At 41.2% G+C, this 72,089-nt stretch overlaps 4 protein-coding genes across 8 annotated transcripts in view; 3 read left to right on the top strand and 1 right to left on the bottom strand.

Annotated features, from left to right (window-relative positions):
* Nucleotides 1-26,775, bottom strand: part of spryd3 (SPRY domain containing 3) — a 63,827-nt gene extending 37,052 nt beyond the window's left edge. The window contains exons 1-7 of one of the 5 annotated variants that reach the window (XM_028581883.1): nucleotides 26,664-26,775; nucleotides 25,702-25,759; nucleotides 22,318-22,445; nucleotides 15,418-15,493; nucleotides 11,424-11,548; nucleotides 10,558-10,693; nucleotides 10,237-10,425 (exon numbers count right to left, since the gene is read on the bottom strand). In XM_028581883.1, the coding sequence (XP_028437684.1) occupies nucleotides 10,237-10,425; nucleotides 10,558-10,693; nucleotides 11,424-11,548; nucleotides 15,418-15,493; nucleotides 22,318-22,445 (654 nt within the window). In that variant the 5' untranslated portion in view covers nucleotides 25,702-25,759; nucleotides 26,664-26,775. Of the gene's footprint in view, nucleotides 1-10,236; nucleotides 10,426-10,557; nucleotides 10,694-11,423; nucleotides 11,549-15,417; nucleotides 15,494-22,317; nucleotides 22,446-25,701; nucleotides 25,760-26,628 lie in introns of all 5 variants that reach the window. The other 4 variants (XM_028581881.1, XM_028581882.1, XM_028581880.1 and 1 more) reach the window with 4 other exon arrangements.
* Nucleotides 26,776-29,151: 2,376 nt separating this feature from the next.
* On the top strand, nucleotides 29,152-32,177 carry igfbp6b (insulin-like growth factor binding protein 6b). Its single transcript, XM_028581887.1, has 4 exons — nucleotides 29,152-29,791; nucleotides 30,690-30,724; nucleotides 31,476-31,595; nucleotides 32,036-32,177. Exons 1-4 carry the CDS (start codon nucleotides 29,455-29,457, stop codon nucleotides 32,147-32,149), a joined length of 606 nt encoding a protein of 201 aa, XP_028437688.1. The 5' UTR covers nucleotides 29,152-29,454; the 3' UTR covers nucleotides 32,150-32,177.
* A 7,358-nt stretch (nucleotides 32,178-39,535) lies between these two features.
* pip4k2ca (phosphatidylinositol-5-phosphate 4-kinase, type II, gamma a) lies at nucleotides 39,536-64,191 on the top strand. The gene is made up of 10 exons (XM_028581885.1): nucleotides 39,536-40,004; nucleotides 41,491-41,588; nucleotides 44,356-44,452; nucleotides 44,615-44,764; nucleotides 54,871-55,017; nucleotides 55,508-55,546; nucleotides 55,652-55,765; nucleotides 61,487-61,751; nucleotides 62,576-62,679; nucleotides 62,843-64,191. Exons 1-10 carry the CDS (start codon nucleotides 39,846-39,848, stop codon nucleotides 62,921-62,923), a joined length of 1,254 nt encoding a protein of 417 aa, XP_028437686.1. The 5' UTR covers nucleotides 39,536-39,845; the 3' UTR covers nucleotides 62,924-64,191.
* Nucleotides 64,192-69,864: 5,673 nt separating this feature from the next.
* Nucleotides 69,865-72,089, top strand: part of ackr5 (atypical chemokine receptor 5) — a 3,460-nt gene continuing 1,235 nt past the window's right edge. The window contains exons 1-2 of the mRNA XM_028581886.1: nucleotides 69,865-69,981; nucleotides 71,726-72,089. The exon at nucleotides 71,726-72,089 is cut by the window's right edge and continues 1,235 nt beyond it. Coding sequence (XP_028437687.1) covers nucleotides 71,729-72,089 — 361 coding nt within the window. The 5' untranslated portion in view covers nucleotides 69,865-69,981; nucleotides 71,726-71,728. The remainder of the gene's footprint in view (nucleotides 69,982-71,725) is intronic.

Genomic DNA, 72,089 nt, shown 5'->3' with positions numbered 1-72,089 from the left:
CTTATACAAGTCGAGAAGTCAGATCACTTGTAAAGGAACATTTCGTTGATTGGTGTTAAGCAGAAAACTTGAAAACTAAATCCAACCGATGAATCGAATCTTAATGAACAGCGTTAAGTGCCTCGAGATGTCAGAAGAGCTCAGGATCCAAACTGCAGCTTTTGGGCCCTATCTTTCACCCGGCGCAGCGCAGCGCAAAGCAAAGCAAAGCCCGACGCAAGTGTCTTTGCTAGTTTAAGACCGACGCAGTTGTCAATTTCCCGTCCAGCGCCCGCGTCATTTAAAGTGCTCATATTATGCTCATTTTCAGGTTCATAATTATATTTAGAGGTTGTACCAGAATAGGTTTATGTGGTTTAAGGTTACCATATATTTGTTGTACTGCACATTTCTGCAGCTCCTCTTTTCACCCTGTGTGTTGAGCGCTCCGTTTTAGCTACAGAGTGAGGCATCTCACTTCTGTTCCATCTTTGTTGGGAGTCGCACATGCGCAGTAAGTACTACTAGCCAGTCAGTTGCAGAGTATGAGGGTGTACCATGCTAGCAGCTAGGCGAGCATTATGACGTGTGTTCCAAAGTGACCACGTTTGTCTCTGAAGTAAAGGCTGGACTACAATAGAGCTGTTTGGAGCAGTTTGGGAACAGTGATTTCTGTTGGAGATGGTAAGTCCCTTTGGGGTGGACTTTGGGCTAAACCTATAACGTGCACAAAAAGATATATAACACAATAAAGGAAAGGGGAAAAGCAAAAAAGCATAATATGAGCACTTTAAATAGCAAATGTACCTGCGCCCAGCTGTGCGCCCCTGACACCTGGCCCTACAGGGAGGTGTGTTCAGGTGCGTTCTTGGCATATCGGTATCTTGAGGAAGCGGAATGTGACCTGATGTCAATAACAGGCATTTCATTGTTATTTTAACAGCACATTAGTAAAATATGCCAAGATTCACTCACTCACTCACACACTCACACACGATTAACAATAAAATTACAATGTGAAATACCATTATATGATATGCTTGCGCGCTTTCACTTCATGCACAAGCAGATCGGTTTCTTGTAGGGTTGTGCCGATGGACGATGGTTGACCGGCATCACGATGGAGAGCCACCATCGTGATGCCATGCCCCCCCCACCCTGTCAGACAAACGCTACCTGGACTAGTAACGTAGCAGCATGCGGTAACCATGCTCTGCGCCTCGGCTTGGACACCGCGGTCTTGAGCGAGAGAGAAAAAAGCGTTAACGTGGAACGCTATCACACTTTCCTTTATCCCCTCATTGGACTAACTTTGTGGATACTACTGTGTGCGTGCATGAATAAGTAAGTCTGATGACGAGGTTATGTAGGATTTATGAATGTACGTTAGCAACAGTAGGCTAATTCATGAGGGTGCTATTTAATGTGTGAGCTAATACTGCATCTGTTCATGTGCAGAGTTGGGTTTCTGTTTATTGAATGCGTTATTCAGTGCTAATATAACCGAGAATGTAGTATAAACTCAGTAATGGTATATTAGGTTATTACTGTTGCTCTGTTAAAGGCAAACGTTCCACTTTACTGTTGTTAAGCAGATCACGGACATCTGATTGAGTCTAGACTTTACGGCACTGTAGTTAAGTGAAAGTAGGTCAAGTTGTTATTTACTGCCCCTACCAGCGCCAGCATTTAATACTGTCTATTTACAGAGGGCATTTAAATGTATGTCAGATTGTTTCTATGTTAATTGTTAGCCCATAGTAGTAGAAACAAATATTTATGTAAAAAATGACCATCACGACATTTTACTGTAAACATCGTCAACTGCCAATTTAGGGGACATCGCCCAAACCTAGTTTCTTGTGAAAATCTGTCCTTCCTGCTTAGCAAATCCGCCATCATAACAGCAATGCGCCAAGGTCCAAACGCGCCTGGCTTTTAAAGGGAATGGGAGATGACCCTCTGATTGGTTTATTGCATGTTACGCCCAAAACACACCTATGATTAATTAATACACTAAGTACAACCCTTTTGAACCATGCCCACTGACCCTTTGTTCTTGCAAAAGTGGATTCATACATGCCCTGAACGCACCTGAGCCAGGCGTCTCACGCCGTGCACTGAGATAGTTAAAATAGGGCCCTCTGGGCGCCTGGGTAGCTCACCTGGTAGAGCAGGCGCCCATATATAGAGGTTTACTCCTTTTTGCTGCATGTCATTCCCCCTCTTTCATGTCTTCAGCTGTCCTAAAATGCCCAAAAAATAATATTAAAAAAATTGGGCCTGCCATATTTCAAGTGATTCAAATGATTTTCTTTCCTCTTTTATGAGTAAATTAGTAACTAAACTAACCTCTATTGGTCGAAAGGTAAAAGTCTGTTGAACCTGTTGGGCGTGGTCGGGTGGGGGCTGTTGTACTTGTGATCACACACAGCCTTGAGGTACCGTTAGTGTACCATTTAAAGCTCTAATTGTTCTAGTTTTGGTCGCTGTAAAGCACTTTCTAAACGGTTTTAATGGGTGGGGAGTAAACTCTGAGCTCTACATAATTTCTGTAAGTGCAATAGAAGATCTTAAAAGTGTTTTCAACTTCATAAATGTACAGATTTAAGAAGAAAAGGAGAGGTACACGAGAGGTAAAGAGGGACACGTACACCAAATAGTGGTAAAAATAAATAAAATAAATTGTGTATGTCATTTTAAAAGTTACATGCACCAGTGCATGTAACTATATACTACATATTCATTGCAAATTCTACACTCAACCCATTCAGCCTCTTTTTTCTTATGCAACAGTTATTTTGTATGTCTATATTTGTTTTTCTGTATTTATGGTTTATTTCTTATTAATGTTTAATATGTGTGTTTGTACTTATTGTGGCAATAAAACCTTTTCAGATACTGATGTAAACCGAAAAAAAGTATTTCAAGCCTTGTCATCACACTGCAGAGATAAACCTCCTTTTTTTAAAAGGTGTGTCGCTATTTGGCAGAGTTAATAAATTGGGGATAGCTGCTGCTTTGGCAGGCATCAGAAGTTCATGTTTACATTTTACATAATGACAAACCTGCTTTCATCACATATCAAAGCTTCCAGGGAAACTCTTTATAGGCAAACAGAGCCAACAAGGGCACAGCCATCAAATTAAAATTCACTCCATTTACTTCAGTTTTCCACTCAAGTAGAACCATGAGGCCAGAGTATTCATTACCCTGAACAAATGGCCTTCAGATGAGTAATTCAAATGTTGAAAAGGAACAAAGAGCGTAGCAAAATAAAAGGATTATCAAAAAAAATTGAAAGAGGCCTATAGTGAAAAAAAAGTTGCCTCCCTGAAAAGGAACATTTTCTTTTTATAGTAACTTTATCAGAGGGGTTTCAAGGACCGCAAAGATTAATGATGGAAATGCAATATTAGATGACAAGAAATGGAAAGAGAGAGTTATAGAACAGATAAGACACTTTAGTAGATAGAACAGAAGCAAGAGGGGGGTATATTTGGCGAGGTAGGTGCGATTATAGTGGGCAGAACCCCCCCTCCCCCAACCCACCCAACTGTAATCTAAGCAGTTCACAAAGGCAAAGACTTTGCTGCAGACAAGTCACTACCATCACCATTGTACACTGTGCATTCTGCGGCTTTTCAGAACTGCCTCATCAAAAGCAAACCAGTTAGAAAAGTAATCTATCTTGCTGCAATCTTTTCCGTCACCCCCCCTAGCAATCAGCAAGGACAGCTATCATATGGAACAGTTATTATCCACACTTACCAAATAGCAACATGTATAAACTACTTCCCTGTTTTGACCAAATGTTTGTCAGGTGATGTTAGTTGAGACAAACAGCCGAGGAGCCAGAGAGGTGTAATTCGTCTATGGCAGCCCAACGATAGATCAGTAAATCATCGGAAACCACCAAGACTGGAAATATCTGTTGCATAGCCGCACATGTGAGAAAGGACGAAAAATATTTCCATGGCCCTTAAAATAGAACTCACGACTATGGGCAAGTACAATGTTACTGAAATCCATAGAAGTTTTGTTTGGATGGATGGCAAACATTAGGAGGAGAGGAGAGGAGGGGAGAGGAGAGGAGAGAATGATACCGGAGAAGACACAAGGGAAGGGGAGAGGAGAGCAGAAGAGCAAACAAGAAAAGAAGAGAGGAGATGGGGATGAAGGAGATGAAACAAGGACAAAGGAGAGGATATGAGGATGGAGGGGAGGAGAAGAAACAAGGATATAGTAGCTGAGAATAGAGGAGAGGAGATGAGGATGAAGGACAGGAAACAAGAGGAGATTAATTACTGGAATTGTTGAGTCTTTGTAAATTATAGAGTGTGGTCTAGACCTACTCTATCTGTAAATTGTCTTGAGTTAACTCTTGTTATGAATTGATACTATAAATAAAATTGAAGTGAATTGATTAAAAACACAAAAGGAGAGAAAACAAGGAAAGAGGAGATTAGATTAGGATAAAGGAGAGGAGAGAAAACAAGGTGAGAAGAGATGAGAAATAGGAGAGGAAACAAGGATAGAAGAGGAGAATTTTGTTTAAAAGAAAATCCAAAGTAGACACTTGGAAAAGTTGAGACAGTCCTCTCTCTCTGTCTCTGTCTCTGTCTCTGTCTCTGTCTCTGTCTCTGTCTCTGTCTCTCTCTCTCTCTCTCTCTCTCTCTCTCTCTCTCTCTCTCTCTCTCTCTCTCTCTCTCTCTCTCTCTCTCTCTCTCTCAAGCAGCTACTGTTACCCTTGTCCCACACCCTTCCTCGTCTTTAGTGTCTACACTTAATCCTCTCACTTGTCTAAACTTGACAGCCTTATCAGTTTGAGTATTATCACCCGCTTAAACCCTCACAACGACGACTACTGTACATCATGGATCTAAAAGGGCCAATGGTCGCATGGGAGAAAACTCAAAAAGAAAGGGGAAGAAAAAGAAAAAGAAATCACTGCTGGACTGCCGGGCGGACCACGCAGGCCGGCACCCCAGCTGTGAAAACCTCCCACCACATGAGAAAGAGTAAAAGATTCCTTAGAGTCCCGTTATTCCACTTATTGAATTTTTACAACCTGGTGGACTGCCAGGCACTTGGCTCCACCAACACGTCGTTCGTGCCAGATGGGAGAGACAGACAGAAAGACAGAGAGCAAAATAGCTGGTTGAATCATCCCTCTCACCCACGGCGCTCCGCTTTTATGACCCGTTTGCCTTTAGGAAAAGAGGATAGCCTCTGTATTGCGTGTGTGTGTGTGCGCTACCGTTGATAGACATGTTCAACGCATTCGGGACCTACACACAGCCTGGTCTGCATCGCTCTGGTGTCGGAGACCTGTCTGTAGTCTGGTGGTTTTGAAGTTTGGGGGAATGCGATGAGAGCTCACACCTTCACAAAGAACAAAGGTACTACTGTAAAGTGGTGGGAATACAGCATTGTGATGACACAGTTGTTGCCAACAATGAATTCCATTCGAGTGGCTCACGATGGCTACTTTGAATCATAGTTTAGTCTGCGTCTGAGAAAACAGCCCTGAACTCTAACCCCTGAACTAGGGCTGTGCAATTAATCGATTGATTTTGGCTCCCAGTGATCACAAAAACAGAATAATCGAGAAAAACAATTATTTAGCTCATTATGTTTTACAAGTAAAATCTTATTTTCTCTTGTGTTGTGAATGAAAAAATTAAGTTCCAATAAGAAAAGTATTAAGGCAAATTTCACAGTTGTATGTTTTTTTTTACTGTTTATTTATTTAACATTTTCCACTGGTTTTAATTTCAATAATTGCAACATCTTTCCAGTCAAGTCAACGAGCAAGCGTGTTAAGTTATCGTGATTTCAATATTGACCAAAATAATCATGATTATATTTTTTCCCATAATCGAGCAGCCCTACCCCTAACCCTCTAAAAAGGCCCCGACACACCAAGGGGATCATCGGCCACCCGTCGGCCCATCTTCCGGTGTCCGCTGTCGTCTCGGCGGAGAGGGAAGCGGAGGGACCGTAGGCTCCGTGCTGCGGCGGTCTGATTCGGGCATTCGGACGCCGTTTTGTTGTACGTATCGCAGCGACGGTTTATGTATCCGGTTTGCCTTTTTAAATGCCGCCCCGTCTGCTGTCGCGGCGAGTTGTTTCTTCTCACGCAGGAGCAAAAGCGTACGTTGGCAGGTTCGGGAGATGTGAGGGTCTGGCTTCGTCGCCACTAGTCCTTTGCCGTCTCCTTGGTGCGTCAGCCCCATAACCTTACCGCCAACGAGGCTAAATATCAGTCAGCAGGGATCGAAATCCAGAAAGCTGCGAGGAGCTGGGCTCCCCTGAAAGCCTCATTTCAGAAATTTAGGTGGAGCTCTAAAATATCCTCATTTTTGTTGCCAGTTTTTCTACCCATATTTTCCTGTAAATTTAGGTTCCCTTAAATAAATGAATAGGCTAATAGTAAAGTGTCAAAGTGTGTGTTTATTTTGATAATTTGTGTCTAAAAATTACAATGCTGTCTATTACTGACGTGGCCATCCATGTGTGGGCGCGCACCTTATGTACGAAATGTATGGATAGTATATTTTGCACGTAGGTGGGCGCATTTCTGTGTGCATGTGCACAGTACCGTCCCACGCCCTTACCCTGACAAATAGGGCTCTTCCAAAAGCCACGGTGTAATTTTAACACTATCAGTCTGTATTAATCACTGTTGAACAAAGACAGACTAAGGCTACATCCACACTACTACTGTAGGTTTTAATAAAGTATGCCTTAATCTTAAATCGATTGAATAAAAGCTCTTGCACATGTAGGCGAATTCAGACAGATCAGTCAGTTTTGTTCCAGAAACGGGTCACATGATGGGGTTGTGACAAATCAGGGAAGGGCCCGTCGTGATCGACAAGACCCAATTTAGGACGCAAACGTGGATATTGTGTCCAAAGGTTCTCCATTTCTGCCCGTCCGGACTGCAATACAACCGCTGAGATTTTAAAACTACAACGGGGTCAGCAACATTACCAGATGTCTCCAGAGTGGGGGGCCGCAGGCGTTAACGTTGCAGAAGATGTGGGTTAAAAAACTCAGGCACAGAAGTGCTTTGAGCTAAATGATATAATGCTAATGTTTGGCAGGTATACTGTTTACCATGTCCAGTTTAGCTCGTCGACATGCTAACGTTTGCTAATTTGCAGTAAACGCAAAGTGTGACATCGACTGCATGTCTGTCCGTCCTGGAAGAGGATCCCTCCTCTGTGAGTCGAGGGTCTAAAGATAAGAGGGTGGCGTATGGCTGTACAGATTGTAAAGCTCCCTGGAGGCAAATTTGTGATATTGGGTAATACGTCACATGTCAGGGGTCATCGGTTTACTCAATGAGGGAGAAGGGGTCCTTTAAAAAGGAAAATAGTTGGGAGCCACTGGCCTTTGGGACCAAAATCATCCATGTCTGTCACTATATTTGGGGTTTGCCACAGATGCCTCTGGTGAAGGAATCGTACCGATTTATAGTTTAGCGTTTAGTTCAGCACTGTACATTATCTTGCTGCGTGATGCTTTAATTATATACCCTTAAGTCTTTACATTCCTTCATTCACTTTGTGTGAGAGAGAGAGAAAGAGAGAGCGAGCAGCAACTGCACCTCACAGACAGTTTGCAAAGAAAACGGCTTTGATAGATCACAATACATGGCCACGGCTACTGAAAAGTAGATCACTGAGCCTTTCTTGCTTAAGCATTAAGTACAGTTGTCAACAAAGAAGGATTTGCTTAAGAACAGGCAGTTGAAGGATCTTGTAAGAGCACAAAAACACGGGGAACAGGCAACAACCACGCAAAAGTACAGAAAAGCCACACTATAATCTGCCCCATTCAAAAGACATATGCTAGAAAACACACTACATATACTGTATGTGATGTACTTTCTTTTTTTTTTTCCACAACAAAAGGGAACGTAATGAAGAACTTATATGCTGGTATGCTACACCATTATGTTCACCATTTCTGAAAGTATCGGTTTGCTTTTAGGTTTCAGACGAATGACTGGTTTGCAGTTTGTTTGGCTACAGTAAGCAATTCACTTTAAGCTCTGCTAATGCAAATTGTTGTTTTTCATATTTTAATATTTTATCGTCTAAACCAGGGGTGTCAAACTCATTTTCCCTAGGGGGCCACACTGGAAAAAGAGAATCACACCAAGGCCCGGACATGTACAGTTTATTGACGTGCTTTTGTTACTGCATGTCACTTGTTTTTTTTAACATTTTGATGGCTTTTTTTCCTCTTTTCTGCCAACGTTTTTGTGGCTTTCTCAGACATTTGTCACCTTTTTGTAAATGTGTTGCTTTTTCCCCCCGACATTTTTGTACGCTTTTTGTCGCATTTTTTGTTGACACGAAGCCATACAAAAGTCATCAAAAGAGTTCCTTCTGGGGGAATTTCTAAGCCTCAGAGTCGGTAAATCTGACATATTCTGCTTTGAATGTCACGTAATTGCAGTTTAGTAATTTGGTTTGGCGCACAACTAAGTGGGCCAAAATGTATTGTGAACCCAAATTGATTTACGGGCCTTGTTAAGTGTGCTCATTTGCATACATTTCCAGAGCAGAAATCGGAACACTGGATGGAGCCAGTTCAAAATTCTTGTTCAAAATTGTGGTTTCATTTTGTTGACATATTAAAGAGTCAAGGGTTTTTACAACGGGGGATTTTGCAATCTCTTTTTATTACTCCATAAATCGGAAAATACTGCCAACAGCCATAAAAAAATTGCATGTTTTTAGGATAGAGTGTTGTATGAATCAGGCTCTGAATGATATACAGTATGAACAAACCCCCTCTGTAAAAACCTTCAGAATATAGATAGGAATCAAAAGTGCAAAGTTTGGTGGAAGTTACGTGCTAGTGAAGTGGAGATTTCTGGCTCAAAATATGAGAAGAGTTTGAGAAAATGGCCTTTAAAAGATAATGCACTGTAAGACTGAAGATAAGACACAGCAGGTGAATGGGGTAAACTAATATATATCACATTTCCCCAGTTGATTACTTAGAGTAGGAAACATCATTTTTTTCTGTTTTGCAAGTTGTCTAAAATTGTAGGTTTAAATATGCAAATTAGGCACTGTCCAATACCAACTTTTAGTTAATTTAGTGAGAAATCTAAGTTTTAAAGAAGACATGTTATGGAAGCAAAATGGCGCAAATTTATCTCAAATAAGACCAGCGCATGAAAAAATAATGTTTTGCCTGTAGTGTCTCCCCTTGATTTAAAAGAAAGTCAACAGATTCTACGGCTGTACCTGAATCTGAATTTGCCCAAGTTGACTTTGAGTCACCAGCGCTGGCGGGATGCTGATCTTTCTCTTCAACCTACAATGTATTATTCACGGCCTCGACCCAGTCACAGAACAGTTCGGCTCACCCGCACAGCAGCCACCCCCACCTTAAACTCCTAGTTTTACCTGCAACGCCTCGCCGTGCATCCAGGTCATAGTTATGTTAGAAAAATTCCTAGCGCACCACAGAGCACCTCTCCTGCCGGGCTGCTGACAACTTTAAGAGTCACACTGGAGGCCGGCAGAGGAGGCTCTGTCAGCGTTTGGTTCCAAAGTAATTTAGATGATTTTCGGAGCAGCAAACAGAAACGAGTCATGCTTCCCTGCGTTTTAATTACCCGTCTTCCGTTCGGTTTGTAGTTCGGTAATTCTGAGACAAGATTCAGTTCGTAAACATTTACAGCCTGCCGTGCTATTATCCTGGGTTGCTCTGTGTACAACAACTTAGCTTTTTTTTTTGCTCTGGTTTATTGGCATTTCTTTAAACCAATCACAATCGTCTTGGGCGGCGCTATGCACCTGACGGAGCCGCGGTGCTTCTGCAAAATAGCCTCGGGAAGGAACTTGTTCTGGTGGAACGTGTGCACGTTCAAAAGTTGTTTTAGTCGTGCGACAGAAAACTCTTGGCCAGATGGTCTAGCTAGCTGTCTGGATTTACCGTGCAGAGATCTGAGGAGCAGTTAACCATAGTCCTCAGAAATCCACCGGAGTTTAGAACGCCAACACAAAGAAAGAGGAAGGTAACCGACTGCACCGGAACAATCCCAGAAATCGAACGTCGCTGAGATAGACTACCAGTATGGTAATGAAGCTGCTTAGTGCTGCGAACAACATGGTTCACAAACTTTCCATCTTTGTGCTAAGCTAAGCTACACATTGCACAGAACAGTGACCTCTGTTCTCATGTCCCCAAAAATGTATTTTTCTATTTCTTTCTACTGCTTACCGTGCCGCTAACCCTGACGTCGTAAAGCCGCCCCCAGTCATCTTCATGGCTGTCCACCATCATCATACTGTCATCCTCCTCTAGGAACCACTCAGCCTGCAGGTCAACCTTCACCTCTTCCCCCATGGAGTGCATCCCTACGGCGGGGAACAGCCCTTCTGCCGACGCGGGAACCTCCACTGAACCAACCTGCAACAGGAGAAGGACGTAAGGAAACAATGGGTGGACAAACAAGAGACAACACTGTACACACAGACAGTTCTGCTAGTGCACGTTTGAAATAAAAGCATTACAGAATGTCAGTGTTTAAAAAACACCTACCTCCTTGCCATTTTTGGTAAAAAAGACTGTTGTAAGACCTGCTTCAATATTTTCTGAGTGTATTCCACAGCCAATGCGGTCATTACGCGCACACTTTGGCCCAAACTGCTGTCCCACGGGGTTGCCATTGTATAACCTAGGAAGAGTGAAGAGATAGAAATCTTTATAACATAAAATGTAGCTAGTGACTGCACACAAAAAATATATATAACCATTCCAAATGATTTGCTTGTGAAGTGACAGAGTGATCTCTTCGTAGACGGCAATAACTGTCATTGGTAAGCTTCCTTCTTGTGTTCTCTCCTGCAAGTTTACGATACCTGTACAAAAGCCCATCAGCTGTGTTGTGCGTTTAGCCAGTTCTGTTTATTTTGTTTCTTGTTCTTGTATTTTAGTCAGGCAATGTTATTCCATTCATGTGAATAGGTCCTACTATTAGTAGAGTAACATATCATAGTCATTTATAGAGCAAAAATGCAAAACACTCACTGGTTCCAGCTCCTCAATTATGAGCATTTGCTGCTTTCTTTGGGTTTTGGACTATTGGTCAGAAAAAAAAGAGAAATTGCAATCTGCATTTTTCACTATTTTCTACTTTATTTCTTTCTACTACTATAAGTCTATAGACAAAATAATTAATAGGTGTAAAAAGTTCAGAGCCATTATGACATATATTCAATATCTGTGACCAGCAACTTTTAAGGCAGAGAAAAATGCTAATAAAAAAACGAAGGGTTGAGGAGAATGACATAGGGATGATGCAGTTATGTGTGGATGCAGCACCAACAGGCCACAATCCATTTTCTCAAACCATGTGAGAAACCAATGCTGTACTGTAGTGAATATCTGACTGTGGTTTGACTTACTTGCCGTTGTCAGCGTGGTAAGCTACAGAATATGGCAGCCAGCCAGGCTGGTGGTCCAGCCTGTAGAATTTAGGCACCAGGCCCACAGCAATGGTCCCCCTCACCCCTGTGTCCACTATTGTCACCTACACACACATAAACACACATAACACACACACACACACACACACACACACACACACTAACTGCAACTGTGGCACGACTGCCACGCTTGGAGGAGGCCTTTATAGATCTTATGCTCGTACAGTGCTCAGCATAAGTAAATACACCCATGCTAAAGTTGACTAAAAAAAAAAATCATCTTTTGGAAATTGATCTTAATGCCTTAATGAAAAGAAGAAAAAAAAATACGAAAAATCCAACCTTTAAGGACACAGATTTTCTTTGGGAATGAATAATGTATCGTAAATAAATAAATGTTCTTCCTTAAAATACAGGGGGCGTAAGTCAGTACACCCCTATGTTAAATTCCCATAGAGGCAGGCAGATTTGTATTATTAAAAGGCTAGTTATGTCATGGATCCAGGATACAATGCATCCTGATAAAGTTCCCTTGGCCTTTGGAATTAAAATAGCCCCCCATCATCACAAACCCTTCACCATACCTAGAGATTGGCATGGTTTGATTTCAGTTAGCCTAATAGCTGGTTTGATTTGCATTGAGAGATGATTTTATGGAAAGTACCCCATGCCAATCTCTAGGTATGGTGAAGGGTATGTGACGATGTGGGGCTATGTGGCCTTTAAAAATAAAAAATCTGCCTGCCTCTATGGGAATTTAACATAGGGGTGTACTTACTTACCTGTATTTTAAGGAAGAACATTTATTTATTTACGATACATTATTCATTCACAAAAGAAAGATGGTGTCCTTAAAAGGTTTGTATTTTTCCTCATTTTTTTAATTAAGGCATTAAGATCAATTTCCAAAAGATGATTTTTTTTTTTGTATTCCTCTTTTTAGTCAACTTTAGCCTGGGTGTATTTACTTATGCTGAGCACTGTATGTGGGTTGAATTAAAAAGGTATTTCTAAAAGAAAAACATGCATGAATTTACAGCAGAGAGCAGAAATCAAAACACGTCTTATATTTTTGAAACTTCACCCTCAATGAAAAACCAGACTTAGGAAAAGTCTAGCCCCCTAGTAAATCTCTGCATTTTGTAGCCCTCATTCTGTCTGCCCAGAGTCTGACTCCCTGTGTGGATGTTAAGCTGTCCAGAGTAGAGATGTGCCGGTGTACCGGTTTTACTGCATACCGACAGCTATTTCTATTGCAGTCATTGCTGTGATTAACACAGTTTTCAGAGGGCACCGTGAACACAGCACCATACTACTGTTTCGCAGGCTCTCTCTCTCTATTATGTTCTAAAGCTCAGCCTTTTAACTGTTAACACCCAGCAGGAAACACTTGCACTCTACAAAGTCTTATAGACAGGTGGGTTGGATCAGAAACCCCAAAATACCAGCAACAAAACACTACCTTATATTGATATAAGGAATGAAAATAAAAAGATATTTTTTTTGTTGGTTATTTCGCAACTATTTACATCCAAAAGAAATCAGAACATGTTAACACTTAAATGGGTGCACGCATTCGAAGAGACACAGCCACTGCACTGCATTTAAAGGGAATTTCAGTCAGCTGCCTCTGGTGTTTTAGCATATCTGATGTCTAACAAAGCTGCAAAATGCAGCTCACTGTTCAGTTTGTTAGGTTCAATTAAATCCAAGACAATCATGGGGTGGGTGCAATTCCAGCAAACTTTGACGATTACCATGATAATACCGTTTACTGTGACATTTCTGGCCACAATAATTGTAGCATGAACATTTTATACCCCTACACCTCCCTCTTCCAGAGCCCCGGTGGCATCGGGGGGGGGGCCAACACGGGAGAATAACGAGTCTGCATTTGTTCCCTTCCTTTGTCATTCTCAGTGACTTTTCCTGGTTATTTCTCTCTCTCTCGTCTAAATACGCTGCCTCTGTATCATTCCTTGCATGTCTTTCTCCCCTTCCCCACTTATCCGCCTACCTCATTCTCTACCTCCGTCTTCAGCCCAGACCCCCCAAAGTTGCTGGCCCTGCATGACAGCTCATGTGATGGGATACCAAACTTCTTGGTTTTCTCAGACTAAAAATTCAAGGACCGATTCCTTTTTCAGTCTTGCACTTAAAAAGGATAATACTCCCATACCCCTGCTTGGTGAAATAACTAACTTCTTAGCAGGTCATCACTTCCACATGTCAACTGTTAAAATACTATTTGTGTCTGTACGATTGAAAAAAAAGCTAAAATACATGTGAGATGGGAAAAAAAGAAAGAAAGAAAAAAAAGAGCAGGAATGTGCTCGCTGATGTGTCGTTTAGTTATGTTGATATGAATTTCTGTTTGAATAAATCTATTAAAACACGTGGAATGCTGCAGATGTTGGGCTTGACTTGAGGAAGACGGATAATGAAAACTGGAGAAAGTGCAGCAGCAGCAGCAGCAGCGACGGAGGGTAAATGGATTCTTTTACGAAAGGCAGAACGAGGAGAAACACGAGGACAGCAGTGATGCAGACGTCGACAGAAGCCTGACCTTTATCAGAATAGTCGCTCCCAAATTTTTTTATTTTGCCAAGAGATCTGGGAAAGTGACAGCATGTGCGTCACACAGTGGAGAATAATGTAGCATAAAACTCTGGGGTAACGACCACACTAAAATCCACTCGTTTAAATGTCAGAGTCATCTATCAGGCTGCAAATGGGATTCTTATTTGAATATAAACGTTGTTATTGTTAAGATGTTCTCGCTAGGGAGGTAGAGGGAGTGATCCTGAGGTCAGATGAGAGTTTAAAAAAGAAAAGAAAAAAAGAAATCACATTTAAGAGAAATATCACATCTGGCACAAATCTGGGACACCACACAGCCACGACAAATAACGTCAAATCACATGGTCGGCCTGTTCAAAATCTCACTGAAGCAGATCTGAAATGTTTTAACATATGTCTAAAGTGGGGCTTCTCTTAAAAAAAAAAAAAAAAAAAAAAAATGAAAGAAGTCTGAAAAGAATGGTGGAAGAAGAAAATAATTTACACTGATGCTGCACGGTCCTCCATCCATCCATCTTCGTCCGCTTATCCGGTGTCGGGTCGCGGGGGGAGCAGCTCCAGCACGGTCCTGTCTGGCTCTATTTGCAGCTCGGCAGTATGACGCAGGTTCACAGCATAATGTATAGCCCAATGTCCTGAAGCCTAAAAACTGCCTCACCTGCCCTCTCATAACCACACGTCACAAGGCCTGCTCTGACGCGCACCGTCAACAAACAAGCTGGCTCATAAATTACACACTGCAGCCCTCTGCACCCAATTTATGACTGAACTCTCGCAACTTCTCTGTGCTAAATAACCAAATTACCTTTCTCCTGTATGGATAGGAACTATTAAAATGGCCTGAAAGAGAAATAAATGCTAAATAAATGTCCAATAGTTTCTCCTGCTGCCAGTCTGCCTGTCTGCTGAAAACACTGTGTGTTATAATAATCTTTGTGCTCAAAAGATACCGCCTAACCCACACCCTATCCCTCATTCCACTGCAGCTCGGACATTCTTGAGGTAGTGGTTTTGCACTGGTGAACTGGGACTGTAGGGGGGCGCTTAGGATTTAATATGAAGTTAAGAAAATTGTCAGCCACGGGATTCCAGGGGATAAAATTGCTGGCTGGATGGTAAAGCAATATTGGGCACACGCAGGGGAGATGGTATGTGGTAAGCGTATCATATTGTGAATAATCCCCCACCCCACCCCAACATTTCAAAATGAATGATTGTGCAGAAGACAAAACAGTCTTCTTGTTTTTGAATGATTACCATATACCCAAACAAAGTAGACGCACAAAAAGCAACACAGTTAGAGAACGGTCAGGTCTTGCAAGTCAAAATCAGAACTCAGCTACAATAACAATGTCAGATGCTGATTTGCAGCATCGCCGTCAATGAGCCTTACCTCAAAGTAGCAATTTCCCTTCGATAAAGGGTGGCCTGCCACATAGCAACCCACCTCTTCGGAGTTCCCTTGGTAACTACAGAGAAGAAATTACAGGTTAACAATAGGTGACTTCGAATAGGTGCTGCATGCACAGTCAGAAACCTCTTGAAGAACGGCCTCATCTTTTCATCAAAAGACTGCCGAGACACTATCACTATGATCATCAGATGCACCAGACATGTGCAACAGAAATGAGCCTAAAATATGGACCAGTTATTAACAATTACATAGAACCTTAGCTGGATGATTAGAGACAGATATATCAAATGACATGCACATGATTACTGGCTGTTACTGTTTTATAAGCTATGACGTCCATCAGCTTTACATAAGAAAAGAAGGGATGTTTTAGCCTGGCGTGGTCAGACTCAGATTCTAGTCAGAATAGGAGTCTGATGCTGCTCCATTGGGCTGTGATTATGGGGCATGTTTCAACCGAACCAGGAAAGAAAATGCCTCTGCACTCAATTGGATAGACTTACAACCAATCAGAGCCCCCCAAAGTTGTATAGGTGCTTGGCTAACTATAGCATGGTTGTGCATAACGCTAGAACGACTTCTAGGATACTTTTCCTTGCGTCAATGATGAAAAAGGATGGTCTACCTCATAACATAAGCGTAATCATACGTGTCGCGATTTCCCTGGCAGACAACGCACGTCATGTGCAGTCGTAACACAGACTAGCTACAGCTAGAACAGCTGCGTGTCACATTGGAGATATTGAGAGCTAATTTCGGTTTCATATTGACATTGTTCATACTGCTCAGAAAATTATATTAAAAAACACAAAACCTCCATCGCTTCTCTCCTACGCTGTAACCATTAATCTCATACAATATACAGAATAACGATAGCACTGATAGTTTACTAACATTAGCTTGCATATGTTTGGGAATCTGATAGCTGAGGTTAGCAATGAAATGGTACCAAAATAACATAAAACTATTATACTGGAAGGAACCCTCACAAACGAAGTCGTACTTGTTGGATTAATACGCCCGTAGGAGTTAAAACGCGCTCGGAATGGGAGTGGCTAGAAAGTAATATTCAGTTAGTTGTCATATACCATTTCACCGCTAGATGGGAGAAATTCTTACACAATGTAGCTTTAAATGAGTAGAAACACATAGCCCATAAGAATGATTATAAAATAGGAATTTCTGACCCAATATCTTGCTAGGCAAAACATACACAGCAGAGGAAAAATGTTGAAATGCGTAATACATGGGTTTCTCGGCACCGTCATCACTGCTTGCGCACGCAACCGGGGGGCAGAAAGAAGACGTGTTTTGTGTAGCTAGCTAGATAGTAGCGCATAGCGTAAGTCAAAATGCCAAGGAGTCAGGAGTTAGGTAATGACGGATCAGGAAGTGAAGTTGGGGAGATGGATGTTGGACGCGGGAGTGTGGAAGGGTGGAAAGTAGTAAAAAAAAAAAAAAACAGAAAAATAATGACAGGGATAAGACGACTGATTGTGATAGCGATAAGGGAATAAATACGGTGAAAAGGAGTGAAGATGAGTTTAAGGTATTTATCAAACTGTTGCAAGAGGGGACTACTTTTGATAAATGGAATCCAATCCTACTAACCAAAGTGCTACAGAAAGATATTGGGGAGGTAAGGAGTGCTGAAAAATTGAGAAATGGTTCTTTACTGGTGATATGTCGAAATGTGGAACAACAGAAAGCAATAAAGATAAATACACTAAATGGACAGAGAGTGAAGTGTTCAATGGCATTTGATAAGAAGTTTGTGAGGGGTGTAATCTCAGGGATTCCTCTAAGTGAGTCAGTGGATTCAGTGAAAGAAGGAATAAACAACATTAAAGTCAGGGAAGCAAAACGACTAAAAGCAAGATGGCAAGGAAATATATGTAACAGTCTTTCAGTCTTGCTAACTTTTGAGGAAGAGAAACTTCCAGAAAGAGTCTTTATTGGCTACGTGAGTTACGATGTCAGGGTGTACATACCCCCACCGCTGAGGTGTTTTAAATGCCAAAGATATGGGCATGTAGCTGCGATATGCAAGGGTAAACAAAGATGTAGCAAATGCAGTGGTGAACACGAATATGGAAAATGTGAAGAGGGGGCCAAACCAAAATGTTGTAATTGTGGAGGAGAACATAGTGCAGCATATGGTGGTTGTGAGACTAACAAAAGAATGCAGAAGGTACAGCGAGTTTAAGTAGTTCAAGGTATTTCCTTTGCGGAGGCAACTAAGAAAGTCCCAAAAAGTGTGCCGGTAGAGACAATAAAGACTAGGACTTAAGTTGTAGGGGAATGTGCAAAGTGTGATAAATTGAAAGAAGAGACATTGATTGTGAGTAAATGTGATTTTGTGCTCTTCATGGCTGAGATAATCAATTGTTCGGCACAGACCAGTAGTAGAACTGAAAGAATTAAAATAATTGTTAAGGCTGCCGACAAATACTTGGATGCAAAGGGAATGCCTTGGGAAAGAGTAAGAGATATTCTTAATGATGAAGTACAACAGTCTCAGCCATGGGGTGGGGATACATAATGGTTTTAATTATACTCCAGTGGAATGCTAGGAGTTTAATTGCTAACGGTCAAGAATTTAAGAAATATGTTGACAATTTCAAAGAAAAACCTAATATTATTTGTGTACAGGAAACATGGCTAGTGCCAAGGCTGGATTTTGTAATAAAGGGGTATAATTCTATAAGAAGGGATAGGGAAATAGGTAAAGGAGGAGGAGTTGTAATTTTTATACAAAGCGGGTTTCAGTATAGAGAGATAAAGACAGGAAATGACATGGAATACATAGTTACAAAAATAAGGTTGAGTAAGGATAAGGTGACTATTATAAACTTTTATAATCTATGCAGGCAAATAGAGATGAGGCATCTGGAGGACATTTGGAAGGATTTGACAGGGAAAATTGTTTGCTGTGGGGATTTCAATGCACATAGTACATTATGGGGAGAGAGGAATGGGGTTAATGGAAATGTAATTGAAGACTTTATGGAAGAGAAAGAGTTGGTATGTCTGAATGATGGTTCTGGTACCAGGATAGATGTGGCAAGGGGTACAGAGACAGCAATAGATCTTACTATTGTCACAAAAACAGTTGCAGTTAAATGTATTTGGGAGGTATTGAGGGACAATACAGTAGGGAGTGATCACTATCCTATTAGAATTAAGATAGGAGTGGAATTAAGAAAGGAACATGAAGTAAGAGAAGAGAGATGGATTTTGATTGGGATAAGTATAGAGAAGCTAGTGATGAATTATTGATATCTATTGATAATAATTAGGATATCGAGAAATTATGTTGTGAAGTTAACAGTGGGATAATTGTTGCAGCAGGAGTGTCTATTCCAAAGACTAAGCCTAAGACATTAAATAGAATAGTACCATGGTGGTCGAAAGAATGTAAGGAAGTCATAAAAGATAGAAATAGAGCATTTAAAGAGTTAAAGAAAACACATAATTTTCTGAATTTAGAAAAATATCAGTATGTGTTTGACAATGACGTTAGTGAAGGAGGGGTATTGGATGTATTATTTACAAAGACTGAACTTAATAAGGCATTGAAGAAATTAGGCAAGTCCTCTCCAGGGCCAGATAAAATCTGTTATTCCATGTTGGAGAACTTAAGTGATAAGGGGAAGGATGTGTTGTTGGGTATGTATAATAAAATATGGATGAATAGGTGTATTCCTAGAACCTGGAAGGAATATATAATCATTCCTATTAGGAAACCTGGGAAAGATCCTCATGTAGCGAATAACTATAGGCCTATTGCGTTAACGTCTCAGATGGGGAAAGCTATGGAGAGGATGATAAATGACAGGCTTACATATTGGATGGAACATAAAGGATTAATGCAACATTATCAAAGTGGATTCAGGAAAGGTAGAGGTACCATAGATCCCATTGTATACCTAGAAGATTCAATAAGGAAGGCTCAGGTGAATAAAGAATCTGTAGTGGCTGTGTTTTTTGATATTGAAAAGGCATATGATATGTGGTGGAAAGATGGTATGCTGATTAAGTTAAGACTATTGGGAATAAAGGGAAGAATGTTCCAGTGGATAAAAGGGTTTTTGTCAGACAGAACAATTCAAGTAAAAATAAATGGGGAACTAAGTAAGAGCTACAGTGTGGAAAATGGTGTCCCACAAGGGAGCATTATCAGTCCACTATTATTTTCAATAATGATTGATGATGTTTTTAAGGGTATACAAAATTCAGTTGGGGTAGCATTGTTTGCAGATGATGGAGCAATGTGGAAAAAGGGAAGAAATATAGATTTTGTAGTGGATAAGATGCAACAGGCAGTAAACAAAATCCAAGAATGTGCCGTTCAATGGGGATTTAGGATCTCTATAGACAAAACAAAGACTATTCTTCTCTAGGAAGAAAATAAGTATGAATGTGAAAATCAAATTATCTGGAATAGAATTAGAACGAGTGGAATTCTTCAAATATTTAGGTATTTGGTTTGACAAAAAACTGACTTGGACAATACATACTCAAAAAATTATAGATAAATGTAAGAAAGTGTTGAATGTGATGAGATGTTTGCGTGGAGTAGAATGGGGTGCAAGTCGGCCCGCGCTGAAATCCATTTATACAGGACTTATGAGATTGGTTTTTGATTATGGGTGTATAGTGTATGGGTCTGCTGCTAAAACATCATTAAAGAAGTTAGATGTAATTCAAAATCAAGGTTTGAGGCTATGCTGTGGGGCAATTAAGACCACTCCAGTGGCAGCTGTTCAGGTAGAAATGGGGGAGATGCCTCTCCATCTTAGAAGAGATCAGCTGGCTCTTGTGTACTGGGCAAATTTGAGGGGTCATGGTGACAAACATTTGAGTCAGTCAGTTTTATGGCAATGTCAAGAAAGAGAGAATGATCTAATTAAAAGTTTTGGATGGACAATAAGGCAGAAAATAATCATGATGGGAATTAGTGCACTGGACATAAGCCCTTCAGTGGTCTGTCCAGTTGTTCCTCCTTGGCTTTTGTTAGAAGTTCCAGTTGACTTAGGCTTATTGGAGGAAAAGGAAGTCACTGAAGTGGATCATTACAGGGTACAGAGATACATTTCAAGGAAATATAAAGAAGGAATCATTATATATACAGATGCATCAAAGAAGACCAATACGAAAATGGGAATCGCATATGTTATCCCTCAATTAAACATTCAATCTGCTAAAAGAATTAATGATGATTTAGCTGTATACACAGAAGAACTGTTAGCAATATGGATGGCCTTGCTGTGGGTAGAGAGCAATAGACCTAAGCAAGTTGTGATTGCATCAGACTCCAGCTCAGCTTTGACAGGCCTTAAATTTCTTCATTCTGAGTCTAGACAGGACATAGTGTATGACTTGTGGTTGTTCAGCTAAGTGATATCTACCTGTCAGGGCTGTGGTACTCAAGTCCGGACCATAGACAATTAAAGGTCCGGACTCGAGACAAGTTTAGACAGCTCGCTAAAGCTACGCCGATGTTTTGCTAATGTTAGCGCAACAGTGTTAGCCTAGCCTACTAGGCAAATATTACGACTGCCTTCGGAGTTTACTATATCGATATAGTAAACTCTGAAGGCAGTCGTCTGCGTCCACGTTGACAACATAGGACCTGTGGCATTAGTGCTCCTTTTGTACCTAACTTTATTGAATGAAATATTAAGCTTCGCTCCTCTGAGATGGAGCTGTGTGGAGTTTGCATGTTCTCCCCATGTTTGCGTGGGTTTCCTCCGGGTGCTCCGGTTTCCCCCACCGTCAAAAACATGTACTAGGTTCTCCAGTCAGTGCCCCTTGATCTAGGCACTGGCTCAGATCTGGAGTTGGTCCCCGGGCGCTGTCATTGGCTGCCCACTGCTCCCTTGAGGGATGGGTTAAATGCAGAGAATGAATTTCGCTACATGTACGTGTATGTGACAAATAAAGTACCTTTAGATGGGTGGGTTTTTGTTACGTTACATACAAAGCTAACTGGCTATAGTTAGCCTACATTAGCTAGCGGACATTAGCTAACGTTGCCGAGACAGTGGCAGTAGAGCTTCGGCGAGCTAACCAAGACAGTGTTGTCGCCCTCTCGCCCACAATCAACCTCTGCTGCTAAAAACAATCAACCTGCAGTGATGTTTTAAAACTAACATATCGTACATTTTCCCAGAAATCCTGGCCATTATTTTAAGACATAAACCAACCATAAGGGTACACTCAGGAGTAACCCTGCTGCTAACACGGGCTATTACATTAGCCTAAAATGATAATTATAGCCATACATATATATCACAGTAACACTTCAAAATTAAAGACCGACAAACAGATCCAACTAAAATCATGTTTTATTGAGTCAGCAGTTATATACAAACAATAAGGAAAGCTTAAGGAATATGCTACTGGAATGCATGTCGAAATTCTAGCAGCGATGTTTCCCCATTGGAATGAATGGCAAACAGAGCTATAGCTAGCTTCTCATAACGAGAGCTCTCCAGCTCACAAAAAATGATTAAATTGTAATCGGTCAAAAACGTTAGCTTTGTAAGACCATAGAGTATGTGTTATATAAACGCCATGACGAAATGAAGGGACTAAGACGATGTGCACTGAGAAAAAAATGCGTTTGCATTATCGGACCAGCTCAACAATCTGGCTTTCTGCCCCCGGTATGCGCACGCACCCTGTAATGTTTGTAAACAGGAAACACGTCGATAAACACACACGTTTTGCCACTCACTATAAAAAGGGCGCCAATGACTTGGCACATGGGAAATCAACACAGAGAAACAAACACGATATAAGACAGAAGCATCTTTCTATGTAAACCCGATCCAACAAAGCCACATGATCACATCAGTTTGAGAACAGGCTGACCTGAGTGTGTCTCCATCCTTCTGTAACCTCATGTACCGTTCCTGTGCGGGGCGCCCATCCCCAATATCTCGGATTCGACGCCTCAGATTCAGGAGGCATCTGTGGTGTAGTACGTTGATGTCATCCATCTGAAATCAGGAACATGGGACAGTGAACCACAAGTTCAGCAGGTTGTGCAACGTTTTCTGCCATGGTTGTTTGTTTCCTGATGAAGAAAATCACAGCTAGGCGGAAACTGAATTACAGTGCCAAGACTATGGGTTTCCCCAACGGGCCTAAGATGCCCCCACCGGGCCAAAGCTACAGGGAATTAGTGTTTAATATATTTATAAGACGTTTACAGTTACAGTGGGGCGGCTCGGTTGGAAACTTAGATTTAGATATAGTTTTTTAAAATGTCTTAAAAAAAAGGTCCCATGGCATGAAAATTTCACTTTATGAGGTTTTTTAACATTAATATGCATTCCTCCAGCCTGCCTATGGTCCCCCAGTGGCTAGAAATGGTGATAGGTGTAAACCGAGCCCTGGGTATCCTGCTCTGTCTTTGAGAAAATGAAAGCTGAGATGGGCTGATCTGGAATCTTCTCCTTATGAGGTCATAAGGAGCAAGGTTACCTCCCCTTTCTCTGCTTTGCCCGCCCAGAGAATTTGGCCCACCCATGAGAGAGAGAGAGAGACATCATGGCTTTCAAACGAGCAAAGTGGCAGTTGGTCAAGTCCACACCCCCACCCTCCACTTTGCCCCCCCCCTCTCCTCCTCATTAGCTACAGACACAGAAATGGCACATACTAAGGAAAGCTCTAGTGGCTGTAATTCTGCACCAAGGCTGAATTTCGGGAAAGAGACTTCAGATAAAGTATTAGGGGACCACTAAGGTCTATATAAAAGAGACTTCAGATACAGTATTAGGGGACCACTAAGGTCTATATAAAAGAGACTTCAGATACAGTATTAGGGGACCAGTAAGGTCTATATAAAAGAGACTTCAGATACAGTATTAGGGGACCACTAAGGCCTATATAAAAGAGACTTCAGATACAGTATTAGGGGACCACTAAGGCCTATATAAAAAAGACTTCAGATACAGTATTAGGGGACCACTAAGGCCTATATAAAAGAGACTTCAGATACAGTATTAGGGGACCACTAAGGCCTATAAAAGAGACTTCAGATACAGTATTAGGGGACCACTAAGGCCTATATAAAAAAAGACCTCAGATACAGTATTAGGGGACCACTAAGGCCTATATAAAAAAAGACCTCAGATACAGTATTAGGGGACCACTAAGGCCTATATAAAAAAAGACTTCAGATACAGTATTAGGGGACCACTGAGGCCTATATAAAAGAGACTTCAGATACAGTATTAGGGGACCACTGAGGCCTATACAAAAGCATCCAAAGAGCACTATGTCATGGGACCTTTAAACTACAGTAACAGTGGTGGGGCTTGGTTGGAAACTTATATGTAGTCATGTTTATAATATCTTCAGTTAGCTTTTAGCACTGACTTAATGTAGGGCCCTATGGAATCTGTGTTAAGCTTTTTTAAATTCTAATTTTTGCGATTCCATCCATGATTCTGTTAGCACAGAAACTATTGGGCTCTACATGAATGCTGCCAAACAGTCTGTGACTGGCCCGAGCCGGGCCCTCCTAGAAAAAAAAAGAAAGACACTTGCCACCGGGCTATACAATTTTTCTGGGGTAAAACACTGCGACTACCCAGCTCCTCTAAACCATATGCCACCGGATTCTTCTATACATTGGTTGTTAAAAGTTTGTTTATGATAAGTACTCTCATACATTTCTTGTATCAAAATCAAGATGAAGCCACGATGAGGGCACAGAGGCAAGTTCAATATATCATCATGAAGGTACTGGCTTCAACTAGGCTTCAAGGGCTGCAACTAACGATGATGTTCTCAATTAAGGGATTCATTGTTTGGTCTATAAAATGGCAGAAAAAAAAAAGAATGAAAATGCCCATCACGGTTTCCTAAAGCCTGAAGTCACATCCTCAAAAATGCTTACTTTGTGCACCAAACTGTTCAAAAGCCAATTATATCCAGTTTACAATCACATAAGACTTAGAAAAGCAGCAAATCCTTGCAACTGAGAAGCTGAAATAGGGAATGTTTGGCGTTATTTTTTCCATTGAATCAATTCATTGTTTCTGCTCTAGATTCGGGCTGGGCGATCATTCAATATGATAATTTATCGGCCTTTAATGGAATCATATCGTGATGACATCATACATCGAGATGTCGTGATATACAATTACGTTGTCTAAATTGATGATAACAAGCACATGTACTAACTTGTGAAACATTTTGAGGGAATACCATTTGAAGAATTGCAGATTGGTTTTTAACATCACAATTTTTGTGCATGCATTGTCAGTACATAGCTGAAAAAGAAAATTATTTATTTTTTCTCTATATTTTCACTTGAAACTATTGACCACATTATTCATGATTATTTATCTAAAATCTCATTGTAAAAAATAATATTTTGTGTAAGCCCCAACTGTCAACCCTACAGTATCGTCGCAATATCGACATCTATCTATTTGGTCAAGAATATCGTGATATTAGATTTATTTACTAATGTATTTCAGTTTACATAATTAAGTGTGTGCAAGTTCATATGTGAATAAATCTGGAACAAAACAGATATACAAACCATTCTAGCATTAGCCTACAACCTCTATAAACATAATACAATGATAAAATAAGTTGTTACAATGAGTGAGTTCCTGTGCCAGTTTCTGTTATGAAGACATACAACAAGCTTCCATATTATCTCTCTCTAGAGGTTTACTGTTCTTTTGTACACCACCATTACCCTCATTTTTTCTTGAGACACAGTTTAGATAATGAACATATCAGCTCCACATGTTTATATAACCCCCCATGTGACGTAATTAAATGTGACCTTATTCTTTGCTGTATTTTCCTTGCAGCGATAAGACTTTCGCCTAATTGTCTCATGTGCCAATGAATCATGCATTTGCACGGAGAAACATGAGACCAGCCATCCAAACACAAACACTCTCTCTTTCACACACACACACATTGATGATGCTGTTGTAATAAATACATTTTCTATGCACTGATTGTAATGAACACATTGTCATATACACAACTGTAATGTACATTGTAATATACACTGTATATACTGTCATATCCGGCTACCTCAGATATATAAGCTGCTATACTAATAATTCTTGATTTATTCTATCATTTGCACTTTTGCAATGCCCTATTGTATTACAGTTTACAATCCTCATAGAGCATACGTATGCATATGTAGAGTGTATATACACACTTTCTTATATACAAACGTATAACTGCACATATTAGTCAAATGTTTATATTTACCTTGTTCAGCTTTGTTGTCCTTGTTTTTAGCCGAATTCTTTCTATTTCTTTGTATGTACTTTGAGAGCAACAGAAAGCCACAGTCACATCCCTTGTATGTGTTCACACATACTTGGCCATTAAAGCTGATTCTGATTTTAAAAACAAAACTAACAACATATTTTTTTATTCCAAACACAGAGTGTGGTTGTATGGATGCTATGGAGGGGGGGCGGGGGGATTATAGATAAATTCGACTACATATACGGTAGCTCTAGTTTTACAGTTTTGTGCAGTCCAATTCAGACAAAAAGATGGTAAAGTTGAGTTTCTGTTTTGCTAATTTGTAACTTGGCCATAAAGCTGATCCTGATACTAGATAATGTAATGCCATTGGTTTGGGATGTCGTTCAGTGACGTTGGATGATGTCGTTAGGGCAAAGCAAACACGTCAAACTTCCACACTGCGTAACACTTTCTCTTAACACCTGATTTAGATATTTTCCAAGTGATTTAAAGGAATACATGAAACCAATATTAAAACAAAAGACGTGAAACTGCCGCAACGAGGCGAAGGTGGGCGTGCCAATGTTTACATCTAACGCTGCCAAGCTTTGGAAGCTACAAACCGTGCTAACGACGAAGCTAACTAAAGCTAGCATGAATGTTCGGACAGGTAACTGGTGCCGTTTAAACTGAAAATGGTTAACAGCTTCATGTTAGTTTGAAGATAAATTCAAATGTAACGTCAATTATCCATATGTCAGTTGGTGACCAGGGGTCAATTCAGTCGCAAAGCTATATGGGTTAGCAACATTAGCGGCTAACGTGCTAGCAATTTGCTTTGAAAATGAGGTTCGGTGCTTAGCAAAGAGGGTGGCTGTTCCTAAAAGTGGAGCGCAGAACAACAATGTATTATAGGTCACTATCGATTAGTCGATCGCTTACCTGTTATCTAGGCGGCTAATACGACAGAAACTCACTTTTTTTATCCATAGCTTGTCATTAAAACTTTGGCAACTAGAGTTCGGCGCTTCCCATTGACATCACACCCTCGTTACTGAAGTAGCCAATCCATCGAGTTTTGAGAAATGGTGACAAGCTTTCAGCCAATCCTGTCTCTCGGATGCGTGCGCGCGTGTGTGCGTGCGTGCGTGCGTGTGTGCGTGTGTGCGTGTGTGTGTGTGTGTGTGTCTGTTTCCTATTTTGGATCCAATTTGCCATATCTACCCACCACATGGAACTATAAAGTAGCATAACATGGAAATATTTAAGTGCACAAGTACCATACAATTGTAAGTACAGTACTTGAGTAGATGTACTTAGTTACATTCAACCACTGTTTTCATGATCCTAAACTAAAATATGAACAGCTTAACATATTTTGTATGGATTGTGGTTGCTATCGTTTTCTATGTTGAAGTGGCAGCAGAGAGACATTCAGAGCCAGCTGGGATAGACCTGAGATAGGGAAGCAGAGAGGAGGAAGAAACTGTGTGGCTGGAGGAGGAAAAATGACCCAAGGGCAGTGTGGAAAAGAGAGCCCCCGTTGGTCTGGCGTGTGTCGTGGAACATTCTCCTGATATGTGGAAACAGACTAGCTTGCAAACTGATGGGAACACAAGACGGCAGGTGATTTTTGCCTTCCTTGCCAAGATTTATCAGAACAACAGGCACGATGATGGCATGGCAGATTTTGGCCTCATGTAGCCCTGCAATCCAGTGGGAAGTACAGGCCATTCTGTATGTCTGTGTGTGTGTGTGTGTGTGTGTGTGTGTGTGTGTGTGTGCCCTGTCATGTCTGTACTACTGCTGCAGCAAATGACCCAATACCAGGCAAACTGCACACAGCACATTTTATGTGTACCTAAATGTCCGGCTTATTTTAAAGGTAGCGAGATACCATTACAGGTCAGCGTTGTTTTATTAATATCCGAATTCTGGTTATGCTGTCATTTGTTATTTTGGTATCATGTTCACGTTGCATCTGTCCACAGAACGCGCCCACGGCAGCAAGGCAAGGTCAGATAATACAGGAGGCCATGAAACTTCAGATAAGACAGGAATTCCTCTTCTCTTCTAATGATCTTCATGCGCAGATCCTTGACATTGCTTTCAATTTCTCTTCTCATATATATTCCTACAGTGCCATAATGTGCTGTGTGGATAAAATATCTTTACTCGGAACAATTCTTAATATTTTGGAGTTGGAATGGAGTTGCTGATGCCTTAAATCTGAGGTTATAATAGAAAACTTTTTCAGCTACATTTTCTCAACGAATTACTAAAAGGCTTACATAAAATGACAGGCTTTATAAACTACCCAAAATTGGAGATTGGAGGCATCTGTAGCCACTTCACAGGCTACTAGAGTATCCTAACTGAAGTAGTTGCAAAGTAACTTTTTGTAAAAAAGTAGTGATCATTTGAAGATGCCACCTGTGTAGAGAATCCTACCTGGCTGAGTGGAGCAATGGATTGCATTATTAGCAGTTTGGCTCGGGCCGGTTGATGTGCATTCCTGCAAAAGTGAGCTCTCCACCTCCTCCTCCTCCTCCTACCAATTATCCAGATGATTACTCTTCCAATTCAAACAACTGGTGAGCAAAATCCTTCACTGCCCTCACACTCCAACATGTAATATGGTCCATGAAGTCAGTTAATATCGGATAGCTGCTGAAATGTTCTCTAGGAGTTAAGTTGCTTTTTAAAGACTGAATTAGTCTTCTTTGCCGAGGCAATGCATTACATGTCTGACTCAGCAGTGGTTTGATTATGCTGAAGCACAGTTTCAGTTAGTGTGTGCTACATACATTGTCCCACTTCTATTTTAACATATACATTCAGGAGGTCACTGACTTTGGTTCTTTACTTACTTATTTATTTACCATACAACTCATTAATTCAAAATTCTCTAAACTTTGATGTGTTTCTGTAATTTGACAAAATTAAAGAGTATCTCAGGTGCGGAACTTAGCTGTTACATGTTTGTCCAGAAAATATTCTCTACAGGATCCAAGCAGGAGAATCCACACAGCTTAGCATCTATTGTAGCAAATGGCATTGCAGTGGTGAGGATTATGGAGGCACATATACATTTGTATTTGTTACCATGGCAAATGTTATTCCAGAAAGGTCTCTGACATAAGAAAGAAAGTGCAAAAAAGCCGAACATGACTGCGCATTTGTAATGTGGAGCATGAGTGGAAGAAGGACTGGATGTATGTGTTAGTATAGAACAGGAAAGGGTGGAGAGATTTTGATAATTTCTGAAAGGAACATAATCCACCCCCCACTTGCTCTCTCGCTCCCTGCCACCTCCCTCTCTCTCTCTCTCTCTCTCTCTCTCTCTCTTGTCTCCCTTTCTCTCTCTTTCTCCGAGTCCCAGCCCCTGAAGGTGTCATAACTGTGTTCTCTCTCTCTCTCTCTCTCTCTCTCTCTCTCTCTCTCTCTCTCTCTCTCTCTCTCTCTCTCTCTCTCTCTCTCTCTTTCTCTCTCTCTCTCACTCACTCACTCTCTATCACCGCCTTTCAGATCTTTAAAAGCTGGTGCTTTGCTGTGTCTCTCTCGATCTCCATTTGTCTCCTCTGGCACTGCAGGGGACTCAACCGGCAAAGCACCAAGGAAAGCTACTGTATAGAAACGGCAAGAAGACTGAGGAAAGGGGAGAGAAAGGGAAAGAGAGTAAGGGAGAAATATACATCCAGAAATAGCATCAGCCACATTTAAGTGACAGAGAGTGACAGAGTGGAGAACCTGTGACCTGGACAGAAAATGCCTATCCTTTCTAACTTAACAACCGTTGTTTTGTTGCTGATTGCTCACTGCGGATCATGGACCGGGGCAAACCGCTTGGGCCCCTTCAAGATCTGTCCCTCCTGCAGGGATCCACTGGGGGCAGGTCGCCCCCCCAGGGACCATAATGTTGCTGGCAGCACGTCAGTGTTGGCCCAGGGAGAGCCCTGTGGTGTGTACACCTTGAGCTGTGCCAAGGGGCTCCGCTGTGTTCCCCCACCGAGGGAGCACAGCCCCCTTCAGGCTCTGTTGCAGGGAAGGGGCATTTGCGCCAAGCACAGCAGGACTAGTCCCACTGAGACGCCCCACCCCACAGGTAAGATACTGTACACACACACACACGCAAACACACACACACGTGCATGAAATCACATATGCACACGTACAGGCATTAACCCACAGATGCACACAGATGCATGCATGGACACTGCAGGTAGGCTAGACAAGTGCAGTGGCACAGCCACCACATACCATTGTATTTACAGTGTGTCTCCTGTGTTGCTGTGAATTGCATGTGATGCTGTGTCACTCACCAACAAAAAGAAAGGCCAATTAGTGTGTGACATTTAAGCCTGGATGCATGTGTGCACCACAGATGCATTTGCAGACCTCAATGCTGCTCAGCTGTCATTGTTATTACAGTCCTATTTGTAAAAGGACTGTAATAATTGTTAATCAGAAATGATGGCAAATCACACACAAAAAAACAAACAAAGACCTTTTATTTAGTCTTAGGGGTGTATAAGTGAAGATGCATATCCCTGCATTTATGCACAAATCTAACAGTGTAATGCGTTTCATCTATCTGAATGACAGGGTGCATGGCAATGATGTGTCCTACAAGTCAGCCTCTCTGTAGAGAATTGAGAATGAATGTGAAACTGTCACAGTGTCACCTACATCCCGATCAAGCCACTTTTTATTGCAGTGATCTCCATCTACTGTTCAAACTGAGATACTGCGATTAACTATCCGGAAAGGAAACTGATGGAAATTAGGTCTCTCGCTGAATGACCACCCCATTCAATTTCGTTGTACAGTGACAATAAAGACTAGTCTATTCTATTCTAGATCCCACCTGAGTGGTTGCTCAGTAATGTTTTTTTTATTATATATATTATGTATGCAGCTTATATTGTAAAATGTGGTTTTGATGTTAAAAGCTACGACGGTTTAATGTCACATTCTCATGCCATTGTGTCGTTCCCTCTCAGGTCCCCATCCCTCACACGGTGGTGACATTGAAAAAGTAAGTTCATGCTCTTAATTTACAATAAGTGAAGCTGATGAAGCGTCACCTAAATAATAAAGATCAAAAAATCTGAGATGTAGTATAGCATTTTATGAAACAAGATTGTATGATGTGATGGAGAGGGTTGTACATCCAGCTGCATTGCATTATATAGAGTTATTACCACAGATTCTCTGCTGTTTGGGGTGTTGCAGTGGCATGTACACACACTGCCCTGAAGCCATGCATTATGGTGCATGATGTGTGTGCTGCTATGCGGCAGAACTAATTGAGCATGATGGGAATCAGGAAAGTTTCAAGTCGGGCCGCTGCCGCCGCCGCCACCGATTTTCTCACTTTGCGAGCTCGGTGATCTGCAGCAATTTCGAACTAATATGAGTAGTTCAGTCGCATAATTGACGAAGACGACACAGATCCCTTTCACAAAGTGACAAGAAAAGGCACAGTCACTTCAGAACCATTCAGTGACCTGAAAAGCCAAAGCATTGTGTAACAATATGGTTATATAATGCTATACAATATGTGACATCTGATATAAATATACACATTCTCTGCTTCTGGCTCTGATGCTGCATCCCTGTAGCCTATCCTTTGTGATTTCCGTCGACATGTGTTGTGATCAAAGAGGAATCTCTGCCAACACAGTCACCCTGACTGGGGAGACTTGGCACTGCCACTCCAAAGACAGGTCTCTCTAGCTTTCGCCTCTGGTGATGTTTAAAGTCACACTCTGCTTTGCTGTTTTCAGGCCCCCTGCCGCAAGCTGCTCAATAGCGTCCTGAGGGGTCTCGAGCTGACGATCTTCCAGTCGGACCGCGACATCTACATACCCAACTGTGACACTCGTGGCTTCTACAGGAAAAAGCAGGTAGGGTGTTACAGTCGCCCGAAACGTCACGTAAACATGTGTGACGGCCGGGAACTTTTATTGCCTTCTTGTGTGACGTGAGAGAATGGCTCTTTGCTGCACTGACTTGGCGTTACCGTTTTGTATCACTGCGAGCTGCGCTCCACTGCAGCTTTCTGTTTCAGTGCATCCGGAGATTTGTCTGTGACCACAGGGGCTGAGAATAACTGACACTTCCCTCTCTCCCACTCTCTCTCTCTCTCTCTCTCTCCCTCTCTCTCTCTGAGCATCTCAGCTGTGAGCTCAGAGAATCAGTACTGCGCTATGATGACATGTCATTTTATCTCTCTCTCTCTCTCTCTCTCTCTCTTCCTCTCTCGCCACCTTTCCCACTCAATCTCCACCCTCCTTTCCCCCCCTTTTTTTCAAAATCTCCCTCTCTGTCTTTTAATCTCGCACAGTGCCGCTCCTCCAAGGGGATGCAGCGCGGCAACTGCTGGTGCGTGGATGAACTCGGCGCGGCCGTGCCCGCGCGCGCCGGCGAGGATGGCACTTTACCATGCGACGGAGAGTGAGGGATGAGTCCGTCCTATTGCTCTGAGCCCGGAGGAAGAGGAGAAGGTGGAGGAGGAGGAGGAGGAGGAGGAGGAAGAAGAGGAGGAGGTGGTGGTATAGTGGTGGTGGTGGTGGTGGAGGAGCAGGAGCACAGGGAGAGGGGGGGTGGCTTTAGCATGTGCTAGACACTGCCTGGACAGGAGGTAGCAGGGATAAACCACTTCCTATGGAAAATACACACCAGTTAACGTTCATGTCCTCTCTAGAAGCAAGACACACTCACACACTCTCTCACAGTCCAGCAGCAGCAGCAGCAGCAGCGGCGACGACAACGACAACACCAACAACATCTGCCTGAATGTTCGACAGTTGCAGCAACATCCTCTGCGTCGTCCGGGCGACATGCTGCATGCTCACATTAACGCTCCGTGAACTGCCTCAGTGATCCAAAGCGGTATTACTCCGAACGGTCTCTATATTCCCCGGCTCTTGTCCTGGCTTTCTGGTAGATTTTGATTTCCCTTTTTACTTTTAGGATAGCTGACACTGCCTGTGTTTGTTCTGATCTCAGTGGGCTGAAATACTGTTAACGCAGGTGACGTGACACACAAGTGTTTGAAAAACGTGTCTCCCTCACCGTCCTCTCTCCCTCTCTCCAAAGATACACTGATATCGACGCACCTAAATTGACAGAATATTTCTTATTTCTATTAATTTATTTTTTTTGAGTCTGTGTTTTCCATCAAGTACTGCTTGAATCTTACAGTATCTTATGTATAAGTCAAGTCAGAAAAAAAAAAAATAGCCCTGGATGCTTCTGTTGATTTTATTTGTCAAAAATGGCGTTCTGACTGCTTATTAGTTGATTGTTTGTACATATGTTGGAATTTTGTGGTCGACTGTGTGTTCTGAAGTGGCAGACAAAAAGCTTACGGCTGTTACCCTTTTCAAAAAGTTGTAAGGCATATTTTTATACACGTCAATATAATATTTTATATATGAATTGCTGGTTTATTTAATGAACTACAGTACAATGCCATGTATTTTTATATTGTCAGCAGTTTCTTATTTAAAGACAGAGATTATTTTATTTCATGGTAGGGGAAGTGTTGTGCTTTAAAGGCACCTTTTATGGAAAAAAAAACCAACTCATCACATTCATCAGAGCTCTATTTAACTGCTGCACATCTTATGGTTCTATCTCATGTTTTTAATTTCCTTTTTTTATTTATGCTTTGTTTATTTGAGAATTGAGAATGTCCATGTTACTATTATGTTTTATTTTTGGCACATCATACTACAAACTCAGATTTCAGTAGAGGGGGAAAAAAAATGATCAAATTTGTTATTGTTATGTCTTTCCCAAGTCCTTGCAAAAGTCATGAAATTGTGTGCTATTAAAGTGTGATTAGAATTTATCTATTTCTGAACAATCTTGTTGTGCCAATGTGTGTGCTGTGATGAAAGGTCCATGCACAAAGGACCTGTAAGATTTGCAAATATGAAAATAAAACATAATGATAAGAAAAATGGAGAAGAATTAAACATATATTAATATAAAGATGGCTGTCGGTTGTGTTCTTTTGTGTGAAATGCAGTTAGATTATGGTATTTGTGATGACTCCGAATGACGCTGCTGTTGATGATGATAAGGAGAGGAAGATGAGAATGATGATTGTGACGGTGACACAGAATTTTTTTTTTACCTTTATTTAACCAGGAATGTACACCTATGTGTACCTAAACATAAACATACTGTAGGTAACCCCAAATATACCACAAATCCAGTGGTAGAAACACATTTACGTTAGTACAACTTTGAGGTTCTTGTACTTTCATTTTATGCTGCTATTCCTCTACTGCAATACATTTCTGAAGGAAATATTGTACTTTTTACTCCACTACTTTTATTTAACACCATTCAATTCAAAGGAATCTCATAGTTGTTAACTGGCAGACAGACAGAGTAAGACAGACAGACAGACAGACAGACAGACAGACAAGCAGACAGACAGACAGACAGACATAAAGTAAGACAGAGAGACAGACTGATTTACTGACTGACTGACTGACTGACTGACTAATTGACAGAGAGTGAGACAGAGAGTGAGACAGACAGACAGACAGTAAGACAGACAGACAAACAGACTGATTGACTTACTGACAGAGAGACAGACAGACAGACTGACAGACAGACAAACATAGCATAAGACAGACAGACAGACTGACTGACAGACTGAATGACAGAGTGAGACAGACAGACAGACAGACAGACAGTAAGACCAACAGACAGACAGACAGACTGACTGACTGACTGACAGACAAACAGACAGACAGACAGTTATTGCCATGGTTAGATCCATGCTGCTAGTGTGGTTAAGAAGGCCAATCTAAAACAATAACCTATTGAGACTAACACATAGAAACACCAGCAGCCAGAGTAGAGAGTTCACTGTTTCTGCAGCAATGATCTGAATTCACAGAGCGAGAGACCAAATTTCACAAATCGTGAGGTCTGCCCCCAGTGGATCCCCGCAGGAGGGAGCGCTCTCGGTCCAGGCCTCAGAGAAGCGGGCCGTGTTTTCACAGGCTTCTGAACATGGAGCCTGAGTCAAAGAGAGTCATCTAGAACAAATCGTAAATATTTAGAAGAAAAAGTGTGCTCAACTGTTCAGCCAGGATGGGGATAATAGTGACGAAGATGATCAAGTGTGACACTAATTCGGTTGTCTGACCCCGTTAACAATTACAGAGACTTCTGCACAGTCACCCTCCTGAAGCCTTGGCTGCTGTACTGAGGGTCTCCTCTGAATCCCCACCAGCCAGCACAGGAACAGGTTACTGTGTTCCGCTGATTCCGTTTGAGGCTTCATGCAAGTACACGTTCCCTCTGAGAATCCCCTCTGTGGTCACAGTAACCAGTCGCCAGCAGTGTAACAGTAATGACACATTAGAGCACATTAGAGCCATGCTGCTTTTCTGCCATTATAGGCACATAAAGGATGCTTTTCTCCTGCTCTGCAACGCAGGGACCAGATACATGCCTGTTTCCAAGGTAACAGCATAGAATATCCCATTTGTCCCTGCGTAATATGGAATGAAGGCCTTGCAGAAAACGAAGGGAGGAAGCATTATCCTTTGTAGAATCACACCACCACACGTCCTACTTCTCTATCTAGGGTGGTTTGCTATTCTTGGAGATTCTTTTCTGTGCATTGAGCATGAGATGAAGCCTGTCAAGCACAATACAACCACCTACTATTCTGTATGATTACATTTAAAAATAGTCAAATTAGGATGTGAGTAAAGACACAGTAAAAGCACATTTCTATTTAAAATGAAACATTTAAATCAAGAGTCTTGCATGCAGATAGATTGGAGTGACTCAGTTCTCTGGGTCATAGTTCAGAAAATGTCCAGATGTTAAAGCTGATAATTGGCAACTGACAATTACTTCAAAATATGTCTATGACACATACAAAAAAAAAACATCAATATGATGTTAATGTGTCAGATTTGGCCAAAGGGAAACAAAAAACAGATTTTCACAAAGAGAAAATGTATGCACAGTATATGAGAAACAGTGCTGCGTTCATAGCATATTGGGAAAATGGAACTTCTAACGCAATAGAATGACAGGCCTTCAATTTGGAATACAAGATGAAACATATTTCCATACATTCAAATAGAAAACTAGGAACTAGAAACAGAAAAATAGTAACTTAGAAGGGATATCTCTTGCATTTCATATTTAGGTAGCCTATCTTACATTTGGGTTTCTGCTCATTGTGAACCACTAAGGCCTATATAAAAAATGGCACATTCTAAGGAATTCTAGGGACTGGCTCTAGTGGCTGTAATTCTGCACCAAGAAAAGAGACTTCAGATACAGTATTAGGGGACCACTAAGGTCTATATAAAAGAGACTTCAGATACAGTATTAGGGGACCACTAAGGTCTATATAAAAGAGACTTCAGATACAGTATTAGGGGACCACTAAGGTCTATATAAAAGAGACTTCAGATACAGTATTAGGGGACCACTAAGGCCTATATAAAAGAGACTTCAGATACAGTATTAGGGGACCACTAAGGTCTATATAAAAGAGACTTCAGATACAGTATTAGGGGACCACTAAGGTCTATATAAAAGAGACTTCAGATACAGTATTAGGGGACCACTAAGGTCTATATAAAAGAGACTTCAGATACAGTATTAGGGGACCACTAAGGTCTATATAAAAGCATCGCAAGAGCAACAATTTCATGGGACCTTTAAAATACATCGCCGCCCCCATCTGAATATCTTCACCCACCGGGAGCTCATAGAGACAGGTGCTTAAACTACTACTTATTTATGAAATGAATGTGAAATGTATAGCAGAATAAAGTAAGTAGAGCTGCTAACAATATGCTAATACTTTAATAGCATGCTGAATATCACTAAAGCTTTTATATTTCTTATATTAATACTAAATCAAAGACTCCTGGTGACGTGAAAGCTCTGCCATTGGAGCATTAAAGGGTCACTCCACCAAGTTTACGCATGAAGATCAGGTAGGTCCTACTCTGCCCGAGAAAGCAGGTGTGTGATAACCTTAACCCAGATGGTGTCATATGATGTCATCAAGGCTGGGCTTGGAGACTAGGAATTTTTAACCGAAAGTCTGTGTTACAAACTCAGTCCTGTTTGGAAATCCTTTACCAGTCTTTACCAGTCAGGGAAGGTCTAATGAAAGACCCTCTCTAATTGCATAATGTGAAATTATAGATGAGGTGTTTTTAGAGCTTTATTAGGGACTAAAAGTTTGGATATCTCAAACTCTGCAGCACAAATTTGTCCACCAAGTCCACCATCTTTATGAAAGTTCAATATAACATTGCTGTAGCCCGCTTTAATGACAAAACTGAAAACAATAGTGTTACATATTAAACTGTGGGCAGCTCTGTTTCTGTCAGATGTGCACGTTTGTCCCTCGAAGCATGATGTTGTGATTTGTTTTGGGATCTTACCGCCCCCTAGAGGTTACACATCTCTTTGGGCATCCATAATGAAAGCTGCTGTGTCATACATCTGCATACATCTGGGTTCCTCTAGCTAAGTAGCTAAGGCACACAGTCATAATAATCTTGCATGGTTTGAACCAACAAAGATAGATAGACAAATAGATAGATAGAAAGATAAAGACTGTAAGCTATCTATCAATCTATCTATCTATCTATATATCTATCTATCTATCTAAAGGTGCAGCAGCAGTAGGTAAGACTTATAAAACTTATGGTGCGTTCATGCCACCTGGGAATATCAGGGACCGCCACCATGATTACGTTGTTTTTCTGACTGCCAGCGTTCATGGCGTTCACATGGTCAGGATGCGTGTTCTTCTTCTTCTGTTATATCGCCGTTTGGCATAACAACTTGTTGCATGACTGCCACCGATGGTTGGCCAGAGCCTAGAGCATCAGGTGTGTGAAAACATGGAGGCCACAATAACAAAAGACGTGCTGCTGTTTTCTTATGTGAGCATACAAACAGCACATGGACAGGTGTGTGTTTGTGTTATCTGCAGGACAACCAACGGGAAAAGACACGGATAAGGTGTTGTTGTTTTTTTATACATGGGCCTATTTATGAATAATTTGAAACCTGTTATTGCAACAGTTTATTGTCAGTGAAATATTTTCAGTGAACCAAGTCGCCTCCATCAAACGTCAGTTGTCATCAACGCGTCACCAACTGGGAAACTCGGTTGGCAAACTCTAGCTCCAGTTTCCCACCTCTGATTCCCACATGGAGTGACGTGAATGATGACGTTTTCGCTGGGAAAAATGTTTTTCCAATGCTCATGAACCACGGTAACTTTCTGTCATATTTGCTGAAACTGACCCTACGTTCGAGTAGAACTACATGAAGTAGGTGATTTAAAAAAAAATCTGGCTCCTCTGGCACCACCTATAGCCTGTAGTGTGATTTGCAAAAATCCACCGCTCCCTGTTCAGATCCACCAATCAGGCCCCCCTGACCTTTTTGGCCTTTAGCAGAAAGGGGGGAGGGACTGAGAAGTTGTCGATGTTAAAAAATGTTGGCTAAGTCCTGGATCTTCGCAATCCTACCTACGGCACCTTTAAGTAGGCTACAGAGCCTGCCTCCCTCTGTTCAAAATCATAAACCTCCTTTAGGGTTAAAGGTTAGGGTTTCACTCAGATTAGTTAACTTAACAGCCCACTTACTTTGTCTAAAAGATCATTGAGTAAGTTTAAAGTCATCAGTGTATCGGTAAGTGATATGAATGAATGAATGAATATCCAAAAACACATTTGGACTAGTGAAAATGTCATTAAGGATATCCACAATTGTCATTGTGATTAGTAAAATGCAGATATCCACACATTTTGGATATCTGAAATTAAAATTATGACTAACAATTGGATTGTACATATCTGAAATGGGAGTTTTTCCCTGTAAGAATTCTAATGCAGACATGTGGATATCAAAAATACAATTGTAGATATCTGAAATTAAAAGCCCCGTTACACATGAATTGCAAAATTGACGTAATTTGTCCTAGGAAGATAGATAGAATTCCTTCATTGTCATTGCACAACGAATTGAAGTAGTAATCAGCACACATATAAAAACAGCAGGCCTATCTAGACACTATACTATCTATCTATCTATACTTCTATCTATCTCACACACTATACTTCCTCATTGTATGCACACACACCAGCCAACTGTGAAAACATAAAGAAAGCTTGTACAGAAAAAAAGATATACAACAGCCAAATTATCAGGAAATACTGTAAAAAATGTGCAAGAAAAAAGAAAATATGTTGCAAATGTATCAACCTCAAGGGTCATCCAATCTCTCATCTCTGTCTGGCCTCAACATTTTATTGACATCACACCCGATATCCTACCTTGCAATGCAACGAGGGAAAATCTTTTGGAATGAAGCAGCCACAGACAACTTTTACAACAATACCATATAATTATCATGTATCTAATATACAGTATGTTATAGTGATTGTTGGTTGCTCTATTTAGCATATAGGGATTTACACAATGAACATGTGTATAGTTGCATTTGAGGGTAATATGATTCCATAGCAACTGAATGCTAACTATTTTGATCTGCAAGGCTTACTCAATACATTTTGTGCCAAGGCAATGATAAATGATTATAGTCATGTGAAGAACAGACCAAATGTTCATATGTTTATGTTTAATAGACGACAGAGATAAACTGTAATGTTAAAACGGCTAGCCATAGATAACTCCGACCGTCGACCTTAACATGAACGCACCATGTAACATCTCTGTACCCGCCCATCTGGGGGTCACCTGACGCCATTGTATAGATTTTACTGGTCCTTCCACCTGTCAATCAGAAACTCACCACGTGGTTGATAATAACATAGGTGGGCTCGAGGGGGCGGTGGTGTACTTGTCAGCGATTGTTTAGGAATATGTAGTCACGCATTAATGAATTTAAGTAATGATTCATCACTCAGGTTCAAACGTTAAATTGTGCGTTAGAAAAATAGCATCAGCGTAAGAGAACCGGAGCTCGACAGGTGACCTTTGGTTGTCGTCACCGTGTCGGTGTGTAAGAGAGCCGGGGAGGAGCAGCGAGTGAGACGTTAGCTAGTTCAGCCATCAGGAAGAAGTGTCAACGCCTGCACCAAGGGACGAGGAGAAGCCCGTTTGTGGTCATGGCTGCCCTCGGTAACTCCGGGGCCGCTTCCAGTCCGATGGTGGTCCTGGCTCCGAAGACTAAAACGAAAAAGAAACATTTCGTGCAGCAGAAGGTGAAGGTGTTTCGAGCCAGCGACCCCGTCATGAGCGTCTTCATGTGGGGCGTCAATCACTCGGTGAGTCACTGGAAGCTAACGATGCTAATGTATCTTAAAATGTAGCTTTTAGTTAGCAGTTAGCAAGTGAGCCGGCTGGTGGTGTTGCACCGAAATCTGTTATCCGTCAGATTCTAGAATGTGACACAAAGAAGAGCATCAAAAACACCGAGGCTTTGAATAAATGTCGACACTGTGGTGTTCTCCGGATCTACATATAGACGTATACACACCTGGACACCGGTTTCTCTCTTAAACAGCTATCAACGTATATGGTTATGGGGTCAAAATTGTTGTTAGGAGCTATTAAAATGCTATTAAAATATTATGAACTTTGGTAACAGACTATCAAAATACAGTAGGAGCCATGGTAAAACAAGTACAGGAGCACTAATACCTTAGCACTGCATTGAATCTGATAGGAGAAAGAATGCAGAATAACAAGTTCAGTGGTGGAATGTAACTGCCTAGGTTTATCCAGGTACTTCCATTTGATCCTACTTTATACTTCTACTCTACTACATTTTGGAAGCCAGTACTGTACTGTTCACTCCACTAAATGTATTTAACATTACTTCTCAGTTACTTCATAGAATCAGATTAGTAATACAAAATATCAGTGAACTAATACATTACAATGTTTTATTATGATTAGGCTACCCGGCAGTATACAAGTTGACATTTGCTCCACCTTTTTAAGGACACATTAATTCATACATATTTAAAATCCAGTGATATGATGTACATTATTCTGAAATGGGTCATTATGAATAATGACTACTTTTACTTTTGGTACTTCAAGTATATTTTTTTATGCTAATGTTCTTTTAGTTAGATTTTGAAGGCAGGACTTGTAACAGAGTATTTCTACAGTGTGGTTTTTGGTACTTTTACTTCAGTAAATGATCGGAGTACTTCTTCAATCTGGTGTTGCGGTGGTCAGGGGTGAATGGCGTTGTATTTGTAGTCTCGGTTTGCATTTTCTTTTCTGACATCATAGTAAATAAAAATAGTAAAAACAAAATTGGTTTGGCAACATCACTGTGGGCACTAGGAAGTTTTTTATTTTTTTCATTTTTTTTTTTCTTCATTGTTTTCTGATGTCAGAGACCAATCAGTTGGCAGATTGGGGTTGCAACTAAAGATTATTTTAATTCTTGAACAGTCTATAAAACAGTGAAAAATGCCCGTCACTAGTTCCCAAAGCCCAATGTGACATCTTCTTATTGCTCGATTTGACCGATCTACAGTTTAAACCCCTTAAATATTCAGTTTACAGTTATATTAAATGAGAAAAGAGAAAATCTGAGACGAGAGAATAGATGAATGAATGATTGATGATCAAAAATAGTTAATAGATTATCAAAACGATTGGTCAAAAATAATCGTTTTCGGCTCTACGGCAGTCGTCAGACTAGTTGATGATGAAAATAAATGTTTGTTGCAGTCCTATTTTAGACACTCTAAAATGATGATTGTCTTTTAGCAATTGTGTTCTTTCTTTCAGATCAATGATCTCAACCAGGTACCGGTTCCGGTCATGCTGCTGCCGGATGACTTTAAAGCCAACACTAAAATCAAAGTCAACAACCACCTCTTCAACAAGTAAGACACAGAAACAAGTGCAGGGCAAAGTAAACCAGGATTGGTCGGAATGCAAATAAATTAGACTTAAAATAATTGAAACCAGACACTTGGTCTTGTGACGAATGATAAAGTCCTGGGCCCGTATTTAGCAAGCTCCTCAAAGTGCCATTTTAGTCTTAAGTGCTGAGAATTCATGAAATTTACTCCTACTTTCAAACTTAAGTATCAGAGCAAGTTATCAAACTTCTTAAAGCTAAGAATCACTCTTACTCTCCCAGTTATGTAAGACAGCTCCAGAGGTCTCTCCGGTGGTTAGGAGTTGCCAGTATGGGCTTGTGATGGCACTGAGGAGACAGAGACCTGCGCAGAACTTTCAGAAGAGGAACAATGTCTTTGAAATGTTGAACGACGACTAGTTACATAAAACGGTATTGTTTGGACAGAGCAGGCATAAAATATCATAAAATCTAGGCTATATATAGGCAGGTCAGTTAACAGCACGTGGGTGGAAAACGTGTTTGTCTTTCATTTCAAATGTGTATATCATAATGTATTCTGTTGAAAATTCCTTATAGTCAAATGTGTGTCAAGTACTTACATTTTGGGCACCGAGTACCGATACGAGTACTTAATAATCCCTCTGGGGTCCGAGGGTGTTTTCAGACACCCAGATGATTTTGGCCTTCTTTGATGTTGTTGTGAATTAGAACGAAGCAGTATTTTCAAAGTACCATGCCTTTTTCTCTATTCAAAGCTCAGCGCCTGGACATTTCCCCGGGCTAGTGTCGGTAAAATAAATCCTATAATTCCTAATATCAAAATACTGAGTGAAGTTTAGAAAGAATGAAGAACGCAAAGTCCGATGATGTCATCTACGTGCATATTAAGTACCCATGTGGATTTGACTGATCCAGCGGAGAAGATGGTTTATTAACACCAGCAGCTGAGTTAACAAGATGTTGTCCAAATTGAAAGACTTTTGGCAAACTATAACTAGGGCTGGGCGTTATGGAGAAAATCAAATATCACGATATTTTTGACCAAATGCCTCTACTGCAACGATATTGTAGTGTTGACTATTGGTGCTTTCACAAAATATTTACACAATGAGATTTTTGATAAATAATCATCAGTAATGTGGATATAATGACTAAGTGGGCAAAGGCAAATAATAAAACAGTTACAACAGTCTGGTAAGTTCATATAATGACATCACTTTATGGTAATGCAGCCTTTAAAACCAGGAAAAGACAACACTTAATGCCATATTACGATATCCAAAATCTAAGACGATACCTAGTCTCATATCATGATATGGCTATAATATCAATATATTGCCCCGCTCTAACTATAACAGTTAGACTACACACTGAGAGCTTTCGTTTCAGCCTGTTTTTGAAAAAAAACGCTGTTTACAGAGTAGCACTGTGGTTCATAAAAGAGCGCTGTGTAGAAATGGCATGCAGACAGAGCAGATTGAAATATTGCTTTCTTCATGTTTATGCCCATTGAGCTGATGAGAGACATTGGGCTAACACCGCTACTCCAAATATCAGCGGTGTAGTTGACGGTCAACAGGCTGCTGGTGTGCTTTTTCACGAAGCAGCTTTGGAAACAGTGTTTCTGTGATGTGGTGACGGCTGGGAAGCTCTCGGCTCCGGTACACTGAGAAGACGTCGAAACCCAGTATTACTAACGCCTGACAATGGCTGGCATTGCTCCTCTTCCGTCGCCTATACCTGCTTGTTATTGTCACATTGCTATGAGGTGATCTCGGGTGAGGTAGTATCTGAGTCATTTCATGACTACAAAGTACGAGTACACGCGCACGGCATCGGACCGATACCAGTATCGGTGCATCCCTACTCTTAAGTCAATTCTTCGCCGTGTTCTTGTGAGTAATTGTCAGAGGCGTGATTAGGGTTGGGTACCGAAACTCGGTGCCAATAGGGAACCGGTGCCAACGTAAACGGTAGTAACGAGACCGAATAAGAACGAAAGTTTCGGTGCCTCATTTCGGTGCCTGACTTTACACTACACCTGACAGCATGTAACGTTAGCCTACCTTTAGCTAGCAGCTGGATTAATCACGGTTAAAATGCTGACAGCTAACGTTAAACAGTGTAAAGTGTGACTGTATTTCACTGTGGAGGACTTCTACAGCGGGATGTAATTCAATTCATAGATATACAGTATGTTTATATGGTCAGAATTAAACAACACAGACGGTGCGTTCACTTGCAGGTTGTCGGAATTAAACAACACAGACGGTGCGTTCACTTGCAGCTGCCATTGTCGGAATTAAACAACACAGATTCACTTAAAACAGGTAGCCTCATGGTGCATTGACAGTAATTGTAAAATACCCTTTTCCCATCTGGGGTTCAACAGCAATTTACTGGTGAAATAAGTTATTGTTATAGTTATTACGTTATTATTAAATCTTTAATTTTGACCATGGCCTTAGCAATAAACAAGTCACTGACTGTTGTTTACTACCCTTTTTTTTTTTTCTTCTTTTTTTTTTTTTATTAACTTTATTGAAAAGTACCGGTTCAGGCACCGTTTTAAAAGTATCGATTTAGCACCGGAATTGAAAAAAAAACAAACGATACCCAACCCTAGGCTTGATACAGTAAATACCGGCCCTGAGGTCTATGTTGGACGTTCGAGTTTGACAGATGTTTTAGTTCTTTAAGAATTTGGCAACGACTATGTGAAAGATCTGTTTGTTTGTTTGTTAGGCCAGCTCCGCCTAACTTCCCTACGCCTTCTCCTTTTGCAGAGAAAATCTTCCGGGACATTTTAAGTTCAAAGAGTACTGTCCTCAGGTCTTCCGAAATCTAAGGGAACGGTTTGGTATTGAGGATCTGGACTATCAGGTATGTGATGCACTATTCAGTATGCTTGTGATGTCACTCTGTTGGCGCACAATTGTAAATGCAAAAGAGGTGTATAGAAGAGCTCATTACTTTCCAAGTAATTGTTTTAAATCAAAAGGTAGATGATCTCTGCACTTAGCCGTGTGCTTCTGTGTTCTCCAGGTTTCATTGACTCGCAGCCCCCCGATGAGGAGCGTAAACGACCAGGGGGAGGGTCTGCTCCTCAACTCCTATGACCGAACGCTGGTCATCAAGCAAATCTCCAGCGAGGATGTTGCAGACATGCACAGCATCCTGTCGGAGTATCACCAGGTAAGGTCTGGGTGCTTAACGGAGAAGTCTGCCGATATTCTGTATTTTTCTTCTGTGGCACTCAGACACATACTGTTAATCTTTAAAAAATCTGTCAAGAATGTATAGTTCGATTTAGGGCCCGGGCAGTATAAACCTGCCGAAGTTTACAGCGTTTGGGATATGTGGCAACCTATGTAATTTTTTAATATGCATAACAATGACACCCTTGCAGGTGGTCCAGGCTCACCCCAGAAGTCCTAAAAATATGAGGCATTTTGCAAGTGAAAAGGTTGTCCTTAACCTTATATTATTTTGCCATATCCCCTAGCCCTCGTTTCATTGTTAAAAAAAAAAGGCAAAATATCCTTAAAAACTGTTGGATGCTGTAATTTTTAGCAAACGTTACTCAAACAGGAGTAAGTAGCTCATTTGTTGGGGACTAACCGCAGCGGATTAATCCACATTTGTTCCTCTAGTGGGGTCACCAACCTTTTTGAAACTGAGAGCTACTTTATGGGTATTGAGTCATACGAAGGGCTACCAGTTTGATACACTCTTATGAAATAACAAATTTGCTCAGTTCGCCTTTAGTTATATATGATTATTAATGATTAAGGATACTCATTTATGTGAAGACACTGGTCATGTTAATGATTTCTCACAATAATTATCAACAATGACTTAACAAGGTGGGTTAATATCAATTTTCATTTTTAGAACAGGCGGAGGGAACTCATGTGGTCGCGGAGGGCTACCATGTGGTTGGGGCTACCTGGTGCCCGCGGGCACTGCGTTGGTGACCCCTGCTCTAGTGAGTATTTGGGGATGTTGATGTGTTTTTAACAACACTGGCGCTCTGTGGCACAGAGGAAGTAGTCAAATGATTTGCCAAATGTTTGTCAAACAGTCCACTTCCAAATGTATGCTGATGATGCGGTTATTTTTACACCTGCTAAAAGTACACAGGAAGCATCATCCTCCCTTACATCAGCACTGGAGAATATACAGCATTGGCTGCTTGAATCCAACAAAAAGAAAACTGTTGCTATGATTTTCACAAAAAAATCGATAAAACTGGAGTGGTCCAATGTGTTCCTGGGGGGAATGGAACTTGACATTGTTGAGGAGTTCAAGTACCTCGGCGTCACACTGGACCCAACACTTTCATTTAAAAAACACATCAAACTTACAGCGAATAGAATAAAATTCAATTTACAAAACTTTAAACAAATCAGATCATCAATGACAATTACTTCTGCTAAAATGTTTTTACATTCAATGATATTTTCACATATAGATTACTGCATCACAACCTGGTCACTCGCCGGAAATACAATTTTAAAACCCATAGAAATGTTATTCAAACAATCTATAAAAATACTTGATGAAAAACCTCTGTCATACCATCAGTGTAATATTTTGGGAAAATACAATATGCTCAGTTTTGAAAATTTTATTCATTTTAAAAACAGTTGTCTAATTTATAAAGTTTTTCATGGACTTGCTCCACCTTAAGCTTTCTACATACATTAAACCAAGGTCTGACAGAGGTTATTGTACCAGAGCCTCATTTAGAGGAGATATAGAGATCCCAAGATAGAAAAACTACCTTTGGACAAACTGTTCTGTCTGTCAGAGGAGGTCATTTCTGGAACACCATCCCAACGAACATTAGAGAATGTCCAACTTATTGCACATTTAAAAAGCACTTTAAACTGTTTCTTAAAAGTTCCCAGTTATGTCATAATTTTGACTAATTTTACTGATGTAATTTAATCTGTCTGAATGTGTGATAATGTGTTCCTTGTTTGATATTGTATATTGTCATATTTTTTTGCTTTGCATTATCTTGCATGTTGTTGTTTTCCTGCCTCGGGACTACAGGTGAAAATTAGCATTTATGCTATAACCTGGCTCATTTACAGTCTGTACAGAAATGTTAGATTGTTCATTAATGTGCACTGTCCCGGATAGATAGATAAATAAATAAATAAAATACAAATACAGGCGTCAAATACACAGATAGTCCTTGCTGGCATTTATTGTTGGTTTAAATCTTTTCATGGGATTTAACGACAATAATAGAAGTGTAGAATATCATCAGACTTTAATGTTCAAAGCTCACATGTGATGTGGATTTGAAATGGCGAGATTATGTGTCATTATTGTTAATTGAATTTTAATGTGACCCGGATCTGGCAAAGAGTCGGGTGACATGGAATTTGGAGTAAATTACAGTTATCGCTGGAGTGAAAGTCCGGCTCTAATTGAACCTTTCCTGGGAGCATCTTGAATCTGAATTCTTTCTTCCCGTCTGCCTTTTGGTAATCATCCCCTCAGTCGTTCATTAATAGTTTGCCTGTCAGTCTCTAGACATGGTAACATCACACACAGATATGGTTTGGAACCAAAACCCGGTTCCAAATTAGAATCGATTCCAAAATGCCAAGAACCGGTTCTGCTTATCGGTTCCAACTACACATGGCGATACATTTGGTTTTGTTCAGGCAGTATGGGCAAGATGAGTAAGAGTTGCGAGCTCTAAGAGTCAGCCGTGCGCCATAAATGTTAGCTTCTTGTCTCACCTGGGGTCTGATAGACCGTACATTCATTAAAGTCAGTGCCCATCAGAGGTGTCAAAAGTATTCACATTCATTACTCAAGTAGAAGTACAGATACTAGGGTTTGAAAAGACTTTTGTAGAAGTTGAAGTATCAACTCAAGCTTTTTACTTAAGTAAAAGTGTAAAAGTACTGGTTTCAAAACTACTTAAAGTATAAAAGTAAAAGTAATGTAAGGCAGAGATCTTCAACCAGGGGTCCTCAGAGTCATTGCAGGGGGGCCTCCAAATTATTGTACATTTTTGAGTCTTTAAAAAAAATAAAAATAAAATGCCTTAACATAATTCCAACATATTATTAGCAAATATAAATTCCCACTGATTATATGCTTACTGGCCTATAGGTAAGGTAGTCACTAAGATATCAGCCCACAGATACAGTTAATCCTAGATTTACTATGCCACATACAGTATGTCACATACAGTATGTAACATTAAAATATGATTTGTAAAATCATGCCAACAATTAATATTTTAATAGCTTATGAAAAAAGGTATGTAAGAAGGCTTTAGGTTACCCTAACAGTTATTGTAGGCCCAGTTTAATATGCAACATAATTTCATACAATATGTTGGGGGTCCCTGCTACATCTCACTTTAAGTTAAGGGGTCCTTGGTTTAAAAAACGTTCATGACCCCTGATGTAAGGGGGGGAAATGCCATTAAGGACAACAGCTTAACTCTAAAACGCGGGGACAAAATCATATGACTATAATAATGTTACAGTATATTAAAATCATACCTGCAAACAAAAGGTGACACGTAGGCTACATCTCTTCTGTGTTTTTCAGCAGCTACAGTCTGCTCTTAGACTCCTCTCCAGTGAAATATAGACACACTTTTACACCGTTTAGCGCTCAGCATTTTATCATGTTTACTCCATCTTCTAGCTAACGCTAGGCTAACCTGCTTCCAACTGTAGTGTTGACTAGCGTCCCGCGGCGGCGATGTTCAGTTCCCTCTAATGTCCGTTTTGAGCATCGCGCAGGCACCTAAGGCACCGAAACCGTGTTGCTATTCGGTCCGGTAGATAACGGTCGTTAAGGCACCGGTGGCGATTAGCACCGGGTCTGTGCAGGTGTTATGGATCGCGTACAAACCAATAGGGTGTCGGAATAGCTATGTTTATACTTCTCATCCAACCACAATCAAATTCACTCTCTCCGGATGGAGCGATTTGGATAGTTTTTTTTGTGTGTGTTTTTTGAACGATGACTGACGAGCTGGAATGAAAACAAAGCGAACTGAAATATGAGTAACGAGGCTATTTTTAAAATGTAAGGAGTAGAAAGTACAGATAATTGCTTGAAAATGTAAGGAGTAGAAGTAAAAAGTATGCTGTAAAATAATTACTCCAGTAAAGTATAGATACCCAAAATTTCTACTTAAGTAAGGTAACGAAGTATTTGTACTTCGTTACTTGACACCTCTGGTGCCCATAACGCTATTTTCCAAGCTACTGCAGCTGTCATATTTCGCACAGTTTTCATGGCAAATCAGCCGCCGAGGCTTTCGCCGCTGTTTGTTACTTTGCCTGAGGAGAAAACGCTGGACTTGCGCTGTTGTTTATTTGGTTGGTGTCACTTGCGAGGGACGACGTCCTGTCACGGTTCCAGTTGCTCACCCTCAAAGGGGAGAGAGTGAAGCGAGGTTTATGGTCGCGGCGTAGTTCCTGGTCCAAGCCATGGTGTAGCACGAGTAAAACAAAGCCTTGACCGGTCGCTTGAGTCCAGTGGAGCAGACAGCTCTGCAGAGTCGTGTAATTACGACTTCATGACATCTAATCAAATTCTGAAGCAGCGGTGGCAATAATTTAATAGCGGCGGGCCGCCGCTGCTAAATGTATATAGCGGAAACGCTGTCATATTATTCAATAACGGCAACCAAATTAAACTGTATGGCATTCATTTACAGGTTCCATAAACTGTATGAAGTCAATTGTGAATATGAATTGTGTAAAAGCAATTCATTTTGACGTCACTTGACAGTGAATAACTTTACATCTGAAGCATTTAAAGACTATTTGTCCATTGTTTATTTCCAAAGAAACACGACAATGTATAAAAGGCTCCATTACCTTGTACCTCACGTTATGGCTCCGTAGCAGACGTTTTTTTAAAAATAGGCTAACGATTGTGTCACACAGTAGAGGAATTACCGTATAGTACAGGAGAAGCTTGCAGGCAGTTTCGACTTACATGAGCTGTTTAGGTTTAATTACTAATGTTAACTAGCATTTTAGTTAGCAATAATTAGCCTGTGCCCATGTAATCTCCTTACATATATCTACGCTCTCCATCTCTGTAAGATTGGGAATGATTGAGATTTCTCTTGGCACAGCTAACAGAAGACTTCCAACTTTCAGACAGGTTGCTCACGTCACATCTACGTTGTCTCTGTCAATTGGAGGCTGCGAGGTAAAGCAAGAGATCACCGGAAAAGTGCTTCTAATATCCTTCACTGGTCTCCGTCCAGAGGAACAGGGTCTGTTGGTCAATTATATTCCGTTGCATTTTTTATGAAAACGTGCCGCATAATCAAGGATTTTTGCCCGCCACAATCACAAAAAAACTTTGCATTTTTCTGGAAGGACTGGTTTTCAACCCGCCCCTCAAAGAATCCGAATCAAGAATCGTTAAAGAACCGGAATCGTTAAAATCCAAATGATACCCAACCCTACTCCCAGAACCAGGACCATTCACCTCCTGTCTGCCTTAGAGAACTGTGTGTGTAAAGCTTCAACTCTATGGCGCTGTGTCCTACTTACAGAATACTTTCTTTAGCCTTCATTTGGACCTATTTTGTAGCTAAAAAAACCACAAATAAAATAAGCACTTCCTAGGGAATGTTTTATTGTTCTCATGTGCCTCATAGGTTGGGGAAGTCGACCCAAATATGACTATTTTTAGATTGCAGAGGGGTGCAGTAAGTAGGAAGACTAGCGTATTCAACCTGAAGACGGCAAACATCTGTGCTGCTGAAGTATCCTTGGGCGAGACCCTAAATATGGCTTTTTAGGTGCCTGACTGCTGACCTCCCTGTGGGGAAACTGAGTGAGAATACAGACAAAGCGAACCCTCTCGTCAAGAAGGTTACAGCGCTGCGGAGCGTCGTGAACAAACACGTTATATGATTGTTTTTTTTTTTTCCAAAAGATATTCAAATGTTCTTATCAACACTATCTTCATGTAAACAGCAGTGTGTACATTTGTAGGAGAGATAAGAGTGAGGTGACACACTTTGACCTCTGTTTGTTTCTCTGAGGTTGTTTCACATTTGCTGGTATTCGTGTTCATGCTTGTTTGGCCAAGGTTTGTTTGTTGTTTCGGATATTTCCGAACTAGGTCTCACTTCAGGCTAAACATACCACTGATTCAACTTTTGGCTGCTTTGAGCTCTTATTGGAATGTGTAGCCTGAGGTTGTACAGCCTACACAGAGCTGGGAGGGAGATCGGGGGGGAATGGCAGCTCTGTTTCAGAGTGATTTTTGAATTTACTTGGTCCTGAATGAATTCATTGTTATCACAGTTTCTGCGTTGGCACTGCACAGCTTCTGTGATTCATAATGATTTACAAGTCGCCGTTCACTGTGTCCGTTTTCTTGTCATCATTTAGCTGCGGGGGTGCATGTTTGACATGTTAAACGGCTGCTGTGCATTAAGTGAAATTCTGAATTATTTAGATAACTTTGTTTTTATGCTGCAAAAGAACTGAATGTTGAGATTCTGTACTAAATCATTTCGGCCAGGCATGATGGCTTTGCTGCTGAAGTCTTTTTCATTGTTGTACTTTTGGCTTTGAGGCATTATTTGGATGAATATTCAGAGTGTTTATGATCAGGTTAGGTGTTGTTTTTTTTTGGCAGGTGTAGGGATTTGGTCTTGAGACGAGCTTTTCAAACAAACATTGTCTGTACTGTTTTTGCACTTGATAATTGTATGACAGCATCTGGAAGCCAATTTAGCCTTTTTTTTTTTTTTTTTTTTTACCACATACTTGAGTAATGCTCACATACAGAGATTATAGATGGAAACTTGGCATCTTATGTCTTTGTCAAATGAAAGCTATAAGGCTGTTAACTGCTACACCTTTACCACAAAGCATTTATAGTATTGTTTGAGTTGTTAAGTTGTTGTTTTGGTGTTATTCCATGTAATTAAAAGTGAGAAATACGATGTAATTTTCAGTACATCCTCCTGAAGGTCAATTAAAAAAGATCTTGAAGATAAAATAAACCGATGGGAATCAATTGATTAAATACCCCTCAAGTCACTTCAGTGATTTCCTGTACATCCAATAGTGCCATGAAGTCGTCGTGCTCATTATACTGCTAAAAAGGGGTGGGAATAAATATCGCTATCGCAACACGTTCGTTGTCCTGGTTCGTGCGCTAAGATAAACGATACGCTAGCGCCAAATATCGATATTTTAATTGATAAAATTAGGCACACTGAATAGATTTCCCTGCTCCCGGCGTCGCTTCTTCACGGCTCCTCGAGGTGGCGCTCAACACACGAACGAGGAAACTTGAATATAAAGTTAACTAGAGGAAGAGGATTGGAACCGGGTGGCGGACAGCAGTTTGAGGAAAACCACAGATTCACCCAGCCATGTTTAAGTCCAAAGTCTGGACCCATAGTTGCTCTATAGTTCTGTCATTTTTAATTTACAGACTGAAAAAGTGACAAAAACATGATCCCTGTTCTCACTGAGGGCTCCTGGCTAGTCCTGAGGCACTGTAGCTGAGGATTGGACCCAGCTCACTGTGGTGCTGGGGGGAGCATGCCTATGTTCCCACAGCCCTATGTTCTCACATTTCTAAGATTCTTTTCCAAAATTAGGCCCATGTTCCCATTTTTCTTTTTTCATAAATTTGTATCCGATTTGATCCCCCTTTCTCCCAATTTGGTAGCCAATTACACCCAACCTATTATCCAGTAGCAATGGACTACAGATGGAATGTAACCCTAACCCAATCATAGGGCCTAATTTTAAGAAAAATCTTAGAAATGTGGGAACATAGGGCTTAATTGTCAGTGAAAAAAAAAATCTTAGACATGTGGTAACATAGGGCTGACCCCGTGCTAGAGTGTTATTCTACTGGCAGAGGAGCCCAGGCGTTAGAAATATACAGTGTATAATAAATAATGATGCAAAAACAGTGTTCGGCCATTGAGAGCGGCATATTTTAACGTGTGTTTTAAAGAGGACACTGAATGAGGTCAGTCTGAAGCGAGTGTCTATTTTAACTGACTGAGCGGCTCAAAGTCTAACCTGGATACACTCGGTAATTGCTGTGCATTTAAAAGTGACCTTTACCAATGGCCTAAGCCTGTATTCTGTTTAAGAGTGTTCATGAAACAATCTTTCATCTGTGAATCATCTTCTTTTTTATTTTTACCGTATTTTACTATTTGTATGTTTAGCATTGACTACGTTTAAATGCTCACCAATATTCCCCTGTTACAGTATTCTGAATTTGAAACGGATCATGTAAACCACATGCTCCACTTGGATATTCCGAATGTAGTATTTTCCGCTTAAGACAGGTGGGATATACCAATATTATGTGGGTTTTAGGAGCATTCTTTGGAGCGCATTCAGAATGTGCAACTTAGAGCTGTAATCGGGCCTTAAAAGTATGGCCCAAAAAGGCCCGAGCCCGACCCGTACATTTTGAATGACAGCTTTTTAAAAGCCCGAATCCGTTTACAGCCCGACTGTAAAGGCCGTCTATCAGCATCATTAGAGTGTCGGACACGCGCTTCGCACCGCGAGCGGGCACACGCACAACTCGGCGGAAAAGGGAGAGAAAGAAAAAAGAGACTGCGCCGCACGCACACACCTCCTTTTTTGTCTTTTGTAAAAAAATGAGTCATTTATACATTTTTTAACATCATTTATTCATGAATAACGGAGGCTATTGGCCACTTGGAAGTTGGAACATGGAAATGAATTAAGTCCTCCAGAGGCCAGCCTCCGTTTCACCTCTTCAGGATCCATTTTCACGCTTATCGAAACGCATCACCTGACCGCTCATATACCATGCAGCCCGAAGCGCAAGCCCGAGACCGGCCCGAGTCCTTGAAAAATAATAGAAATTAAGCCCGAACCCGACCGTTCGGGCAAAGATCTTCAGCTCTAGTGCAACTCAGTGATGGAGTACTCGAGTCCTGGAGTCTCTATTCTCTGGACTCGTGTGTGTATATACGAGACTCGACTCGGTGAAGTTTCTGACTCTATAGGTTATGAAAATTTGATATAAGATGTTACACTTTTTCCTGTTTCGGCCGGGATCTTTTTTTTTTTTTTTTTTTTTTTTCTCACAGAAAAAGCGGGGAAAGAAGACCCTGTTGAGCTTGACTCTAGTCTGGCACTGTGAAGATACAGCTTCTCAGTCGGACACCGCTACCGCTCGCTCGCTCTCCTTGCTTGACAACACACTCTGTGACGTCACTTGCTCAACGCTGCATTCTCGCTCTTTTAGTGCATGATTCGCGGGCAGTTCTTTTCCCTTTTGTGGTGGTTAGATTGTTGTGTTATAATAACAAAAGGTCTGAACTGGCATTCAGACTACTTTGCTCTTGATGCCCATTCAATTTACCAGTATTTGTGTTCACACAGCCATCTAATCATCTAATCACACCTGTTGACATTCTTGTGAAATTTTTGTGTTCTCATCACAAAAGGTCTACATAAGCACTGGCTAATTGAATGGGCATCACTTTTTGTGATGCTTTGTGTTGTGTGTGTGATTACCAGTGATATGGCCACTTGGCTAGTGCGAATGCAAATGCAAAAAACTGTTTTGGGGGAGAGTAGCTAACTGTTTAGTAGTGGACTGTCCCTATAAATACATTCCTGTAACTACTTGGTTACATATTCATATTTGGAAAATGCAGAGAGATGCGTGAAGTTCGCCTGCACAGATTTTACATCCAAAGCTGGAAAGAGCAGCGCTAAATGTTGTGTGTGTTATTGTTGTTTACACAACATGGTTAATTGCCTCTTTACGGTCAGCTCCGTGTGTTGTACGCAACCCAACCAGTCAACAGTTTGCAAGGCTGGGATGAGAGAGATACATGCCCAAAAGAAAAGCCCACATTTCTGGTCAGAAGGAGAGACACGCCTACTTCTAAATATTATGAAAGACTTGAATATCACACAGTTTTTTTGGATATGCATGTGCCTTCAAGAAGGTGGTTGCAGGAGTGGTGTAATGGAGGCTGTGGAAGTCCGCCATTGTCGACTTAAATACGCAAAAAAATGTTTTGTGTTAATCGGAGTATGCACGGCTGCATGTAAAAAAACAAAACGGAAATATTAGTGGAATATTCATTTTCATTAGCCATGTAGTAACATCCTAGTATGAATGGTGTCTATTTTGGAATAAGGGCAAAACCTGAAACATTTTGTGAACCTAAATTTAGTCATTTGCCCATGACGACAATGTTCCACTCTCTGCACCCGCCATGCAAATGACCAGTTGTTTCCTCTCTGCAGCACATAGTGAAGTGTCACGGCAGCACCCTGCTGCCCCAGTTCCTGGGGATGTACCGGGTGAGCGTGGACAGCGAGGAGACCTACCTGATCGTCATGAGGAACATGTTCAGCCACAGACTGATTGTACACAGGAAGTACGACCTGAAGGTGAGGAGGAACTTCACAACCTTTTAATCTCCCAATCTCACTTCTCATCACCGGATCAACGGGGAAGTTGTATAGAAATGACTTTTCTCTCACATGGCCCTAATACCAGAACAAAGTCAAAGTACCTTTGTTATCCCTCAAGGGGAAGTTCACGTGGTCTCGCACGTCTCCTTAACACAACATTTTAAAATATGGTCAGTACGCACAATACAATATACAACACGCACATAAAACACTAGAACAATAACAATATCTAAAGTGCAATCAAAGAGAAATCAAAGTGCCAGGCAATTGCATTGTTGTGCAAAGATGCAGTGAAAGAGCCAAAGTCAGTTTCAGTCTTTCATTGTGCGGTCTAATTGCTTTTGGCATAAATGATTTGCTGTACCTCGCAGTTCTGTTTTTCTGCTGCAGAAAAAAACCAAAGTGGCCTAATGCTCCTGTTTGTTTCCATATCAGTCACAATATTTCTAACAAGTTGTTCTTGCAGGGCTCTCTGGTGGCTCGTGAAGCAAGTGACAAAGAAAGGGTAAAAGAAACCTCTCGCCTACTCTCCATTTTGAATCACGACGTGGCCGGCTGTTTCCTCCTTATCCCGTACATCCTGCTAAAGATGCGCTTTATTGTTATTTAGGGAAAAGAGCTCCCCACCTACAAGGACATGGACTTCAGGAACAACCTGCAGAAGGTGTATGTGACGGATGAGCAGAAGGAGAAGTTCATGGAGAAACTCAACAGAGACGTGGAGGTAACCAACCTGTTGAGAGTCCCTTACATGTAACACTTCAGTGTTGTTGTTGCACACCTCTACCACACAGCGGCAGCATCAGCCCATTAGGGATGACACCGCTCCCGTGATGCCATTTTGGCAGCAGGGTGGATGGATGTGAAATTCAGTCACTAATGAAAGAGCTAAATTTAGATATTAACTTAATAGAACTTTATAAAAGTAAAATGATTAGTAGATTCCTCAATTGATTGGAGATTAATCTGAATATATTTTCAAAATTGTGTAAGTCTTTTTATTTTATTTTTTATAAAAAAAAAAAAAAAAAAGCAAAACCGCTTCCAGCTTCTCAAATCTGAAAAAGAGAAACTTGATTGTACATATAAAACCCCAAGAACTGCATGTGAGGATTTGCTCCAGCAGAGGATATCATAATCATCTGAGTAACTCTGGGGGTTTTGGACTGTTGCGCAGGCTAAACAAAGACATTTGAAGACATCACCACCATGGGCCCAGGGAGCTTGTAAGGGGCATTTTTTGCTTTTTTCTGACTTTTCCATGAAGATATGATTAGTCGATGAATCAAGAAGAAAATCATGGAAATAGAAAACAAACAAAAAAAAAAACTCATCAAATCCTCACATTTAAAGGTGCCGTAGGTAGGATTGCGAAGATCCAGGACTTAGCCAAAAAATTTGAACATCGACAACTTCTCAGTCCCTCACCCCCTTTCAACTAATGCCCAAAATGGTCTACTAAGCCCCTCCTCCCACAAAGGAGAATGAATGCGTGCACATGAGCAGTGATTGACACTCGTCTCGTCAGAAAATCGGCCGCGACTCAGCCACACGCTGCAGAATTTGAACAAACCGTTGGAAGCATCCAAACTCTATCAACATTAATACAATTCAGTTGAAACCGTAGAAACAAACGTGTCACCACCAATAGATTTCCCCTACAACAACAAAAAAGGATTCTCCTGACTCCATAATACAGAATAAAGAGGTTAGAGAGAGTTAGCAATGTAACGTTAGCTAACTAACACTGGCTTGCTCGCCGTGCTTTCATGCTGCATCACTTACAGAGAATGATCTGAACAGCAGGCTGGGTGTAACGTTAGCGGCCTGCTGGGTCCGCTGCCGTGGATTGTGGGGGGGAAAAATTTATTTGTTACAAATCGGTAACATAGACGTTATGAGTGGCACATAACGTGAAGTAACATGGCATTTTATTTTGTTTGAGTTTTAACTTGTCCAGTGGGGCAAGTCCATTTCTCTTCCACTTGCCCTACAAAAAAATCCACTTGTCCCCGGACAAGCGCACAAGCCTTAATGTCGAGCCCTGCCTTTTGGACCCATACGATCAGGTAAGCTTGCTTATGTAACGTTTGATATGAATGAATTGTACCAAATCAAATACTGTTACTCGTTAACATGAGTAGTGTCCATCATGCTTTTGGATTCTGCTGAAGACAACTTTTAAAAATAGCTAATGTTAGCTAACGTTAGCTAACGCTAGCTAGCAGTAACTAGTCTTAGAATATGATACAAATCAAGTTGAAAATGATGTTTGGCAAGGAAATGATTAGATATGAATGGATTTCCATTTGTAGTTGCATTATAGCTTTTGGATTTTGCTGAGGACAACTTTTAGAATTAGGTCATGTAAGCTAATGCTAGTTAACGTTAGCTAGTGCTAGTCTTAGCATAAAAATCTATTTTCAACTGATGTGTGACAAGGCATTGTTTGGATATGACTCTATTTGTTGCTTTAATGGTGTTGTAATGTGTTTGTAGAGTGGAAAATGCCAGGTGGAAAGGGGAAAAAAGACTTAACTATATTCGTGGGGTCAAAAACCAGGAGTCCAGTATACTAGTGGGGTCAAAATGCTGGACCCCACAAGTTTAAAGGGCTGTTTGAGGGTTAAGACTTGGCTGTAGGATTAGGGATAGAATTAGATGAGGGTTAGGGTTTAGGTTGAGGTTAAAGTTAGGCATTTAGTTGTGGTGGTTAAGGTTAGGGTAAGGGGCTAGGGAATGCATTATGTCAATGATGGGTGCCCAAAGAGATAGTACCGTGTGTGTGTCACTGCAAGCTGATCCTTTTTGCCACTCTTTAAACAATATGTAACTTTCTGCCGCTAGGGGTCTCTGAACCAAAACAATGGACGGTAAAACTGGACTTCTGATGACGTTGGGAAGTTGCGTGGAATTATGGGAGTTTTTAGTGTTAAACACCTTTGCTGCCGGTTCGAATGCATCAGTTCACGGACGAGTTTACTCATCCAAGTTTATTCACGTTACGTTTATTCATGTTATTCTAATAGAATAGCTGCAGTTTCCCCAACATAATTACGTTTTTCTTGATTAGATTTTTATTTGTAGCTGACCAGTTAGCTCGTGAGCCAGCAAGCTAACCGTAGCCAGCAGCTAAAACACAAAATATCTCACATATCAATGTCACCTTTTGGATGGTTTCAACACCGGGGCGGACGGGGTGTGTTGTAACGCTAGCTAGCTACTACTACTACTAAACGAGGCTGAGAGACGGGTGTGGGTGGGGATTGTCGGGGAAATCTCCGCCACGGCCAGGACGTTCGATGCCTGTTGTGCAGCAGCAGAACATCTCCCAGCTGCCCGGAATTATCTCCCCTTCACTTTTCAGTAATCTTAACTTTTGACCCACCTTTTGTTGGGTTAATTTAGCTAATCGTAAAGACAGCTAAACGCGAAGGGGGGAGAAATTCGGCAGGGAGGAGATTTTCGGCACATACACCGGTAGCGCTACGGAGATGTAGCTAACGCTATGGATGGCCGCTGTTGTGACTCGTGCTGGGTCTGATATGGTCGGTTTCCCGCCGTTTAATTAAACTGCCGTTGGCGTCGTAAGCACCAGGCACTGGAGATAAGTTCTGGCCGGGGGTTGCTGTACTGAAAGTAGCTGGCTGATAGCTGACTGGGGGCTAACAATAACTAGCTAGCTATATGTCCTGGGACTGTCAGCTGTCATCCCGACTGAGTGTCTCTGCACCGGGGGAGTGAGGCAGACAGACTGGGGTGTGCTAGTTGGCTAAATTAGCATTAGATTAATCGTCTGTCTATACAGCTAACGTTACTAGTGAAGTTATTCGTGGGTTAGCCCAGTCCTGTTAACTGTGGTCGAAACAGTCCTACTAAAAATAACTTTATGAGCGTGTTGAACGATGTTGTAACCTCATAATGTTACCCACCAAGCTTTAGCATCAACGTTAGCTACTTATCAACCAGCACATTGTAGTAACGTTAAGCTGGTATCGATATTTCAAAATAAATAAGGTCTCTGTTGTATTACTGTAATGAAAAACTGGGATGTAATTAATCACAAAATGATGCTGTATGGCTAATTAATTAATTAATTTTTTTTCTGTGACATTGTATGATTTACAATTACTCCTGAACGTATCATCTTGGTGCCAGTGTTCTGATGGAAGTTAGAGTAACTAGACAGTGAAAGGTTATATGACGCCACTGACGGGCGATTAAAGGAAACGTCCCGTGTCTGGAAACATTTGGGACAGTGTAAGAATACAACTCATAAAAATATAGAACATAATATGTATGGTTGTTTTTAGACATTTTAAAGCAGAAATGTTACATATTGTACCTTTTTTTTTTTTTTTTTTTTATTCTAATAAAACCCATGCACACATTCTTGGGCAATTTTGAAAAGTGCTTTCCCTACATTGGACACTGGACAAATTGCCTTATCCGATCATTGAAAAATCCTAGGCTACTGAATTTGTTTCCAAGTGTGCATACATGTATCTGTGGATGTTCTGTTTAACTTAAAGTCATTTTTTTTTTTTTTTTTGCATTGTGCTTGTATTTTCTGTTTTAGATGCTCTTACACAGCAGATGGAGACAACCGCCGTCACCCAATTTACTTTTGCCCGGCTGTGCAAAAGTGGCTGCAATATGCACCAGACGGTGCAGGAGGGACTGCACGGTAAACCAGTCAGACGTCAGAGGACCATGAATTGTAAAAAGGCTAAAGAGGACAAATAATGAAATAGGAGGCTAATGAAATGAATTTGTTTTTACCTAAAATAGTGTGGTTTGGTCAGTGTTTTAGGCTAGACTATAGGCATACAAGCTTTCAAATGTTCCATCACATTTTAACATCCTGGCTGTAGATAAAGCAGAATATTCATCATAGGCTATTTAATTTAGGGCATTACATTTTCGTATGCCTAGCAATCATTTTCTATGGCCTAATAACGATTGAGATTCCATTGAAATCACGTTGATCTTTAGTTCAGTTGAAATTTCAACATTGTTTCAATATTCCTGATTATTGAATTACCATTGAAATTCTGTTGATCTATGGACAGGATTTCAATGGTGCAAAATGATTTAGAATCAACATCAGAGTTCGATGGAATGTTGATTTAAGTATCAATGACTGTTTGCTACCTGGGATGGTGAACGCTATTTGGCAAGGCCACTAGCGTTGTTGCTAACTGAAGGCACAGATGTGTCTGAGATAGATAAAAGTGTTTTTATTGTTACTGTAAAAACATTCTTTTGTTTGAATTTTTAAATAATAAAAAAAAGCTTTCACTGAAAAGTTATGTTTCATTATTAGTAGTCCTTGAATAAAACCAGTGAAGTCTTGCAAACTTGATTTTATAGGTTTGACTTGATGTTGAATTGCATATTAACAATAATAATAAAAAAAATCAACCTTTTTAAATACTGTGTGTGTCCGTATCCATGTCAGGAACAGCAAAAGCAATGGTTAGTCTTGGGATGGTACTGAAATATTGTTTTGTTCATCATGAAAAGAGAACACTGACAATACTCCCTTTACTTTGCTGTTTGTAACTTGTTGTACATTAAAAACCAATAGGGTGCGATCGCAAAAGGGGCGCTATCTGTATAGGTAGATGTGAACAGCTTATGACTTGGCCTGAAACTTTAATTTTCACATTAATCCCTGGCTACGTTGTTTTACAAGTTGTCATTGAAATGACCAATGATGTTCTATTCCAACTAGTTACTATTGTCGGAGGACCAAAGATTCTAGAGCACTACATTTGCACTTTACTGTATTATTTAATTCATTTATTTTATTTTGATTGTAACCACCAGTATTTAATGTCACAAATACATTTTGATTAAGCTATCAAGCTTAAAGGTCCAGTATGTAGGAATTTCTCCCATCTAGCGTTGAGATCATATATCGCAATCAACTCTCTCACGCCACACAGTTCAAAGTACGTATTACAGCTACGGTAGCTTTCAGAAAGCTGGTCTCTTGCTCTTTTCAATATCCATTTTCTTTTTTTCTGGGCGAAGAAGAAGACTCCTGTTCCTGATATTTGGATTTTGAATACGTGTGGTCCTCCATGTTTCCTTCTTCTTGCCGGGTTCAGGAAGCTACGATACCCATTAGCAGCATTAGCAGCACCTGTGAGTTTATCATGTGACAGCGAAAAAGCGAAAGGCGGAGCAGTATGTCCTGTATGTCCCTTACCGGCTAACATATTTCAAGATGGCGCATGAATATGGAGCGTCTACCCCAGTTCATGCAAATGAAAATGTAAAATTTCAAGCCAAAAGGAATACTTGGAAATGATGGTGGTGGTAAATATTCATGAAAAAGGACAAGTTTGTGAACTGGCAACACAGTTTCAGCCCTACTCTTAACCTGAACCATGTTGTAAATAAAATCTTGTCCCTCTCCCATTCTCCCCCCTTCCAGTTTCTGGTGAGACTGAAGATCATGGACTACAGTTTGCTGCTCGGTATACACGACGTGGGTCGAGCTGAGCGGGATGAGGAGGAGGGAGAAGAGGTTTCCAACGAGGAAGATGCCGACGCGGAGAACGGCCTGGCACCGGGCGCCATGGTGGGCTCCTACGGCACCTCTCCAGAGGGAATCGCCGGTTACATGTCCTGCTGCAAACCTCTGGGGCCCGGCGAATTCGACCCCTATGTGGACGTGTACGCAGTCAGGAGCTGCCCAGGTGAAAACTTGGTTTAGGCCACAAAATAAGATCATTCAAGGCTTAAACTAAACTGATTAGACCGTAGGGAATCGAGGCAAAACAAGATATTTGAAATGGTCACCTTTTTAGCTCTGGGAAACCGGTTTTTCAAATTTAAATTTTTTTGAAGGGCACAAACAATAATCTATTAATCTAGAAAACAATCTGTAGATTAAAGGTGCTGTAGGTAGGATTGCGAAGATCCAGGATTTAGCCAACATTTTTTAACATTGACAACTTCTCAGTCCCTCCCGCCCCACCCCTTTCTGCTAAAGCCCAAAACGGTCTCCTAAGCCACTCCCCCCACAAGGGAGAATGAATGTGTGTGCATGAGCAGTGATTGACACGCAGTTAGACAGCCCCCCCCTGGCCCTGATTGGTGCATCTGAACAGGGAGCGGTGGATTTTTGCAAATCACACTACAGGCTGTAGGTGGTGCCAGAGGAGCCGAATTTTCTTTTTAAATGACCTGCTTCATGTAGTTCTACTGGAAGGATATGGTCAGTTTCAGCAAATATGACAGAAAGTTAGTTTTATAAATCTTACCTACTGCACCTTTAACAGACAGAATCTTAACTGTTCCTCTGAAGTCTCTTCATATATTGTGTATGTTATGATATCCGCTCCACTATCATCGTCGATGTCATCTGGAAAATGAAAATCCTATAGTTTTAGAGGCTTTGATATTAATTTCTTCCCATGGAGCTTTAATCTTGATGATTGTTCTATGAGACCTGTCCCGAACCAATAGTCGATGCTGGCCCAATACAACAACCCTGACTGTCCTCTGCCTTTCATCCCAGGAGCCCCTCAGAAGGAAGTCTATTTCATGGGCCTGATTGACGTACTCACTCAGTACGACACCAAGAAGAAAGCGGCTCACGCAGCAAAAACTGTCAAACACGGGGTGAGTAGCACAAGAGAGGGCGGCGGCGAAGAGGCGGAGGGCCCGCTAACGCTCCGTTGCACCGGTCCTGCACGGAGTGCCAAGCGGCTGATGTTGTGCAACGTGTACAGATGATGTTTATGACCTTGCTCTCTGTCTCCATCTCCTCTCTGTTTTGTCGCAGGCTGGTGCTGAAATCTCCACGGTCCACCCCGAGCAGTACGCCAAACGATTTCGCGACTTCATCTCCAACATCTTTGCGTAACGCTCGGCTGTGACCACCGCCACAAGTCGATCCAACTGAGAGCTAAACTTGTCTTTTTATCATTGACCAAAAACTAGTATGCACACACAGATCATGATTTTAAACGTGGTGATCTGGGGCGAGACTACTTAACGTTTGTAGCAACATAATGTACTACTTCTGATGCATATATTTATTTTTAAGATTTACGATGCATTTCTTATACAGTAGACATGAAGCACTCTTTAACAGAATAACTCTGGAGCGTCAGGGTACATTGAAACAAACTGCTGTTGATCAGTGTTAGACCACATCCGTGCGAGATCAAATATTGTGTTTTTTTTTTTTTTTTTTTTTTTTTTTTGTCACTTGGCTCTGGTTCCCCCAGGCATGAACTATTCCTTAAAGGAAGAGTTTGACATTTTGGGGAAGTGCGCTTATTTGCCTAATGACAATAGTTAGATGAGAAGATTGATACCACTCTCATGTGTCCGTTAAAGGTTCCCTGTGGAGTTTTTGACCTCTATTCTTTTCTTTATGAATGGGTCAATGTTATGTTTGCCGTGCGCGCGCCATGCTCGGTCCTGCCAACGGTGTCCCACTACGCCGCTGATCTGCAGGTGGCGGCAACACGCCAAAACATGTGCAGCAAAGTGCCAGCAGTGAAGAAGAAGAAAGCTAGCAAGTGAACATGGTTGTAAACAATGCTGGACTAAAAAGACTTAAAAACTCCGGTTTGCAAATGTTTTATGAGAAAGGAAATGTAACACCTTTTGTTAGACCTCAAGGATACACCCAATGTGTTTTTCATTGAATGTAAACATAACTTATTGTATTTTTTTAAGAAACCCCAGGCACCTTTTTTAATGTGACACTATAGGAGGACCAGGCGACCCTTAGCTTAGCATAAAGACTGGAAACTGGGGGGAAACGGCTAGCCTGGTTCTGTTCAAAAGTAGAACATATCCTCCTGCCAGCGCCTCTAAAGACGACAATTTTGTTACAATAGTTTTATGAGAGGTTATGTGCACAACTTGTCGTTTTTACATCTCTGTTTTTGTACGGACACGCCAATTCGCATGCCATTATTGGCGTGTTATCAAGCCGCTTTTTAGCGTGTTTATGGACGCCGTTTGGCCTCCATTGACTTACATTACCTTGCGACTGTGTGTGAATTTACGCCGTAGCGAGTAATACGAAAGGGCGAAAATGTGCGTAGGGAGGTTGGTCGTGCAGGTGGATGGGTGCGTGTCACGTTTCCTAAAGTCATCCGTTGCTTTCTTCTTTTACTAAATCCAACCCCGTTGTTCTTTTCTTAAACCCAACCCGCATGTCACGTTTCCTAAACCCAACTGTAGCTTTCTTCCCGCAATAACACGCGTGTAGGTTTACGTCTGCTGTAGACAGCGTAGACCTACACGTGGATAGCTCAAAATGCGTACAGATAACACGCCACTTGGGGCGTGTACGTTTACGCGTCGTCACAATGTCATGTTGACCAATGATATAACATGTTAATTAGCGAGCTTAAAGCTGCTTACACGCCAACCAGACGGCCAACCGTTGGCAGAAAAGCCAGTTGGACTGATCAGTCTCCCCGAGTTGGTCCAAAAAGTGCCTCAGAACACACCGAAGAGACGAGACGTAATACGTCTCCATAACAGCAGGCGGCGCTAAAACGTATTTTCGCTCAAAAAATGAAAACCCGGCAGCTGATTGGACGAACGCGTCACATGCATCTGACTTCTCCGGAAATTCAAAGACAGAGCGTCACGGCTGCCTGTTCAGAATACGATCTCATAATTTACTAAAATAGTTCACCGAAACGTGTTTCTGAAAACATTTGAAGCGAGAAATAGGCCGTGCAGTTGCTGAATCTGTCTTCATTTCAGATCTTGACAAGGGTCAGTTTAAAAGATTTTTGTCAGATTTTGAGAGACTCTAGTCACGCTCATCGTTTCCGGGTTAGCACTCTACCAATCAGATGGGTCGTTTGAGTCCGACTGCCGGCAGTGCCCGCCCCGCCCATTATACATGTCAAATCGGCCAAAAAGAATGCCGACGGCACGGAACACTCCGAACAGACTCGAGTCACCGACCTCGCCAGACTGTCCGACGGCCGATTATCGGCTCGGTGTGTCCGGACCTTAGAGAAGCCGTTTGTCAGATTTTGTTATCTTTGAACCGAGCCAGGCTAGCCGTTTCCAGTGTTTCCTGGACCTCCTATAGCATCACCTCCAAAAGGTGCCCTGATTTCTTTGTAAACAAACAAAAGATTGTGCTACATTCAGTGAAAAACCCATGGGTGTGTCCTTGATACTAAGCTAAGCTAACCGGCGGCTGGCCGTAGCCTTGTATTGGTGTTGCTCCTCTGATCTAACTCGGTAAAAAAACAAAAGAAGCAAATAAACCTAGTTCTCAAAACGTGAAACTATTCCTTTAGTCCTAGAATAATGTTTAATGGAAACGGGTGCTAAAAGCATAATGGTAGTCTACACTCGAGACCTAATATAATGGATCTATTGAAGCAGGCCATTTGAATGTTTAGAGTACCAAATGTGTGGGATCAAAGCTTTCTCCTAGCAGGTGTCTGCACTTTGCATACAATAACATGAACTCTGTCCTGACAAGGCAGTTAAATTAAACACTTAAGTCTCTACTAAATTTAAAACGCAACGGCCGTGTCTTGAAATAGTAAACGTGTGGTATTTAAATAGAGAGCACTTCAAACAATTGAGTCTATAATCCGGTTGGGTAGCTCTTAGCTACCTAGCTTCCTTTCCCCACAGAACTGGGCCTGCATTCGGGATCAGTTCTGCCTTCATGTGTCGACGTGTCATTTGACATCAAAACCCTTCCTGAAAATGAGCCCATCCATCATTATTCTGGACAGACTTTTTTTTTTTTTTTTTTTTTTTTTTTTGGAACGTGGTGTAGTGTTTTTTGCATTAAAATGGCAAATGTGCACTATCTGAATCATTGTGATAGGGTGAGATTTAGACAAATATAGCACTAGAACTAGGATCTATTGTCTGTGTGTTGTAATGGCATCCCGTGATAACCAGTGTACTGTGTAAAACATTGTTGACATTTACACTACATTTCAGTAGCTTCTGCAGTTAGCCTTAACACAGCGATATCATACATCCAATCCTAGACACTGGCAAGGCAGCATAGATACAGTTCACTCTGTACTGATGCCTCATCTACTCCATGATCGCACATGTTGTATTTTTGCAAATCAGCTTTTGGACCAAAATATATTTTACAAAGAATTTCTGAAAAGTGTTTTGACTCGTTATTATTTTTGAAACCTTTTTTCTGTGAGTCTGTGTGATGGTTCTACCGCTCTTCAAACGACAAACTTCATCTTTTCCTGCTGTTGCACATCTTCACCGTCGTCCGACTATAATGGTTCAGACCGAAATAGCTCGCAAATTAATTGTCATGAAATTTTTGTACAGCAATGCATGGTCCCCAGATGATGAATCCTACTGCCTTTAGGGATCTTCTGACTTTTCCTCTAGCGTCAATTCACTTAAGTCACCATTATCCCAAATGGGAAACTTGATCTGCAGTCAGGAGTGCAAGATGATAATAATAAAAAACACATTGAAACAACATTAACAAAAGACAACAATACAAAGACCAGAACTACAAACATGTTTCCTGTACGTAATGTATACAACACAATTTTACACCACAGGAGCAATCTCTTTAAAAAAAAATGGACCTTACATGTCGATTAAGCCGAGTTACTGCACATGGAACAAAGGAGTTTTTACATCCTGTTGCTCTTGAACCGGGCTTGCTGTGGAATTGGGGACACACACATTCATGTCCCCCCCCCCCCATCCCAGCTACTTTTTTTTTCTTCTCGCTTTTTTTTTTTTGTCCCTTTTTGCGAGTGTTTGTTACTTTATCCGACAATTTTGGTGCTTTGTGGGACGTTTTTGCCACTTTTTCAGGCGTTTTTGTTGCTTTTTTTTTTTTTTTTTTTTTTTTTTTTGAATTTTTTCTCTGAAGGCTACCAAACTTCTTTGCTGACGCTGACTTTATTTTTTCTTTATTTCGACTGTCGACTGTAAGTGGGAAGACTATATGAGACATGCAATCATAAGGTCAAAGATATTTGACTTTTTTGATGAAATAAAAGCATGTTAATAAACTCTACATGTCTGGCCCTGGATGGGATTCTCATTTCCAATGTGGCCCTTAGTGACATTGAGTTTGACGCTCCTGCTCTACGTCAGTGTTCAGTTCAGTTGTCCAATACTAAATACGTGCAAAACTAATGGCCTTCCCATCAGCCTCAGCTGTACTTTGTGTTCTAGGACTAATTAGTGAGTGTTGGCGTGCTATCGTGCTAAACTAAGATGTGAACGTGGTAAACATACCTGCGCAAACATCAGCATGGCATTGCCGTTGTGAGTGTGCCAAGACTCTTGTACCTACAGTAAATGCTATTGTCAGAGGTAGTTTACGGGTCAGAATATCAGGAAACCTTTATAGTTGTTTTAATCCTCACGCTGAAGGGGTCAGGGACTGCTTTTTGTCAAGTTCTTTCCAGAAGATGTTTTTTTTTTTTTTTTTGCTGACTGGTTCCTTCCGGTTTCATCAGAGGAGACCGAATTTGCTGACTTGTTTCACCAGAAACTGAATGGATTTAGACAATGGGACGGAGACAGGATGAGCAGCGAGACAGAAGGAGGTCAGCGAGCTACAAACTGCTGACGATCTGAAGAGGCAGTGTAGGAACACCCCGTCCAGGGCATCACATCCCATTAATCAGTGGAACTCGCAGCCAACGCAAACGCTTTCTCCGTATGACGCTGACCTCAAGTCAGGAGGAGGACACATCTGGGCTCGGTGGGCTCTGTTGGCTCAATGTCATCACTTCATTAGAGGAGATGACAACTTTGCACTTGTTCCTTGTGCGACTTAGGATGGAAACATAAGGAAATTGTTCAACCCTAAACTGCAGGGTGCCTGAATTCAGGCATAGAGCGCTTTTACATTTCTATAAACTGCAGCTCACTTTAAAAGAGTGTTGAAATTGTGTGTGTGTGTGTGTGTGTGTGTGTGTGATTGAGTGGCTCGGTGGTGTTTTTAAGCCGCCGACTTCAAGGCAACGCTATGACCATTGACTTAAAGGCACCGAACCCTAACCTTAACTCTAACCCTTTCCTAACCCTAGTGCCTTCCATGCAGCGCTGCCTGGAAGATGACATTTGGGGCTTAAAACACCAAACCCAGAGTGAGTGAGGAGCCCCCTTTCCTTAGTGATGCCCCCCCAGGCTTCCCACCTCTACCTCTACACTCTGCCCGTCACTTACCGTACCCCCAAAGCACAGGAGGGATGGGGGCGGGCGGAGGGGGTGAAGGGGGGGTTGGGCTTCCTGGCATTGTTCTGTGTTATGTGGTGCCTGTTGTTACTGTTTCTGCACCATTCCTACCGGCCGTATGCATGCACACAGGATCATGCACGGTGGGTCATGCACTGAGGAAATTCTCCTTCAGAATGTTCAATGCAATCCCCCAAAGAAATGATAACAACTTGAATTAAGATATGTAGTAACCAATTTACTGACCTGAAATATACATAACCTGAAAGCAGCAATCCGCATGAACTGGGAGCCAGTGCTCATGCTGAACGTCATGTGCATCCAACAAGTCCTCTAAACCATACGGCGATATAATCAATCTATCAGATTTATTTTTCATTTATTTATTTTTATTTAAGTGTAAAATCGCCATTAAACACGGTCTTAGTGCCACATTAAAGCAGTAATAATAAACCATAGAAAACCAGCAACATGTATATAGGGCCCTGGGTCAGTACAGGTGGACCACGCCCACTAGGGCTGCACGATATGAGGAAAATATGGGATATGGTTGTTTAATATCGCGGTAACGATATCTCTTGCGATGAATGAACAGATATTAAAATGTACTCAGTTCTGCATTTCTGCGGCTTTCAGTGTCCTGCTAAAACACAAAAAAAACACTTGTTGAATTTAAAACCAACGAAAGGAAATATTTTTCCAACATTCTGTTATGCACCACTAATAAAGAACGACGGCATGTTTTTACACTGTAATTTTCTACTGATATTTTCTCTCAACTAACACTAAAAATCGCGATGTGTATATTGCGCCAGTTGATATTGCGATAACGCTAAAAAAAAACTAAAAAAAAATGATATATTGTGCAGCCCTAATGCCCGCGTACTGTGTTGCATATACAGTATACATTGGAACAAGTCCTTGTATTTTATTTAAATTTTTAAAGATTGTTTTTTAGGGTGGGGCATTTTAGGCCATTATTTTTATAGGACAGCTGAAAGGAGAGAGAGAGGGAATAACATGCAGCAAAGGGCCGCAGGTCGGAGTCGAACCCGCGACCGCTGCGTCGCGGAGTGAACCTACTGTGTGTTCCTCCCGTCTGCTGGGAGGAACCTACTGTGTGTTATATACACAGTGTGTGTGTATATATATATATATATATATGGGCGCGCGCTCTACCAGGTGAGCTACCCAGGCGCCCACAAGTAAAACTACTAATAACACAGTGTATAAGTACTCCATTCAAGTTAAAGTCATTCATTTGAAATCTTAAGTAAAAATGCAGAAGTATTCTAATCAAAATGTACAATACCAAATACTTTATTGTCCCCTTAGGGAAATATGTTTTGGACTCCAAGCTGCAGCACCAGTTGTAGCAGTAACAACATTAAATTAAATAACTCAAGTAGTGTGAACACATTCTTCTTTTTAGAAATGAAATTAAACTTTCCATTCCCTGTGTGGGTGTCCCTGGACTCCTACACCACTCCCCACTACTGACTGAGGATGTCCTGTTAGGGTGTGTGTGTGTGTGTGTGTGTGTGTGTGTGTGTGTGTTAATGAGAGATGGGAGGGTAGAAACTCCTGGCTGCGTGACCACTCACACAGCCCTCCACATCAGAGCTGGAAGGAGTGATCTGGTGTCTGCAGGCTTCACGCAGAAAGGACAACGAGGCCTCAGGAGGGACCTGCCCTCTTCATCGTCTCCACAACACTCTTCATCAATACCAAAAGGTACGCTATGAAGTCCAAATCTATATTTATGGAGATGTACTTTTTTGTTGGAGGTGTGGAGTTCAAAAGAAGTGAGCTCACAGACCTCCGTAGCCCGCTGCTCATCTCTGATCCAGGCTACATCAGCCGCCACTAACATTACACACTCGCATCTCATACCAAACTGTCGCCGGTCGAGTTGAATTGTGGGTAACGTAGGCAAAATGTTTTTGTATTTTTTCTTTTTTTAGATTATTATTTGGGCATATTTAGGCCTTTATTTGTATAAGACAGCTGAAGATGTGAAAGGGGTGACACAGGGGGGGAATGACATGCAGCAAAGGGCCGCAGGTGAGCTACCCAGGCCCCCAAGGCGACATGTTTTGACAAGGAAGAAAAATGTGTGTGTGTGTATATCTATCTATCTATCTATCTATCTATCTATCTATCTATCTATCTATCTATCTATCTATCTATCTATCTATCTATCTATCTATCTATCTATCTATCTATCTATATATATATATATATATATATATATATATATATATATATATATATATATATATATATATATAGTGTCCATGTGAGTCAAACAATGTTATAGGAAGCAGAGATGGTCCGATACCGAAGTACTGGAGTTTATGCACCGATCAGATACCACGTAATAAAGCCCTAAAGAAAAATCTACGTTAAAGTAGTTTATTTATGTTCTTTTTCCGTTACAACTGAGAATAAAAGAAAGTTCTGGGGCGTTCATCGTTTGTATTTGTTCATGTTTTACAAAGAGTTTAACCTGAGCTAGACAGACAACAGAGATATATAAATCAAATCACATCCATACAGGGATAGTAGTAAACAGCTGTTAAATCATAATAAAATATATGACACACTGGTATCGGATCGGTACTCGGTATCGGCCTATACGCAAGTTCAGGTATCAGAATCGGTATCGGGAGGCAAAAAAAGGTATCGGGTCATCTCTGATAGGAAGACTTAATCGGTGGAGCACTCTATAAATATTCATATAAATCAGCAAGTATTACTGTAATTACAAACTCAGCTACTCACAGCCCCTCAAAGTGAGAACTTTATACCAGAGATATTCAACAGGGGGTCTGGGGGGGCCATATTATGTCTAAAATGTTTTTGAAAGTTTCATTTTTTTAAAAATTCAAATATGTCTGAAAATATACAATAAAATTTATCCAACTTATTATTTGGAAAGATAATTCGTGAAAAGAAAAGCATTTAATTTACACACTGAAGATAAGCTTAATATAGGTAGCCATACACTTAGGCTTAAGAATTCACTGTGCCTTCCACATATATGTTTAACATTAAAACATGATGTATAAATAATATATATCTATTCATTTTCATCCATCCGGCCCAGTTTAACATGCGACTCAATTTTATACAATATATGTACAGTAGTAGGGGGTCCCTACTCCGTCTCTCTTTCAGCTAAGGGGTCCTTAGGGGTCTTCAAAAACGCTGCGCTATACCATCTGAGCTGCACTGCAGGCGTTGGTGGTTGTGAAATGGCTTTTTAACAATCTGCTGTGGTTTTAGTACCCACCTCTGAAAATCTTTGGAGAAACATTTGACCCCTGCCACCCCCTCCTCCTCCTCCTCCTCCTCCTCCTCCTCCTCCTCCTCCTCCTCCTCCTCCTCTGCGTGTGTGTTGTGTAACGCCTGAAAACATAATCAGATTAACCCCAAAGTAAACCACGAAACCCTTTCCCTCTGCTTTTCACTGCAGACCATGAGCGCCCACGAGCACAACCACTCGCTGGACTACTTCAACGGCACCCCGTGGTTCGTCTACGAGTGCACCCTGGAGCTGGATTCTTTGACCGACTACCGGCGCATGGCCCTCTTCCTCATTTACCTCTTCATCTTCATCGCGGGCCTGCTGGAGAACGCGCTGGTCGTCTGGGTCAACTGGCGCCGACGCCACTCGGCCAACGGGGTTCTCTTCTGCATCATCAACGTCAGCCTGTCGGACCTCATGGTGATCGTGATCCTGCCCTTCTTCATGATGGAGGTGACCATGGACAAGGTGTGGCTGTGGGGCCGTTTCCTCTGCAAGGTCACCAACCTGGTCTACGTGGTCAACTTCTACA

The sequence above is a fragment of the Perca flavescens genome, chromosome 7 (genome assembly GCF_004354835.1).
Source record: "Perca flavescens isolate YP-PL-M2 chromosome 7, PFLA_1.0, whole genome shotgun sequence".
Classification (NCBI taxonomy): domain Eukaryota; kingdom Metazoa; phylum Chordata; class Actinopteri; order Perciformes; family Percidae; genus Perca; species Perca flavescens.
This window is presented reverse-complemented; position numbering and strand designations above follow the sequence as displayed.

Coding starts and splice junctions, on each gene's coding strand:
- igfbp6b (XM_028581887.1), top strand. CDS start 29,455: ATGCCTATCCTTTCTAACTTAACAACCGTTGTTTTGTTGCTGATTGCT. Junction 29,792..30,689: donor TGAGACGCCCCACCCCACAG/GTAAGATACTGT, acceptor GTTCCCTCTCAG/GTCCCCATCCCTCACACGGT. Junction 31,596..32,035: donor GCTTCTACAGGAAAAAGCAG/GTAGGGTGTTAC, acceptor AATCTCGCACAG/TGCCGCTCCTCCAAGGGGAT.
- pip4k2ca (XM_028581885.1), top strand. CDS start 39,846: ATGGCTGCCCTCGGTAACTCCGGGGCCGCTTCCAGTCCGATGGTGGTC. Junction 44,453..44,614: donor TTGAGGATCTGGACTATCAG/GTATGTGATGCA, acceptor TGTGTTCTCCAG/GTTTCATTGACTCGCAGCCC. Junction 44,765..54,870: donor TCCTGTCGGAGTATCACCAG/GTAAGGTCTGGG, acceptor TCCTCTCTGCAG/CACATAGTGAAGTGTCACGG.